Raw genomic sequence first — 71,308 nt, forward strand, 5'->3', positions numbered from 1 at the left:
ACAGGATGGGACTCACAAGGGTGCCCTATAGCAGAGTCAGGTCACATTCATTGCCCCTGTTGTAAACTAGCTGGCTGTAGGCTGAGACTGTGTATCAGTTATGGACATCCAGACCGCTTAGAGACCCAGGGAGCAACTATTCCATTAACAAAAAGTAAACTAAGAAAAACAAGACTTCAACCAAACTCCACTCTAACTGTGGTGGAGAAGCTCAATGCCTGCCTGAAGGTGGCTTGTGACTTTAATGTGTGTGTGTGCTGTGTCTTTTTTGGCTTGAATAACCTCTTATTCACAGTGCTATGCCTCAGGTGCCCCATTAATGCTTCCTTTTTCTTTCTAAATTTCCCTCCCTTCACGGTCTTTGCTCCATCCTTATAAACTCTTTGTCTGTTGGCTAAGAAACATTTGGAGTAAGCATGGATTGTGAACATTTTAGAGTCATGTCTAGAGCAGTGGGAACTATTTCAGAAAGAAAGAAAAATGTGAGACAAAGGCAGATGAGAAAAGGAAGTAAACACAAAGAATGAAACGGGCAGGTAGAGAAAGTGACAGGAAGGTACTTAAATAGACAGAGATAGAGAAGAACAGACAGTATAAGAAAGAATGAATGAGACAGAGACAGTCAGAATCCTAGCAAGAGAGGATGGAGAGAAACAGAGACAGGAGCTCAGAGAGAGCTAGACATATATATATAGAGAGAGGGAGACAGATAGATAGACAGACAGAGGCAGCCAGTCAGCAACAGAGAGAGAGAAACAGAGACAGGCAGCAGAGAAGACCAAACAGGAGACAGAGGGGGTCAGGGGTGAAGGGAGAAAGAAAGAGAGACACATGTGCCAAGAGAGGAGGCTGGAGGATGGAGGGAGGCTGACGGGGAGAAGGCAGTGAACAGAGGGGTGGGGCCAGCAGATGTGTGGTGTGGATGGCACTCTCACAGAGAAACGAGAAGCTGGGCTGCTGTGCCAGGAGGGACAGCCTTTCCATCGGAGCTGTTGAAGGGGATGAGTTTAGTCATCCTAAATAGAAGAAGGATTCCTTCCTCCCCAAGCCCAACCCAGGCTCCATCTGGAGGGCGGTCTGATGAATGTGGCTTCTGACACCAGCACCCTGGGCCGTGGGAGGACCTCACAGAATACAGATGTGGGAACCGAGATCCTCGTGGTGGACGTGTGTGGCTTCCTGGCCAGCCCTTCTCCATTCACTCCGTTTTCAGTAACAACCTCCCATGTTCGTGGGGAACCACCCCTCCCCACCTCCATCCCCTGTGGTTTTGTGGCATTGGCAGTGCCTCCCACCACCCCCATCCCAGGGATAGTGTACAACTCAGGCCTGGTGTCTGATCCAGCGCATCAGCTTCCCCTGTGGTCAGTGACTGGCTCAGGGGTAGGCACATAACTCAAGGGAGGCGTATCAGAGCCAATCAGTCTCTTTTGGGGGTTTGTTTGGGCTCCAGGGTTTGCCCTCAGATCCAGACTTGAACCCTCGAGACATGTTGGCTGGAGCTGGGCTGCCATCCTGCCAACTTGCATAGTCTGAAGACGAAGCCAACACACAGAGCAGCAGAGAGTAAAATGAAGAACCACTGCATTCCTGTGGCCTCTTCTGAACACTGTCCAAGCTGTTTCTGAAGTCTGAACTATCTCTAGAGCTTTTATTTACAAAAGCCAATAGATAACCTTCTTCTCTGACAGCATAAACCAGTTCAAGTTGGAGTTTCTGTCACTTGCAACCAAATCCTAATTGATATAATGTTTTGGGTTATATCACCACATTCTATAGACATGGAGTTTAAGTAACTTACCTAAGATTTTAGCTAGTTGCTGCCAGCACGTGAACTGAGGTTTCACCTACCTCTACACCCTTGAACTCACTCTTTCCTTCTCTCCCCCTCATTTGATTTTACAGTTAAGATATCAGGCCCATTTCAAACAAATGGTTTTACTCTAGCGGCTGCACAAGTTCTGGAAATGCCGACTCTAGGCAAAATTGCCAACCCCAGGCAATGCTTATCTTGGCTCAGCTATTTCCTTATTCTGTGATGTACTCCTCTCCCTTCCAGCCATGGTAAGCAGAATATGACAGGTATCACAGATACTTTTATATGAACTTACCCAGTAGAAGCTTTACCTTTTAAAAGAGACCCTGAAGGAATAAACTTCTAATGCAGGAATTCCAAATATTGTAGCATATGGTTAGAGGACATACTTGGAGTTGCTGAACCGTCTTAGAATTCTCTGAACTGTCTGTGAGCACTAGGTCCAACAGTCATTTCATAAGATTGTAAATGAAACCTTACTGAAGAATCCTGAAAACATCCCCCATGTAACACATTTAGTCTAAGTACTCAAGCTTCACTGCGCATTGGACTCACTGGAGAGCTTGTTAAAACAGACTGCTGGCCCCATCCCCAGAGCCTCAGCTACAGTGGGTCTGGGGCAGGGCCTGAGAATTTGCATTTCTAAAAAGTTCCCAAATGATGCCAATGCTGCAGTTCTGTCTGGGTGGCACCCCACTCTGAAGATCAGGTTTAGATTTAAAAATACACCTCTGAGAGAGCTTGGCCGGCTGACATGAAACCTCCACACTGCGCTGCCCTAGTCCTAGATACTAGTAGACTAGGAGTAGACTACTTCCTTCCACCTCCCACCTCATCCCCCAGCAGAGATGCCAGCCAGAGCTGGACGTGCAGCTTGGGCAATGGTGGAAGGGCCCCTGGTGCCCCACAGGTGAGCCCACTTGTGAATCAGATGCAGGACTACAGCCAGGGGTCCAGGAGGGCTAGGATCTGTTGATGTTTGTGTGGTGGGAAACCATTTTTAAAATATGAATTCAGGGTTTTTTTTTCTTTCTGATAATTCCTATTACTCTAGGAACGTCCCCTACATACACCTCTCCCCCCATGCTAGAACCCTTTTATTCTCACTGCACCAAGCAAGGGCTGAGGTAGTACAAGAAACAAGAAGTCTATTTCCAGCTTTTGTGTGTCTAATCACACAGGCCTGCCTGTTTGGCTGTGTGGCCAGTACCGCGCACAGGGCACCGCTCCCAAAAGGCCCTCGCACTTGGGTCTGATGCTCTGCGGTGGCTACCTTGAAATTCTTAATAGTTTTAGCTTTGAACCTGACTTGTGAAGCAGACCACAGGACACTGGAGCTTGCACCGGGGGCCTGGAGCCTCAGCTCTTGTGCATCCTGCCTCCACTGTGTCTGGCTTGGGATCCCTGAGGTTCGCCCCCCCTACCCCCCGTACCCTGGTGCCACAGGCCCTGCCAGCCTCCCTTTGCCTGCGCCGTGCTCCGCTAGCTCTCTCCACAACTGGTGTGGGCCTGGGCGCGGTTGTGGGCACTAGGGGTGTCAGGGCCTGGTGCACCCACCCCACGGCATCTGGGGGTGGGATTCAAGGAATCTGCCTTTTGGCCTCAGGCTGAGGGTACCACAGACATCATGGGGTGTGCAACTTGGTGAGGTCTCTTGCCCACCCATCCAGGACCAAGTATGTACATGTGTACCGGCGTGAAGGTGGCCATCCCTTGAGGATTGGCTGTCCGCTGTGGGCTGGCACTGTGGGCCCTTGGGAAGGGGATATTGACTTCCCCAGCCCCAACCCAGCTCGGTGTTTTCATTTTGCATGGAGTCCGGCAAACGATGTAGCTGCCCCAAACACGGGCTTGAAATAGCCCCCAGAGACCTCTACACCCCAGAATAGCAGAGATGAAAGGAAGTGCATAGCTAGCCCCACGGAGGTTTTTGCTTTTCCCAGCACCACGTGGGAAAAGAAGACCCATCCTTTGCACTCAAAGTAGTAAGAAGTTGAGCTGACAGCAAGCTGGAACTGGGGGGGCCTTGGGTCAGGGATCACTTAGCAGTGACCAGAACAGTCCAAAGGCCAGGTAGGAGCAGGCATAATAGGGGGGAGGCCAGCATGAATAGATGGTGACCCAGACTAGGTGGATATGTGCGTGTGTATAAAGCCCACTTTGACAGACTAAACTCCTGCCATCAGATGAAATGGAGGTTTGAAGTAGAAAATAAGTTGGTTTACAGAAAAAAGAATATTAAATGTCTACTTTCCTGAATTTATAAGTTGAGGTTCATACCTGATACACTTGCCCCCAAAAATGGGAAAAGGAGTTTATAGAGACGTGGGGTTAAGAATATACAAGAAGGGGAGGGATAAACTGGGAGATTGGGATTGACATATACACACTACTATATATAAAATAGATAACTAATAAGAACCTACTGTATAGCACAGGGAACTCTACTCAATACTCTGTAATGGCCTATATGGAAAAGAATATAAAAAAAGAGTGGACATATGTATATGTATAACTGATTCACTTTGCTGTACATCTGAAACTAACATAACATTGTAAATCAACTACACTCCAATAAAAATTTTTATAAAAAATAATTTATTTTGAATATAAATAAATTTATTTAAGCCCATTAAAAAAAAAAAAGAAGAATGTGCAAGGAAAGGCATCCTCTTACAGACTGGGAGCTGAGAGCCCGGTCAGCCTGGCAAGGAACCACCATTCAGAGGGTCTAAGAAGGGAACTCTGGACACTACCCTCAAGAGACAAATCACCCAGGGTCAAGAAATATCAGGACCAAGGCTGGTCAGAGGAAGCCAACCTAAGAAGCAGTGTCGTGGCACACTTCGAAGCTTCCTTATAAGAGAGCTGTTTAAACTGTTCATTAAAATATTTTGTTCTATCATGGATACATGTTCCTTTTGTACTTAATGTGGGAGAACACTTTCCTTAAAGCACCTTTGCTACAGTGATTTAGGAATAAAACAATGTTGGTTGCTAGGGGCGCCATCCCCAGGCAAGGCAAGATCAGTACTCGATGAAAGTAAGCAGGAGATAAGTCAGAAAGACTGGAAGGAGGGAAGTGACCTCAGCCTGATATTTTAATGGAAAAAAAAAATGGGATGTTTCTTTTTTCTTTTTATTTCTAATTTTTCTGCAACAAACATGCTTTACTCGTGCAGTTTTTACAAGAGGGGAAAATCTCTAAAACAAAAGAAAATTGGAGGGCCACACAATACCTGTGGTGAAGACGTTATTTATGATGCTAATCTGCCCTTCTCTGCATTCGGGAGGAGAGGAGAAATAAAGGAAGAAAAATCGTAAACATAGACTATCTGTCACATTCTCTTTCCATTAGCCGGATCCATATATAAATGAAAGAACAAACATTCCCAGGGAGCAACCGGAAAGTTGTGGCGGCGGGGAGGTCCCCCTAAGGGGGCCGGGTCTTCAGAGGAAGAAAGTCCACCTGCAGGAGCCCTCCTCAAGGAGTCAGCTTAGACTAAATGGCAGCCCATCTGGAGGATGCACCCCAGCAGGTTGCTGGGCTTTTGAGACTGCAGGGTGGGGGCAGGGAGTGGATTCTGTGGCCAGACCAGCCCCATGTCGATAAAAATTCTTATATAATCAAGTATGTTCCAGGTTGCAGCAAATTTTACAAAACTCAGATAAAACCAAAACCACTGCATCCAAAGTGCACGGATAGTTCCCTGGAGCTCCCTGGAAGTGGATTTGACTTAGGAAGGGTTTTAACTTCTCCGTTTGGTGCCAAACCTGCCATAAGAGAGAACTCCTGATATGGATGCAATTCATACCTGTGATAAATCAGGACAGAAAAAGCCATTCAAAAACCCAAAGCAGCCACACAGAACAAAAAGGAAGCAGAGAAAAGCAGACTCGGAGAGAAATGGCATTTGATCACTCAGAGCAGATTACTGATTTGTTCTTATGGAATCAGACGGAGTGAAAAAAGGGACTTCAGAAGGGGGTCAAGTCCTCAACTCACTTGAAAGAGTGTGCACCCTACTTGGCTGGGTGCCCTTCTCCACCGGTGTGGCCTCTATGTAAAGAGAACTGGGTCCTGGTTCTCAGAAGCTTGTGTTTCCTCTCTGTCAGGGATCCTGTTTAGCTCATGATGGGAATTTTGTCTTTAGCAGCATCAGTTTTCAAAATTCCTCACACGGGCACAAAATTAAAAGGGAAGCGGAGTCCCTTTGGGATGCTTTATCTCATGAATCATCCGTCCCTTCCTGACTCTCCTGGGAATCCCATCCACGCACAGAGGTCCCATTGACTCCTGTGGTCCCTGTCAAAGCCAACTTCAAGAATGGAAAAGATGAACCCTAGTCGATTTCATGTTGAACTCATCAGCTAAATTCTGTTGCCGGCAAGGGTCAGAGCAGCCTAGGATTAAAGAGACAGAAATAAAAGAGCCTGCTATTCAAGAACCTGGGGGTTTCTTGCATTGTGATTGTAAATGGATTCCAATAATTTATATGCAGATAGATGAATGGGCCATAGAGCTCTGCAGAGTTTTTTTAAACTTACCCTTCAGCCTGTTTAGGTGGTAATTAGACTGTAAACACGTGCAACTAAAGGAAGTACCTCATCAATTTCATTTTATTTTCTTTTAATCCTAGAACAGGTAAAAGAGTTTAAGAAAGTTCATTGAAACCTATGCAACCCAAACCCTTTCCAAAGAGGTAGCAACTTTGGTTTTTGAAATACTTATCTGATTTAAAGATTCAACAAGAAAAATTATTTTTTAAATAAACTCAGGCTAGATCTGTTCTGTATGCTTCACTCTCCCAGGAAGAGAAGAGAGAAGAATTGACCATGGAATGGTCATCAGAAATTTGTTCTTTGGAAACATGAGTATTTCTGTGTTATTTGTAAATAAATCATATGACTGATTTGTTCACTCGTTCATTCATCCGTTCACTTTGTTCATTCAATGAAAATCTGTTAAGTCTCTTCCATATGCCAGGCCCTGTGCTAGGCCCAGGTGAGTAAAATGAAATTAGATAGATTCTGGTTCTATGTCAGATGGGGTAGGCAGCCCTGTGTCTTCCACTGAATGCAGCTATAAAACCTGGACGGAATACACGGAGCAGGTATTTACAATGAAAAGTAAATAGCAGCAGGTGGATTGGAGACAAGACCAGAATTTGAAGTACCACTGTACTGGTGGTGAGTCTGACACTTTTTTTCCCTCTGGTATCCCCTGGCCTGGCCTCGCCTCAGGGCAGCCCCAGACCTAGAGGTGAACCTTGGCAAGGATGGAGAATGAAGGCTCCAGGAGACGCCGTCTAGTTCTGACATGAGGAGTGAGAAAGAGGTCTCCTGACATTCAGAGAGAATGGGGAAAATTCCCCATTTTTCTTTTTCCTTCTTTTTCTTTTCCTTAATCTCTCACACAACCTAGACTGTGATGGCCCACAGGTACCTAAAAACTCTGAGGGAGAGGAATCTTCCTCTCCAGTCAGAAGAACTGGCCCAAGAGAATAGCACAAACGCCTGTTGCTTTTTTCTGTCTTCCCGCCATTTGGCCCTTGTAATGATGAATCTGATTCTCTTCTTGATGTTCAATTGCTCATAGCTCTCAAGCCTTACCACTCCCCCTTCCCTTTCTGCCACACATCTGGGCAAAACTGATAGAAAGCTCAGATACTCCCTTGTAACTAGCAGGCGGCTCAAACCATGGAGCTCCAGCTCCAGGAACTCACCCCAGCCTCACCCCCCAGCATCACGAACACCAAGCCGGCCTTCTTTCCTGGCTCTCTCAAGCCATTTTTAGACCAGCTTGGGAGCTCTCCCTGCTCTCTCCAGAATGTGAATAATAAACCTTTTCATGCCCTATTGTATGTGTGGCATTATTGATCTTAATATCCAAACTAAAAAAAACCTGGGGATGGGGGTCTATCTCACTCTCACTGAGTGACCCCAACAGCTCCAGACATGGGCACAGTTAAGGGAAATGCATAGCAGATGAGGGTCAAAAAGGGACACTTCGGGGAACCAGAGAGCACCAGGGAGATCTCAAAAGATCTCAGAGAGGAGGCAGCTTGGGGTGCTGCTCAAGTTGTTTAAGAATTTGGGCTTATTCCCAACCTGTGTATGTGTGAATTTGACCATGAAAAGTCTATGGGAGACTGAGAAATAAACCACTGGGAGAGATCACCGCCCACCGTCAGACTGGCCACTAGGTGGTGTACACACCAGATAGATCAGAAGAGCCCTGCAAAGGCTTTGAAAACAGAACTGATATTGCAAACACCTCCCACAGCAAGTTGGCCAGACCTTGAAGCCTGAAACCAATTAGGTTGATTGCCTGCTAAAACAGAAATGTCAACATTTTATAGGATTCAGACAAGACTCAGAGTCTCATACATAATTTCAAAGTGTCCAGGATTCAATCCAAAATTATTCAGCATACCAAGAACCAGGAAAATCTCAACTCTAATAAATACATACAATTGTTAAACTTCATAAACTGTACACAAAAAGTCAGATTTGCTGTATGTCAAAAAAATTTTTAAATTATTACAATTTTAATAATGTCCTTCACTTACAAGAAGCACACAGCCTAGGGCAGGAAATAGAATAAAACATTGATAATGACATAACCGTTAGTAACTGTGATGTTAGAGGTGGACAGGATACTGTAGATGCACAGAAGGATACCTAACCCAATCTGGAGAGCAGGGCATCAGAAGATTGAGATCAGCTTCCTGGAAGCACAGATGTTTAAGTCTTAAAGAATAAGTAGGCAAAGAGGAGGTAGGTGAAGAAGTAGAAGGTATTCACACACAAGTAAGGGGCTGCAGGAGCAAAGCAGGCACTGGGAACTATAAACAGTTCTGTTTTGTTAAGGTTCTAGCTGCCAAGTGGGAAGGGGCAGAAAAGAATCTTGGAATGACCAGGATCCAGCCATAGAAGGCTTCATCATATACTACATTTAACCCTCTAGGTCATCCTATCTAGAATCTGATCTTAGTTCTGTCAACATTAACACAATGGTCATAATGAAATCATGGCATCCCTCTAGGTTTTGGCTTCCTGTGGCAGAAACTATAGGTGTGCCACTGATACCTGTGTGGTCCTCTGTTTCCCAGCCTGCTTTGCAGTTGGGTTGGCTGTGGGATGGATGCATTCTGCCTAACGGATGTGAGTGGAAGTGATGAATGGAATACTCAGGGCTTGGATGTCTAAAGTAGCCAGGTGCCTTTCCTCAATCCTCTTCCCTTTTCCCATGGACCTTAGAGGCCATGTGTTGAAAGGACATGCAAGAAGATGGAAGGAACCTGGATCACTGAGTCATCACTTGAAGGAGATGCCTGACCAGGAGTTTGCATAAGGGAGCAATAAAGTTTTCTTATGTTAAGCCACTGAGATTTCATGGTTTATTAGTGCATCATAGTCTAGCCTATCTGACTAATACAGTTTCTCCCTCCATCTCTTTATCAAGAGCAAGATAGCTGCCTGCCAAAGTCTTTTCCAGCTCCATAAATCCAACTTTTAGATAAGTCTCTCCTCCAGTTATCTGGCTTCTTCCTGGTGCTTTGCCTATATTTCTTGGGATCAGTCCTACCTATACTCTTCCTTTCCAGGATATTCTGAATCTTGCGCTGGAGAAAGGTCATGATGCCAGAGACACTAGATTTAGATAGGTTCTCAAAGCTCACCTTTATACCTTACTTTCTAGTGTCTGACTCGCCTCTCCAACACCCCTGCTATGTGGTGGTCCAGGGTCTTCTTGAAAATCTCTAGTAACTGGAAACACTCCTCCGACTATACAAAAGTTCTTCCTCCCCAAACATTCTAAATAAAGGGACACACTGACCATAATTCATAATCCCCATGGACTGTGCTTAAATCCCCCTATTTTATTTTTCAAATGAATGAGTAGTAATTCCATTCAAATGAATGAGTTTTAATTCTGTTTGGGACATCTGAGCCTTTTCCTGACCTCTTCCCATCATGACAACAGTTCTTTTCTTCTTTATACAATGAACTATTTATTTGGTGGGAGTTGTATTGCCTCTGTGTGACAGTCCAGAAATTTCTCTTTTATCCATCAACTCCCTTATCCCCATGAGTAAAGAGCTTTCTTTGAAAGAAGCCTGTCTAGAATGTCAAGGACAAGATCTGATAAGCAATAGTAGTCTTGAAGTTCACATCTTTGGAAGTTTTAAGTTTATCTGTATGTCCATGGGGTTTCTCTGAAACCACATATATCTTTTAAAAGCCAACACACCTAAACAAGACAACAGAAGGAAACATCTTCATCTGGATGGAAAGTTTTAACATGAAAGCTTTTTGTAGTGAGGGACTCTGATGATTTGACCAAATGTCTGTTTAGTGCATAATGCTAGATAGTCCTTGAATAATGTCAAGCGCAACCCATAAAACAATGATAAATTAGACTGCATCAAAATTTAAAACTTTTGCTCTATGGAAAGACTCCACCAGAAGCATGAAAAGACAAGTTACAGATGGGAGAAAACATTTGCAAACCACAAATGTGACCAAGGACTAGCATCTAGAATATATAGAGAACTCTCAAACTCAAGAGTAAAAAATAAATACTCCAGCTAGAAAATGGGCAAAAGACATGAATAGACATTTCATCAAATGGTGGCAAATAAGCACATGAAAAGGTGTTTCATTAGCCCTTAGGGAAATGTAAGTTAAAACCACAACGTGCTATCACTACACTAAAATATAAAAGACCGACAACACCAAATGCTGGCGAAGATGCAGAGAAATGGAATCACTCATACATTGCTGTTAGGAATGTAAAAATGGTTCAGCCCCTCTGGAAAAATAGTTCAGCACTTCCTTGAAAAACTAAACATGCACTAACCATATAACCCAACAATTCCACTCCTGGACATTTATCCCAGAGAAATGACAGTGCATGTTTACACAAAAGTATGTACATATTAATGTTTATAGCAGTTTATTCCTAATAGTCAAAACCTGAAAACAATCCAGATGGTTAAACAAACTGTGGTACATCCACACCCTGAAGCACTACTCAGCAATAAAAAGGAACTAAATATTGATACCTGCAACAGCCTGGCTGAATCTCCAGAGAATTATGCTGAGTGGGAAAAAAAGCTAATCCCCAAAGGTTACATATTGTATGATTACATGTATATCATATCCTTGAAATGACAAAATTATTGAAATAGAGAATAGATTAGTGGTTGCCAAGAGGTTAAGGAGGGGGTTGGAGTGGGTGGGGAGGTGGGTGTGGTTATAAAAGGCCAACAAGAGGGAAGGATCCTGGTAGTGATGGAAATGTTCCAGATCTTGCATGTACCAATGTCAATAAGGTGGTTGTGATATTGTATAACCGTTTTGGAAGATGTTACCATGGGGTAACATAAAGAGTATAAGGAATCTCTCTGTATGATTTCTTACAACCCATGTATATATAAAAAGCTTAACAAAACCATGCCTGGGTTGCAGCCCATACCTGGTAAATTACAATATTGGGAGATGGGAGCCAGGCATCAGTAGTTTTCAAAGATGCCCAGGTGATTCCAATGGGCAGCAAATTTGGGGACCACTGAATTAAGCATTTCAGAAGCCTCCAAGGAGATAATTTAAGATGAATGAAATAGAGTTTTCCTAAAGTTCTGTCTGTAGCGACATCTTTGCAAAAGGGAATGACACAGAAGCATCCTATTACATTTTGACCACAGCCCCAGTCAATTTCAGGGAGAAGCCCTGACCGTTTCTTATTCACCTGGCAGTCTCCTAGCCTTGAAGCTTCACAAATTGAAAAATTCAGCCTAAAAGCCAGCAGTATTAACCACTTTGCTAATTGGAATAATTTACCAATTTAAAAAAATGTATTTCATAAATAGTTCAATTTCTTCCTAACCGTCTTCATCCCCCAAATCTTTATTAAATCCAGCCTGAAAAGATGAGTTATACAAATGCTGCTAGATGTTCCAGAACCTGCCCAAGGTGTTACAGGTGTGTGGTTGTTTTTAAATTAACTCTCCATCCACATCTGGTTTGAATTTCAGAAACTTTTAATATTCATTGCCTTTCTTTCCATGAAATTTGTTAGATATACCACTTAAACTTGCTCTAACAATTAGCCCCTTAGAATTAACTATAAGAAGAAAGGAGAGGGGCTTCCCTGGTGGCGCAGTGGTTGAGAGTCTGCCTGCCGATGCAGGGGACACGGGTTCGTGCCCCAGTCCGGGAAGATCCCGCATGCCGCGGAGTGGCTAGGCCTGTGAGCCATGGCCGCTGGGGCTGCGCGTCCGGAGCCTGTGCTCCGCAACAGGAGAGGCCACAGCAGTGAGAGGCCCGCGTACCGCAAAAAAAAAAAAAAAAAGAAGAAAGGAGAGAGAAAGGGGCTGAATCTTTCTTTTCTTTAAATTTGGTCCCGATTTCACCTTTACAGTGAGTCCCGCTGCACTGTTGAGTGGATTTTCAGAATGTTTCTCCATTGCATGTTTCCAAGTATTATTATGCCCTGTCTCTTGGGACCTTTTCTTTTAAATTGAAAACATTGCTTAAACGCATGATCAGAGCAACATTAACGTAATGAGAAAAGGCAGCCTTATCACACAAGATAATCTGCTTTTCCTCAAAGATGCCAGTTTTATTGCATTAAGGGTCGTTTGCTCAAAGAGATCTGAAGAAGACACATGGATTAACTCTACATCAAGTCCTCTTTCTCACATGTTTGATTTTACACTACAAGTACAGGAGTGGCTCCATGGAGGCCGTCAGAATAGGAAAGATTGAGCTTTTTTTTTTTTTTTTTTTTAACACTGACAACATCAAATGCTGATGAGGATGTAGAGGAACAGGATTTTTTCTTTTTATTTGGCTGCACCAGGTCTTAATTGCAGCAGGCGGGTTCCTTACTTGTGGCATGTGAACTCTTAGTTGTGACATGCATGTGGGATCTAGTTCCCTGATCAGGGATCGAACTTGGGTCCCCTGCATAGGGAAGTCCCAAGATTGAGCTATCTTTTTTTTTTTTTCCGGTATGCAGGCCTCTCACTGTTGTGGTCTCTCCCGTTGCGGAGCACAGGCTCCGGACGCGCAGGCCCAGCGGCCATGGCTCACGGGCCCAGCCGCTCCACGGCATGTGGGATCCTCCTGAACCAGGGCACGAACCCGTGTCCCCTGCATCGGCAGGCGGACTCTCAACCACTGCGCCACCAGGGAAGCCCTAATATTTGTTTTTATTTTTTATTCTAAGAAATCTTTTGGGGAAGATGAAGTTAGACAAGTATGCTATGAATGAATGTAAATCCACTTTACCATTCTTTTACTGCTAAGCAAAAGAGAAGAGTCAGGAGTCATCCTCATCCAAAACAGAGGCTCTTCTGGGTTCAAGCACACACAGACACAGAGCGTTAAACTCAGTTAAGGACAACCAATGGAAAGCAAGATGCACACAAAGATTACCCCTCACCCCATGATGGGAAGTTTCCCCGCAGCAACATCTGGCGACTGCACAGTCCAGATTTAAATAGAAGACTCAGAAGCAGGAAACCATACTCAGTCCAGCTCTTTATGAACACAGCTTGTTGCTAAACCAATTTATTCTGCTTCTAATTCACAATTCTCTAGCCCCAACCAAACACCCTCCTTTGGTTCTCAGAAGGCATGGAGCCCCTTCCCCACCGAAGGGCCTTTGCTCAGGCCATTCCTGCTACCCACAATGAGGTTCCCCTGACTCCTTGCCTTTCAGACTTCAGGTTTCAATTATAATACCTCTTGCCATCCCCCTCGAGAGTCAGTCTCTAACTCTCAGAGTCCTATTCTAACTCAGACTCCTTTTCCATGGCTTGACATCTGTTGGGCTGTATCCCACAGGCCTGCAAGTCTTGTAGTTGTCCAGCCTCGGGACGGCAGAGCACAGAGACAGTGACAGAGACATCAATGGTTTATTGGACATGGGGAATCCTACAAACGGTCCCGGAGAAACTCCCCACTGCGTCCAGAGGACAGGACATGGCAACAGTCTTTGCTACTCAGGGGAGAAGGAGGCTACCATTTACAGGGGGGATTGACATCAGGTGGGCTCAGTTACCAGGGACTAATTCAGCCCTATAATTAAGAGGACTGAATAGTTATGTGAGGGAAGCAGGGCCTGGTCAAGCAGGGGATGCACAGAGAGCAGGAGAACAGCCATCTTGAAGGGCCTGACCATATAACAGGCAACAGTTTTGTGAAATTAATAAATGCTTTCTCTGAAAACTTAATAAATTAATAAATGCTTCCTCTAGCTAAAAGAGTAGATACCATACCATTCCTTAAGACAATTTTAGTGACTAGTAAAAATCGACTACATTTTTAATTAAACACACCCACCCATATGATAACCGAACACAAAGATTATAGTGATTAGCTCAAGCCATTCATGATCTGAGACCACCTTCTAATGATGACATGCAGATTACTCATTTAAGCAGGGGCCATGCTGAGTTACCTGTGACCCAGACCTAACCACTCTTGTTTCACAGCTGTTCCCTCCTCCAAATACTTCCACACATGTCTTCTCTGTCCCATTCACCCATTCAATAGGCATCTCTACTGCCTTATGAATCTTACCAACCTCTTAAAGTAAATTTTAAACTCTTGGAGAGCAAGGACCACTTTTAATAATAATAGCAAACACTACTGATCATTTCCTCTGTGCCAGTCATAATGTTTTATGCTTTCCTCTCTTAATAAAATGTGCAGTGGAGCCATGATTGGAGCCCAGGCAGAATGATTGCAGAGCCTGCATGCACACTCTTTTCTATAACGTGGATCTGACACTTCTCAGCTGTGTGCATGACCTTTGGCAAGTTGCCTCAGTTTCCTCCTCTGTAAAATGGGGATGACACAGTATCTACCCCGGAGGGTTATTGGGAGGATTAAATGTTCAGAAGGTGGCTGGCCCACAATACTCATTAAACGTTAGTTACTATCATTATTGTTTATAGTAAAGTGCCAAATTCCAGGAAACCTCTCAGTCCCAGTAGCACGGAAAGTCCCGTGTTCCTGGCAAAAGTTCAAAATGAGTCCAGATGGCAGGGCTAGGACAGGGAGTCAGCAGTACCCTGTTCACTCTCCACTGCCTGTCTCTTTTAGAGCCCACCTTAAAATTCCCCCTTAGGTCCTGTAATTGACCTTTTCTCCCCATCACAATATTTCAGGAAACTGTAATCCTTAGTCAACAGGTTGTAGTGCAGAAATTGTTACCTTTTTGGTACATTCTTTTTTTAAAATTCATTATTTATTTTTGACCACGTTGGGTCTTTGTTGCTGCCCACAGGCTTTCTCTAGTTGTGGCGAGCGGGGGCTACTTTTTGTTGCGGTGCGGGGGTTCTCATTGCGGTGGCTTCTCTTGTGGAGCACGGGCTCTAGGCGCGTGGGGTTCAGTAGTTGTGGCTCGCATGCTCAGTAATTGTGGCTCACGGACTTAGCTCCTCCGCGGCACGTGGGATCTTTCCAGACCAGGGCTCGAACCTGTGTCCCCTGCATTGGCAGGTGGATTCTTAACTACTGCGCCACCAGGGAAGTCCTCCTACATCCTTTTAGTCAGACCACCGCCCTGTTTTCTAAGAGGAAACCATTTGGAGTTTGATAATAACTCTAACAAGGTTTAAAACGCCTCGCCTACCTGAATGAAACTAGAGCATCTAGTGCCCCCTGCTGCCGTTTGTAGGAAAGGCAACCAAATAAGAAAAGCTGGATTCTTTGACAGCGAACTTCTGCTTATCAAGGTCTAAAAAGAAATCGGTATAACTATCCTATAACTGAAGTTAGATTCCCGTTTCACCTTTTCTTGCATTCACCCCCTTGAAATTCAGTTGTTTACTTTGCCTCTGCCAAAAAATGACTCTTGCTTAATTATACTGAGAAAACTCATTTACCTTTGCTTTCCTTGAATTTGATTGTAGCTGCTTTGACTTGGGGATTTGTACTGGTTTTGTTTTACTCTTGGCTTGTTTTCATTTCCGTGAAGCCCGAGACCGGCGCGCGGGGCGAAGGCTGAGGCGTCAGCCGGCGGAGGTAGCCTCCGCAGGCTCCACGGCCCTCAGGAACCCTCTGAGGCGCCCCAGCTCCGCTGCCTTCGAAGACGCCAAACTTCCCAGGATTCTGAGGGGTCGCCGTCAGGGTCAACAGGATGCCGGCCCAGGGCTGAGTGTCAGGCGGGTTCAGCCAATGAGCATGCGCTTTAGGAAAAGTGGGCCCGCCCCAGCGGACTTGGGCCTTATAAACGGCCGCTCCGACACGCTCGCGTAAAGATGCTTGGGATGGTTGTCGAGCGGGGGGCAGTTGCCCACCAGCGGTCTCCGTGGCGTCCTCGGCGCTGAGGGGACAAAAGGGTCTGACCTGCGCGTCAGAAGCAGGTGAGGGCGAGCAGCCCATGGAGACGACGCGCCTGGCCGAGAACAGGCACGGGGCCGCCTCCAGAACCCGCCCCGAGAAGCCGGCAAGAGCGAGGAGGGAGCGGGTGGGGGCTGGGGAGCTGGCGGGAGTCGCTGGGTGGCTTTGGGCGCAGTCCCCAAACCGCCTGGCCCAGAGGGTAGGTGGCCGGGAGCAAGGTGTGATCTCGGACTGGGTCTGAGCCAGGTGCGGCCGCGCCCTACCCAGGGCCTCCATCCTCCCCTCCCGCTGGGAACAGACTCGCTGTGTGACCGCAGTCTCTGCCCCAGGAAGGCCAAGTTCCTTGACAGCAACATCTGGGTACAGAGGAAGATAGAGATTGATGATAGCACTTTGATAGGAGGGTGTCTTCCAGTTGTGGCCTCCGCTGTGGCCAGGTTGCCCTTTCTTTCCCCTCCCAGCCTGGAGGGGCTGTGGAGTTGAGATCTTAGTAAGGAGGTGGTATAAATTTGTTAACGTCTTTCCAAGGTACAATCTTTCATACTTAGGGTGCGTGGGAGTGGACTTTTGCTGCTGGATGGTGGCTTTATTTGTAATCCTTCCAGTGAAAGCTTTGGGCGATCTCGCCCTACCTTAGCTCATGGATTTCTAGTAAGACATTCAAAGCTCATGGCTTCCTTGTTAAGACTTATTGTGGCCATGTGTCTCACCCGACCATTTCAGAAAATTGTTTGTTGGTGGCATGAGCTGTGATACCAGCCTGGGGATTAACTGTTGTGCTTTGTATCAGAAGAGTGCTAGTTTAATTTTTTTTTTTTTTTTTAAACACTGTGAGAACTGTGACCATGTTTTCTAAGAGGTCAGATAATGAAAATGAGAACGTTTGTACTACTAACGCAAGCATGATTCCCATCACCAAAATAGAAGGCTAAACGACTGTGTTATTTTAACGACAAATGTAAGGACACATACAACTGGATCAGGGACGTACATAACCCACACAGAGCATCCTGCACACTGTGTGGGAAAGAATTTGGGATGGGGCGTGGTGGAGAACGGGATGTGAAAACGCATTTCGAGACAATCTCACAAGTCCAGAATGAGACAGGCAGGTGCCCCCAAACCAGCCAAAGGTGGTGTCTTTTTGGGAAATGAAATCAGCATTCACCCAAAAGTAGCAGCTGGTGAATTAGCATGGGCGTCCTACACAGACAGACATGCCTTGTCCTGTGGCTGCCTTGATTGTTCTATGAAACTGAGTAAAGTCACTTTTCCTGATTCAGAGGTTGTGACCAAAATATTCTGGGGGCAAACAGAAGGAGAAATTTTGATAACAGATGTGTCAGTCCCTTACAGTGTAGAGCTGATTTTGTCATCTCTCACCAACGATCATGCTTTCTATAGTATATCGGCTGCAAGCCATGCACCAAATCATGGCAACAAAAAAATGTTCTTTCTAGCTCTCAGGTACTTTGACTTGAAAAATGGAGTTTCAGATCGTCTTCTGGATTTCTATGAGGATTTTAATGAAACTGCCGAAATCATAAAACAAAAGGCTGTTGGTATTTTGCCCAAATACAAACTAGACTTCGCTCATCTACGTGCAGACTCGTCAGATAGCACAAATGTAAACTTTTTGGTTGGTTTGGAGGCACTTGCCTGTCTCATTCTGGACTGATGAGCAGAGAGAGGCCTAAATGGTAAGTAATCGTGTGGGATCTGAAGAGAAGAATCGAGGACCTGAAACAGGTTTTGTTTGTTTGTTTGCTTAAAAATCAGTAAGTCCCTTGTGACTTTGGTTTTTATGAATCAATCTTCCAAAGCCAGGGTGCCCCTGGAAGAATGGATATAAACTGAGTTTCTGAACATTTGAAAATGAGGACCAGGCTGAGGATCTCAGATCACTCGCTGAGGCGCAGACGTCCTTGGAGGTCCTGCCTGGGCTCTCAGCCTTGCCTTCCCTTTATCCAAGTCCACCAAATACAACTTAGGAAACCCTGCATCACTAGAGACTGGGAGTTCTGCAAATCCAAGGAAGCCTGAGGATAGAAATCAGAAGATCTGAGAACTTGGATGGGAAAAAGAAGTTTCTGTACCCACCGACGTCTAAGTAAAATTTAGCATTTCTTTCCATTAGGAAAATTGGCAGCAAACCACAGCAGTGCTAGAACCTGTGACTGTCATCCCCAGGAATCAGATATTCATGTTACAGACACCTCAGAGTATTGTTTATGTGCACAACTACTTGGAAATTATAGTAATTATTAAAACCCACTTCTAGATCTCATAATTTAATAATGAAGCACATCTTATATCACAGATTTAAACGTTTAATATTTTGATAACTTTATTTCAATAAAACTGGCTTCCTTGTCAATCCTACATACTTTATCTTGTACATTTGTCCAGACTGCCCAAGGGTTGATGGCACATTGGAAGGTAAGAATATGCTGTGGATCATGAGCAGACAGCTTTACAAAGAAGTGGAGGTGAATAGGCTTTACTGCAGTCTCGTCTCGTGCTCTGTCTAACCTTCCCATTAGACGGAGTAGGTGTCAGCTGGAGGCATGTGAGTTGAGAGGACAGTGGCCCTTTTGCCTAAGAACCTTCCTGTTCCCGCATGTTGTTCACCTTGCTCTTTTCGATTTGGGTGAAAACGCCTTGAGTAGGAATACCATGAGGCTGTTTTCAGTCTCTAAGACCTCAGTGACAGGGGTGGAAGGGATCTCAGCATCTTATACATCCAGGCACTGGGGTCCAGGGGGAAGTTATTTACTTGGGGGGGGGTTCATATTAGTTAAAAACACTGAGGGTTTTTGGTTTTATTCAGGTTAGGGAAAGTGTCCTGGGAGTCTGTGGGGCGGGGGGGGGGGCGGGGAGAGAGAGAGAGAGAGAGAGACAGAGTGAGAGCATGCACCCGCAAAGGTGCCAGCATGCCCTGAGGTAAGGATGGGCAAAGAAGGGGATGAGGAGAGCTGGGAGAACCTGGAGCCAAAGTTCAGGATACCACTTCCTCCATCCACATTCTGGTACCTGCCATCAACTCTCCTGTGAATCTCCCAGAACCCTATTTCCTTATGCCCACCTTAGACTTCTCATCTTAGATAGTCTCATTGCTTCCTTGAAGCACTTTTAAACACAAGGAATAGATTCAGCAAATTTCACAAGGTATAAGATATATTCTTAAGATTTCTTTCTTTTTTAATTTTAAGAAATTCTATTATTCCCAGCCCCACGGCACCCCTAGAGCTGCTTGATAAGCCCTAGATGACAGCCTTCTTCAAATCTCTGAAGAGCTATTATATAAGGAAGAGGGTTGGAGTTACTGTCAGTGGCCTGGAAGGCAAAACTGGAGTGAGATGAGAAGTTGTAGCCAGGATGCAGGATTCCAGATCAATTTAAGGTTCATCCCTGAGAACGTATTATTCTGGAACGAAAGATGATTTAAAGTGCCTTTCAATTCTGGCACTCTGTACCTTTCCCCTTCAGGTACTTAAATCCAGCAAATCCTGGGCTTGAAGTGTGAAACCGGGATCCTGGTCTCCCCACCACATCTAGATGCTTTCGTAGATGGTGCGGTGTAATAAAGGGTGCTCGGGCTTTGAAACCAGACAAACTCGGGCTCTAGCCTTTGCACCCTGTGGAGGTGAGTCTGTGGACAACGAAATCCCTTCGCCTCTCTGAACCTTACCTCCCTCCGCTGAAAATGCGGACAATCTGGTGGAGAGTATGTAAAAGGCCTGGGTTGCTGGAGCGGTCCCACAAACGTCCCTTAAATATTGAAGGAACTTCTTCAACCGTTAAAAATCTTTCGCCATCTGGAATCCCTGGTACACCCAGGCCCACTCCTTGCGAATGCATGTCACTCCAGGTCCGTCCGGCAGGAGGCACCAGACCCGAGTCCCGGGATCAGGGCCAGGACCAAAAGCCGGGTCGCCGAAGCGAGTGGCCGGGTCCGGAGCGAGTGACCAGGTGTGGCCGCCGCCTGGGATGCTACAGTACAGGCGCTGCAAGTGGTAGAGCCGACTAACCTCCACGGCGCCCGGCGGGCGTGGGCGGGACAGGGCTGAGCTGCAGTGGAAGGAGTGCCGCGCATGCGCGCGCGAGGGGCGGGTGCGGTGCCTCCCGGAATCAGCGGCCCCACCCAGTACTGGGAGGTAAAGCGCAGAGTAGAAGGCGCAGGCGGCGGGGTCAGCTTCCCTTCTCCAGGTACGAAGTTTTCCCGCACCTAGCTCCCGACTTTGCTCTTTTCAGCCGCGGAGACAGCTCGGGGCTGCAGGTGAGCTGTACATCTCGCAATCGAGACTTTCCTGCCCGTAATTTTCATGCATCGGTGCAGAAATAGGCAGTTAAAGACGCAGAGAACCTTGGGAGGATTTTGCAGGGGGTGGAGTCTGTTCTCCCGGGGAATCGCTTCTCTCCTCCTCCTGGGAATTGCCGGAGTTTCTTCCTTCCGCGGTCCTGAATCTCCCACCTGTTCTCCTTCCTACCTTCCTAGAGCTAAGGAGAGATGGGGAAGAGGGTGGGGCTCTTGGACCATCTAGAAATGCTTGGCAGGGTTTTAAACCTTCCCAGCACCATCCAGACTTCACTCGAAAATGTGTCTTTCGAGCCTCAAGGAGTTCAAAGGTAGGTAATTATTGATACTCAGCATGTGAAAATGCTTTTTATATAATAGCTTACGGGAAATTTCTTAGTGGTTTCCCCAAATTTTGGAGGGCTAAGGGCAAGGCTGGGCCCCTTCATCTGGTTTTGTGCGTTGTGCAGTAAATCATTTTGCTGCATTGCACCCAAGATGCTTTCTGGCCTTTCCAAGGGCTGGGCATAGCGTTTGCGATGGGAACACGTGATGCTTCGTACCCACGCCCATCCCGCCCTTGTTAACGCAGCCTCTGGCTTTCCTGTGTGATTCTGAGCAGGACATACGGTCCTGCCACGGAAAAGGAGCACCAGAGCTGATTGCCTTTTGTTTGAATTTTCGCTGTAAGCACGAAACTTCTTACAAGGATTGAGAATAGATTTATTTTGCCTCCTTAGAACGACATTCAGTTCACTAAGGCGATGAAGGGCTTTTTCCTGGCACTAGAGCTATACCGAGGGTAGGTCAGTTACGTAATGTCTTAAGGCAGAAGTTATTCCTTTGGTTCACTTACTCATTCACTCAGCAGGCATTTACTAAGCACCTGCCTAAGTGCTCAGTAGTGGGCTTGGTGCTGTGAGGAAGACAAGGTGAATTGAACCTGAGCTTAGTCCTCAAGGAGCTTGACTGGCCCAGAGGAGAGAGAAGCTCAAGGGAAGTAAGTCTACACCAGGTAGAAGGGATGGGGCCCCAAGAGAGGGTCAGAGGAAGAACTGGGGGACTCGGAGGAGGGAGAAGAACCAGCCTTCCACCCCAGGTGATTAACTTAAGGAGAGAATTAGGTCCCACAATTACTACCTGATGAGGAGTGATCTCTCTCATAAGCTTCACATCTCTGTGGAAGGGTGCTTCCTGACTGTGTGTTGGGCATCTCAGACTGATTATGTTTAAGTTGGGCTCCATCATTCCAGGGCACCCCCCTCCTGCCCCCACCACACACCTGCTGCTGTTCCATTGTTCCCTGTCTCAGGGAACAGCATCAAGGCTCCCCTCTTCCTAGTGGTCCAAGCCAGAGGCTTATCCCCCCTGCTCCCTCCCCACACCTGGGCTTGTTGAGTCAACCTCCTGACCTCTCACATCTGCCCACCTCGCTCCACCCTCATTTCTCCAGGCCAGGCCACCATCATCCCTTGCTTGGCTTACTGCCTCCCAGCCTGTCTTCACAGACTCCCTTTACAGGGCCTCCAGGGGTGATCTGGCCCTTGCTCACCAGCCCCCCCCCCACTTTCACACCCCTTGCACTTATCTCCATTTTGAAACCATGCCATGCTTTCTCATGCCACCAGGCCTTTGCACATGTCTCCCTTCTGCCTAGGACATGTGCTTCCTTGCCACCCTCCTCCCTTGGTTTACTCCTGCCCTTCCCGTGACCTCAGCTGGGTCCCTGCTTCCTGGAGGAATTTTCCTTTAGGCTCCAAGCCTCGGTAGGTGCAGCTCCTGGTTGCGTTGCCTGTGCCTCTCCTCCTGAGGGCTCCCTCACGCAGCTGCCGCCTCCATGGTGCTGCACTGGAAGTCCTGGCATACCAGGACCGTGTCCATCAGTGGGGCTTTCCATCCCTTCCTGCTGGCTGCACACAGAAGACGCCCAAGAAAAAGTCGTTGATGGAATTTGGTATAAGTGCAGGTTGTACTATTATGGTTTGAGTCTATGAATGCCAGCATCATGAATCCACCCTACCTCAGTTGATTTCTCGCTGTGCTGAAATAGTATTGCCCTTGTTTACGTCAAGCTTAAAAATGTATATAAGTGTGAAAGAGAGGAATCATTATATGAGCAGTTGGTATTTGTTGGCTGTTCATTGTGTGCCAGGCACGGTTCTGGGTGCCTTATAGAATTAACTCATTTCATCACCACAACAGCTCTGTGTGGTAGATATTTTTATTATCCCTATTTTACAGATGGAGAAACTGAGGTACAGAGATTAAGGAACTTGCCTAATATCACATGCTACTGAAGTCCAAGCATGCATTGTGGAATGTGATGAGCTCTTTGAGAAAGACAGGAAGTAGGACTGGACGTGAGGCTCTCATAGGGCTGAAGATGGTAGGTCACCAGGTGGAAGACGGTGCAGCGTGGGCTAAGCTCCGAGGCCAAGCAGAATTACTTAATCCAGAATTCAAAACTCTGAGGAACCTCAGGCTCACTTTCACATTGATTCTTTCAGCAGCTAACTCAGTTTTCAGAGGTACTGCTGGTTAGGAATGAGACTTCTCTGAGTCTGAAATCTTGGTTTTGCTGTGTGACCTCGGGGCTGCTGCTTGCCTTCTCTGTGCTTCAGTCACCTCATCTGGAAAATGGGGATAATGATGGGGATCGTACTTACCTCGTAGGGTTGTGGTGATAATTAAATGGGTTGTTACATATAAGGCCTTAGGGTGGTGCCTGGCACATGGTGATTGCCCAGAAACATCATCCTCATTATTTGTTTATCCATCATTCAGTCAACAAATGGTTTTTGAACACAGGTCCTTCCTTCCTATATGTTCAATCCCACTGGACAACTTCTTGGGCATCGACAACTATCCTGTTTTAATTCTTTGTCCCACAGACGTTGAGGATTTTCCATCATTGCCTCCTTTTCAGTGCCATCACCTCCTCCTGTGCCTTGGGCTCCCTCCCCAGACCTTTCCTCACAGTTAAGTGCTAGCTTACTCTCTGAGATCAACTCAAGACCCCTTTTCCATTCTTCTGGGTCAGTTTGTTACCAGTTGCTACAGAGAATTAAAGACCAGGTTAACCTGAATGGCAGCAGTGAGAAAATTGTGCAAATACAAAGAATTCTCATATACCATTCCTCGTAGATGCAAAGAACTACTTTCTCCAGGGAGGAAATAGAGATGTAAAAAACTTAAGATGTGCAATCACCACCAGGAATCTTAGAATTTAAAAAGCTGCAAGAACCTTAGAGCTTATCTTGTCTATTTCCCTCACTTTGGGGGAGTTGTTCTTAGGGATGGGGGGTGGTCCAGGGCCCAGCAGCCGCTAGTGACCAGAACCCGTGTCTCCAGCCTGTAGCTAGCACACTTTCTCCTACACCTTAGAGAATCCCAGGCAGGATTTCAGTGGAGCTTCTTAGAACTTCCAGCCCCTGGATGTTTCAGCTGCTGCTGTGATGCCTGCAGAATGTCATGGTCACTCAGTTAACTTCGTGCCAGGGCTGCATTGTACCCTTTAATGGTTTACCATGGACCAAGCGTGGGCATCTCTGCCACCACAGGAGAGCTGTCTCATAACCACGCTAGTGCAAAGCACATGTTGAAAGGGAATCTTTGGGGACTCCCTGGCGGTCCAGTGGTTTAGATTCCATCGGCGCTCCCAGTGCAGGGGGCATGGGTTTGATCCCTGGTCAGGGAACTAAGGTCTTGCGTGCCACATGGCTCAGCCAAAAAAAAAAAAAAAAACAGAAAGGAAATCTTTGTTTCAGTCAACAAGCAAACGTCCACATTACCCCTTTCCTGTTTTTCGATGTGAGGAGGAGGGGGGACAAATATCTGTACAAATACGAAAGAAAGAATTATAAGGTGGAGTTGCTGAGATCAGGGAATTTAGAGGAAGAAGAGCAGATGCTGCAGACCAGGTGGACGGTGCAGGTAGGAGTGGTTAAGGAGCTTGTGGGGCGGCTGACAAGGGGAGCAGGTTCAGAGGGAGATGGGGCGTAGAGGGCGGCTGGGGATGGAGGTGGGGGAGCGGGGGAACATTCCAGGCACGGGAGTGCAAAGCGGAGATGGCAGCATCACGGCCCTGTGACGAGACCCGGCTAACCAGAGCAGAAGTCCTCATGGGGAAGTGGAAGGGAGTACACAGCTGAGGGAACAGCAAGTCTTGAAGATAAGGAAGGAGAATCAGCCTCAGGTGTCGCCCTGAGCGTTCTTGAGAGTGATGAGGGTGGCGGGACTCAGTGCTGGGAGAAGTGAAGATCTAGCTGCCCTTTTCTTAGTAGGTTAGAGAAACTCATTTCTGTAACTCTGTGGAATGCATATCATTTTTATACACCTTTGCTCCCCCAGAGTCTTATCTTGTAAAATATGTCTCTTCCACCTTGCTTTAGACTTGAACCTTGCCAATGGACCTGATTGGTTTTGGTTATGCAGCCCTGGTGACATTCGGAAGCATTTTGGGATATAAGCGGAGAGGTGAGCCCAAACCAGATTTTTCATCAAAGAGAGGTTGGTCATTGTGCTAGGATCATCTGAGGGTCTGTAAGCAGGACAAGAAGCTAATAAGCGACCTGGTGGGAGGTTGGTGGTTGTGCTAGGATTGTCTGAGGGTCTGTAAATAGGACGAGAAGCTAAGAAGCACGAGGTGGATGGGGTTCTCGGAAGGATGGGGGTTCCATGGGGCTGGGTGGACAGAGCCTGTCATTCCAGAGCCTGGGCATCTGGGTCTCCCTTTACCTGTTAATATCAATTGCATAATTAATTGACTTACCCTCTTCAGGGCTACTCACTCATTGTCAAATGAGGTTTTTGGTTTGTTTATATACTCACAGTGTCAAAAAACTGAATTATGTTGATACTGTGTGTTGCAAAGGAAAATTACTTAGATATCATATCTGAAGTGGTTTCTTCATCTCTGTGCAAAGATGGAAAAAAAAACCCAGTTGATAAATTGAAGGATTTTCATGGAGAAAAATGAAAGATCAAGTTTTCTATTTTGCTTTGTTTTAAGGCAAAAGCGTTTGCAGTCATGGTGTCTCATATTTGCTTCTTATATTTTTAAGAAATTCATTAAATGAAGTTATATTTCGAAGAGTGTTATATTGGTGACCTTGGGGGACTTGAGTTTCAGGTCTATATGGTTATCACGGTTACTTCCTTCATTAGCGGTTTTTCAAAGGGTAGGAAAAGGGGAGAGAGAGAGAGTGTGAGTGTGTGTGTGTGCGCGTGCGTGTGCGTGCGTGTGTTGGGGCTGCTGGAGGGTGTGGGAGGAGAGGATTACTTCCGTTATCAGGCATCCTCCTTCACTTGTTGCCTGTAGAATTAGACTACAACCTAGTGCATGTGGCTTCTTGTTCTGGATGGGTTGTGTGTTTTGGTGTGGGAGGTGCTGCGATCTGAATTTAAGGGTGGTTCTTAACCCTGCTGCAATCTGACTTTCCTGTAGCTGTTTAAAAAACAGAGATACCTTACAACTGAATCACTTTGCTGTACACCGGAAACTAACACAACCCTGTAAATCAACTATACTTCAATAAAAAAATAAAAATAAAAAATAAATTTAAATCTAAAAAAATACAAAAAACAAAAAACCCCAGAGATGCCTTGACCCTAGGGATTCCAATCCGATAAGATTCTAAATAGATTGAGTGCCCGGAAGTGGGGACTGTGTGTGTTGGTGACAGTGGCACTGGCACGTGCACCCTGCAGTGCTCGTGTCTATTACAGTGCCCCAGGCAGCGCTGAGCAAGGCGGGCGCTGGGTGGGGGAGGGGGTGGATTGGTGGCTGGCTGGCTGCGTCAGTGACCAGGTTCTTCCTGTTACTCTGTGGTCACAGTCCATCCCTGAGTCCTGATGTGTTGAGGCTGGAAGGTTTGTTAATTATTCAGGACAGAACCATCGCTTGGTTTGAATAGGCCCCCCTCTCTATCTCCATGAGTTGAAAATATCATTTCATCTTATTTTTATCATCACAACCTCAGTAAAAAAATGGAGGCAAGGAGAACAGGGGGAATAAAAGAGGGGCGTAAACAAGTCAGGTAATTGTCCAAGACCATGCAATCACTGTCAGAAGCAATACTACAGGCAGGCTTTATCACCATACCTACCCCTCCCATTGCTATGTACCTGGGGTTCCTCTGCCTCACATTTGGGGTTCACCATGAAACAGTCATGTCTTAGAAACTGTCCATGGATAGCCGGTACCTAACTTGGCTTTGTCTAGTTACAGTGCCCAGGAAGAAATGCATTTTTCCACATGTGGAGTGATGAAGGTATACCTTTCATTTGGGGATTCTCTCTCTGAGCCCGTACTTTTTTTCACCAGGTGGTGTTCTGTCTTTGATTGCTGGTCTTTCCGTTGGATTTTTGGCTGGCTGTGGAGCTTACCGTGTCTCCAATGACAAGCGAGACGTAAAATTGTCCCTGTGTGAGTAAGGCGTTTTTCCCAGTTACGGAGAATCAAAGCTTGGGGATAATTTTTTGATACCTAGCCTTGGTGTATTGGAAGATACTGGTGATGTGGCAGGTGGGCATATGCATGTGCGGAGACAGAACACTGTTCTTGTTCCTTCCTACACAGACCTGATCAAAAATAATGATGTTGCTGCCAGGCCTTCCAACTCAGAAGAATATTTCTATAAAACTTGTTACTAGAAAAATAAAATAAAATTAGAAAAAGCAAGGAATTATGTCTGGATTTTCTGCTAATGCTCCTAAATGCATATTAGCATAGTTTGTGTTACTGTGAAAACATCTAAAAAGAGACAGCCTTGCATTATTTTATTTAATTCACAAACAGCTTTTAGGTCCCACTTTGCCTTAAGATTTAGAAAAGCAAGGCTGACTCTTTTAGCTTCTTCCTTTGTTGAGCTTATAGTAGGAGAATGTCCACAGGGAAAATGGAAAAAACTTGTGTGTGTTTAAAGTCCCAGGATGCTTGGCTTTCTTCTGTCTGGGTTGAAAGACAAATACAGGGAAGGTTTGGAAAACTACACCAAGGAAATGGTCTCTGTTTAACTTGATGATTATTCAAAGTGCCCTGGTGGGTGTGGAAGAAAATACAAAGGAAGACAAATTGTACCAGTTCTTTGTTTGAGGGAGAGGAAGAGATTAAGTGGGATTTTTTCCCCTTATTTTAAATAAGAGCAAGGGATATTTTTAATAATGACATTATGTCAGAAGATAAAAATATATCAGCAAAATATATATATATATACACACACACACATGTATATGTATGTATATATAGGGCTTTTTATGCATATGCACTTAAATAGTTAATGTATGTTTATTGTCAGTCATGTTTTTTATATCAGCAAGTGATTTTTCCTTGAAAGTTCTTAAATTGTGACATCAGTGCCCTAATCTCTTCCATAAAACTGCTTCTCTCATCATGCTGGTTTAGCTTCTAAAGGCTGGTATAATGCTTCTGAACTTAATATTATTAGGCTGTTTTTATGTACTCTTCCGGCATCAAATTTCCAAAATGGAATGCTATAAAATAAAAACAGTCAGCCTTTTCTTAGGATTATTTTATTAATCAGGTCTTACTTTAAATATTTACTTTAGAAACTGATTCTTTTCCTTCCATTCAGCTAACTAAACATTTTTTGGCTGTCTCTTGTGGGTCCAGGTATACTGCCTAGTGTTCCTAAGGAAACTTGAATAAGACACAGTCCTGACCTTCCCAGGAGTGTTCTATAAATAGAAATTAAGTTAGAAAAAGACCTTTTCTTTTGAAGATATTTCAGGAATGGATTTTAACGTGCTCGTTTCCTCAGAAACTATTTTGATAAGCTATTTTGTAAAGTGTTTTAATAGAGCACTTTATCTTTTCAAGAAAATAGCAACTCAGTACCAATACATAATAGTTGTTATATTAGAAAGCTGAAATGAAATCCATTTTTTCCCCAAGCAAGCACTGATAACATGTTTGAAACGCTGGTTCACGCACCGGTTTGGTTTTTAGTTACAGCTTTCTTCCTGGCCACCATAATGGGGGTGAGGTTTAAGAGATCCAAGAAAATCATGCCAGCTGGGCTGGTTGCAGGTTTAAGGTAAGAAAAACTTATTTTGATCTATTCTTTCCTCTGCCGTCATTTTGAAGTGCTGAATTTTTGGCAAAAGTCAGTTTTAACTTAAAAGGTCGAAGTAATTTGTATTACAATCAGCATGATTATAAAACCTTAAAATATCATCCATTCAATTGTTGACATTTATGTGCGAGTGAACATTTTTATCAAATACACTTAGCGTTGCTGTGCTATCTGATCACATGTACACAGTTACCTTTTTCAGAATAAAGAATTAAATTCAGACTCATTTTTTCTCAAGATTTACCTGTCTGAGACAGTAAAGGTATTCATTTAAATCTGATAATCTCTGTTAGAGAGTTGGACAAAGTGAAAGTCTGTCGCAGTTACTTTGAAATTTTAAGGGAGAAAACTTAATATTTTTTAAAAAGGTAAATAGGGAGCTTCAAGTTTCTCTTAATCTCAGTAATTCTGCCCATGAGATTAAGCACATTACCAAGTAAAAATTTATACTTAACATTTTAAATTCTTTGGAAGCTGCCTTTACATGTTGACAGCTATCGACATGTTCATTTTCTTTGATGTACGTTTTCACTTTTTGGAATTTATTCCAAAGAAATAATGAGATGTATACAAAGACTGATGTTTATTGCAAGTTTATTTCTAGTGGAAAACATGATGAACTGAAAAATTAGAAACAGCTTGAAAATTCACCAGTAAGGAAATGGTTCAATAGGTGTTTTGTCCACTTAATGGAATATTGAGCAAGCATTACATGTCATGTTTTCAAAAACTGTTTAGTGTCATTAGAAAATATTGACATAATAGGTAATGAAAGCAGAATAAACAAGCAAATATAGCGTGATCTCAATTTTTTAAAAGTCTGGGTATATAAAAACAAGATAGGAAGTAATATTTCAAATTGTTAGTAATCTCTAGGTGATAATGCAATGGGTAATTTTCTCCTTTCTATTTTTCAATAGAATTTTCTAGTGTGGCTGGATATAATGTTTATGATTTGGGAATGAAAGTGTGATTATAAAGGACTGCTTTCTAATGATAGCCCTGTTCTAATAATGATACTTGGTGGTGGAAGGGGTCAGAAGTAGGGTTTATAGGTCAAGAAGACAAGACCGTAAACGTGGAAAGAAGCTGAGATTGTAATTATGACATCCCTAGATCACCCCTTGATTAGTTTTTCAAGTTGCTTGCCTTTACTAGTTTTTGAAAGTTTTGTGTTTCTTTCCAAACCTTTCTCTCACAAAGGTTCATCCCAGATTTTCAGAACAGAGTTCTGATTTTTCTCCTTCATTCAGTGAACACTTTTAATTCAGTCACATCTGGAAGTTCAAGTACAGGGATCCAGGGATGGTGAGATCACCCCTGCCCCAGGGAGTAGAAGCAGGGCAGAACGCTGGGAGCCAGGGTTTAGTACCACATGGGTTAGGTGAACGCACAACCCTTCCGTCTCACACCTCCTGAGTCACCCTCCCCTTGCCTATCTTTTGTTTTAATCTAGCCTCATGATGATCCTGAGACTTGTCTTACTGCTGCTCTGAGAATCCGCAGGAACTGAAAACTAAATTTGAGTCATTCTGCTGTAATGGGCAGAGCCTACTCTTTGTATTGAAAAGATAAATTCCAATATGGAATGTTCACCGTGGTCTTATTTTATGGTAGAAACTGCAAAAGAAACACTGTCACCTCTAATATGGACACTGGTTTGAGGGATTTTTTTTTTTTTTTTTAAACAAATGGTTTAACTGTTTTCTAATCGTCAGGTACTGGTTTCATTAAAGGTATTTAATAAATCGTGATACACTGTTTGATTTGCTGTGTCATGTGGTTTTGTGTGTTTTTTGGTTTGGGGTTTTTTTTTTGACAGTTCCAAATACTCATGTCTGAAATAAGCTTAAATTAAACTACAACCTACAGATGATGGAATGCCCTAAGTGGGCTTCACAGAATGCTACTGTATCTATTTGTCATTTGTATTATATTTTAAATTATTTTTTTTCATTTTAATTGTATTGCTACCAGTGTTTTTTCTTTCTTTAAAATACTTCATCCTCAGCACACTCTGTACCAACAGAATGTATTCAGTATTCAAATAAAAGAACTTCTGTTTTAAACCTGTTTCTCTCATTTTAGTGTCCTCTCTGTATACTCAGATCATCTTTAACATGTAAGTGTTCAATTATTATTATTATTATTATTTTTGCGCTACGCAGGCCTCTCACTGCCGCGGCCTCTCGCGCTGCAGAGCACAGGCTCCGGACGCTTAGGCTTAGCGGCCATGGCTCACGGGCCCAGCCGCTCCGCGGCATGTGGGATCTTCCCGGACCGGGGCACGAACCCGTGTCCCCTGCATTGGCAGGTGGACTCTCAACCACTGCACCACCAGGGAAGCCCTAAATAACTGATATATTTTTAAAATAGAGAAAGAGGATGAGAGTGATGAAGCCAGGAAGATAGAAGAATAAGATTCTGACCAGCTTTCCTCCTGTGACAGGTGGCAAGATTTCAGGTTTTCAGATTTTTCTCTTTTTATCTACTTGCAGATCATCCTCCTTCCAGGACAAGCCTTGACTGGTGAAATGGGGTGAGATTAGGGGATGCTGAGGTTTTTCACTTTCCAAATTACAGTCATCTCTGTATTTTAATGCTGGCATCTGTAGCCCAAAGACGTCAACCAAGAGGATTTTCAATGACTCATGGGGATTTAAAGCAAAAGTGCAGAGTTAGAGAAAGTGGGTCTTTCACATTTTCCTTTTCTTCTGAAAATGAAAGTGTTTTTTAGAAACATAACCCATGCTCATTTTGAAGAAGGTAAAATAGTATAGAAATTAGAAGCCCATCCCCACCTCCCCAAGATAGCCTTGAGAAGTTGATGGGGCATGATGGGGGAGGCCTGGTGGAGTGATAGGCTCTGGACAGCTTGAGGTACCTGGGGAGGGGGGTCCCTGAAACCAAGGAGGACTGTGGGGAGGGTAGAGGGTGGCTTTGGGAGGACGAGGAGTGTCTTCATGGTATGAATGGGAGCTGATTTATTTTGTAGCCTGTTACCTGGCTCATTTTCTAAGCCAGCGCTTCCACGCATTAAGAGCTCAGCAAAATAAATGAAGAAAAAAGGATCGATTGAGAATATCACCATTTGGAAACCAGAATGAAAAATAGTGATCTAGGCCAATGGTTTTTCAGCCCTACATGATACCTGTTAGAACCATGTGAGGGGTTTAAAGCACATTCAGGTACACGAGTGTGCAAGCATACACACACACGCGCACACACACACACACACACACACACACTCTCTCTCTCTCTGCCTGGGCCTAACCCCAGAGATTCTGATACAATTGATCTCAAAGAGGACTCTTGATTCTACTGTGTAGCCAGTGTTGAGAACCGTTCATCCGGATGATGATGATGTCAATAGCTGCTAAAACTACGAATAGGGATCTCTGTAGTGGAAATATCGGGGTTGACTGCCCTAAATATTTAACATCACTAAATGTGGGACAATCAGACATGATGGTGGTCCTGGTGTGAAGCAATAGAAAGCATGCAGCAGTACCTATGAAGAATTCTTGCCAAAATAATTGACCTGGAATTCATTCAAACCTCTAGATATCAACTTACAGGAAACACAGGAAACAGAGAAGCACCTCAGGAATGTAATCAGCAAAATCAGCAGTATTTATAATGTGGAACTCAACAGGCTTGCTCTTCATAGAGTGGTCCCCAGACCAGCAACATACAGATCACCTGGGCGGTTGTAGCAACTCAAGCGCTACCCCAGAATCTGTATTTTAAGACCCCTGGGAATTTGTATGTACATTCAAGTTTAGAAGCACTGTTCTCCAGCTCAAGTGATTAATACATTTCAAATGACTCTCTACTTTTATATTTCTATAAGAAAATGTGTAAATTGCATGAAAATCAAAGAGGCACGGGGAGCCTATAGGTTAAAGAGATTTAAGAGAATGAATTCATTCTTCAAATGAATGCAATGTGTAGACCTTTTTTAGCTTCTCGTTCTAACATAGCAGTTATTCTTTTTAAATGTGATACAATCAGGAGTATTTGAACCATGACTGAACATTTATATAAGGGAATTACTGTTAATTTTTTAAGTATAATAATATTATAGAATGTTTTCCCCAAAGGATCTTTATCTTTTAGAGACTCATGTCAAAGTATTTGTGGATGAAATAATATGATACTGGGATTTACTTCAAATTAACCCAGCTGTGAGGGGGAGTGGGTAGAAATACAGAGGCAACGTGAGTGACATTCTGTTGCTAATTGCTGTGGCTGGGTGATGGGTACATAGGGCTTTTTATACACTTCTTTCTATTTTTGTGAATGTATGAAATTTCCCATCATAAAAAATATTTTTAATTGCTCAGCAAAAACGGATGTTATTCGTAATGTATTAAAGCTTTAAAGGCCCTGGTGTGACTTCTGAATCACGAGACTTGGAACTGTGTTCACTGCAGCTTTAGTGATGAATGGGTGTGATCAATGCTCCACCCAGATGAGCCTTCTGAATTCAGGTTTAATGATTTCAAGCCCTGCGGGCACTGTCTAAACACCTTTCAAATGTGCCTTTGAAGTCAAAAAATTAAAGGGCATAATCCATTGTTTAAAGTGTGTAAGAATAAAAGGAATTAAGTAGACCAGTAACTGCATGCCTTTATTTTTTTTTTATCCTCAGCCTACATTCTAGAACTTTGTCTCCAATTGTCTTGGCATCATGCCTCCATTCCGTGTTGTCCATGGAAATTGGGTTTTAGTAATGTGAATTCTTGGGTAATTTAAGAGAAAGACTACGGATATTCCTTTCTATGAAAGTCAGTCTAGTAACCTGGTACACAGTTCATTTTCCTGTGTCCATCTAAGGGATATTGAATATATATTTTCTGGTTTATGGAAAGTCTTTATGTCCCGCTTATGACATAAAGTGAGGTTTGCTTTGTTCCATAAAGATGCTGTCCTAGAACACGCTGCTCTGATTTGGAAAGGTCTGTGCTTCAGTCTCCTTGCAGAAGGATCACTGGTACCAGGAACTAAATTGTTTCTGACAGTGGAATATAAGGCTTTGTAAAAAATATATAAAATCCACCAATCAATCAGATAATATCTAGATAAGCAAACAAGTTAATTTATTTAAAATATATTGGAAAAAATTAGGCAAAATCAATTCTCTAAGAAATCCCAATGACATATTATGTATCAATCTAATGTTTTTTTATTTACTTTTTAAAACTTTTTATTTTATATTGGAGTATAGCCGATTAACAATGTTGTGATAGTTTCAGGTGCACCGCAAAGCGACTCAGCCCTACATATACATGTATCCATTCTCCCCCAAACTCCCCTCCCATCCAGGCTGCCACATAACATTGAGCAGAGTTCCCTGAGCTATACAGTAGGTTCTTGTTGGTTATCCATTTTAAATATAGCAGTGTGTAGATGTCAATCCCAAACTCCCTAACTATCCCTTATCTAATGTTTTTAAATTCTCAAAGAATTTTAAAATATGGAACTTCACAATTAAGTGCAATGCAGCCCATCAGCATTTAGTACATGCTTTCTTCACGGATATATGTGTGCGTGGAGCATCTGTGTGAATGCGCAAGTACATTCTTTTTTAAAAAATTAATTTATTATTTATTTTTGGGTCTTTGTTGCTGTGCACAGGCTTTCTCTGTTTGCGGCGAGTAAGGGCTACTCTTCATTGTGGTGCGCAGGCTTCTGATTACAGTGGCTTCTCTTGCTGTGGAGCACAGGCTCTAGGTGCGCGGGCTTCAGCATTTATGGCACGCGGGCTCAGTAGTTGTGGCTCGCGGGCTCCATAGTGCAGCCTCAGTAGTTGTGGCGCACGGGCTTAGTTGCTCCGCCACATGTGGGATCTTCCCGGACCAGGGCTCAAACCCGTTGTTCCCTGCATTGGCAGCAGGTTCTTTAACCACTGCGCCACCAGGGAAGTCCACAAATACATTCTTGTACTGGAAGCTTTGTTTCAAGAAAGCTTAGCATAAAAATATCCATTTGTTATTGTTTGCACTCTTTTCTACCTCAAAATCACAGAAGTTATTAGACCTGTCACAAGATCTTGTTATTTAAAATATTTATTTAAAAATGTAAAAAACAAACAAACAAAAAATGGGCTTCCCTGGTGGTGCAGTGGTTGGGGGTCCACCTGCCGATGCAGGGGTCATGGGTTCGTGCCCCGGTCTGGGAGGATCCCACATGCCGCGGAGCGGCTGGGCCCGTGAGCCATGGCCGCTGAGCCTGTGCGTCCGGAGCCTGTGCTCCGCAACAGGAGAGGCCACAGCAGTGAGAGGCCCGCATGCCGCAGAAAAAAACAAAAACAAAAACAATATTAGAGGCAGTTATTCCCACTATTACAGGGCTGCTTTAGGTTTTGAAATGATTTGGTGAGGTTAAGCAGATAGCTCCCTGAGTATATTTAAATGATTTTATTAAAATGTTTTGATCCACACTTACCTTCTCAGTGAGTTATACCAGCAAATAGTAAATAGTAGTTTTATTAGTTGGTCCCTGTCCTTTTTTTTTTTTTTTTTAAGAATTTTATTTTATGTTTTGGCCACACGGCTTGTGGGATCTTAGTTCCCCGACCAGGGACTGAACCCAGGCCCTCAGCAGTGAAAGTGCAGAGTCCTAACCACTGGACCGCCAGGGAATTCTCGACCCCTGTCCTTCTAATGTCATTTACAATTCATTTATTTTACAAGTTTTACAAATTATACCAGCATACTTATCCATGAAACCCCAGAAAGCTAATTCAGTTTAGTCTGGCAAATCCACACTCTGTGACTGGTTTTCAGTTTTCTCTCCATCCTTTTTTGGTGCAGAGGCAGATGAATTTTAATTTTACTTCTTTAGTTCAAGCAATGCTTTCAAATAGCTATAGTGTGAAACTATACCTCCCAAAATACTGTATCATCTGGGCAAAATCTTATGGAAGAAAGCCAGACATTGGATTCCCATTTCACCTAGAATAAAATCCAAATTCCTTAACAGGACTGAAGGAGTGTGTCATCTGCCGTCTGCTGCCCCTTCTCATGCCACATGGCACACCCGTTCTCCAGCGATGTCTCTTTTGGCTTGGTGCACCAAAGACACTGCTTTCCATGCTAAGGCTTTGAAAATTCTGGTTCCTCCGTCTGGACCCCTCTTTGCCCATCTTCTTGTATGTCTGGTTCTTTCTCACTTTTGTGTCTCACCCTATCTATCACCTCCCCAGAGTGACCTTCCTGTACCATCCATCTAAAGTAGAGCTCTCAGGGGATATATGTATATGTATAGCTGATTCACTTTGCTGTACAGCAGAAACTAACACAACATTGTAAAGCAACCATACTCCAATAAAAATTTAAAAAAAATAAAGTACAGCTCTCATTGGGAAAAGGGTACAAACTTTCAGTTATAGGATAAATAAGGTCTGAGGATCTAATGTATAACACGGTGACTCTAGTTGATAACACTATATTGTATTTAAAAAAAGTAAATATGTAAGGCGATGATGGATGTGTTAATTAATTTGATGGGGGCAATCCTTTCACGGTGTATATCAAACAGCACATGATACACTTTAAATATTGTACAATTCTATTTGTCAGTTATACTGCATTAAAGCAGGAAAAAATAGAGCAGAGCTCTCCCCTCGCCTCCCCCCACAGTTAGTCTCTGTTACAGACCCTATTTAATTTTCTTCATATCCCTACCATGCTGCTCTTGGGACTCATCCAGGTTGCCCTGCCACACGCTGCATTTCTGCCCAGCGTCAGACTCTGGAGCCTTTTCAGAGCCTTCTTCACAAGCCTGAGCTCCAGAGAGGGGGGGCTGTCACTGATAATACATTATTTATTTCATGAAAATTCTGACCTTTTGAAATGAAGCAGGATTGGATGGGATTAGTGTGACAGCATGTTGGTAAGAAAGGTGTGTGAATCACGAAACTAAGAAAAAGGGAGAGGGTTTCCCTGGTGGCGCAGTGGTTAAGAATCTGCCTGCCAATGCAGGGGACACAGGTTCGAGCCCTGGTCCGGGAAGATCCCACATGCCGTGGAGCAACTAAGCCTGTGCGCCACAACTACTGGGCCTGTGCTCTGGAGCCCACGGGCCACAACTACTGAGCCCGTGAGCCACAACTACTGAAGCCTGTGCGCCTAGAGCCCGAGCTCTGCAGCAGGAGAAGCCACTGCAATAAGAGGCCCGTGGACCGCAACAAGGAGTGGCTCCCGCTCTCAGCAACTAGAGGAGGTCCACGTGCATCAGCAAAGACCCAGTGCAGCCAAAAATTAAATAAATGAATAAATAAATAAATTTTTAAAAAAAGAAGCTAGGAAGAGGCAAGGAAGGATCGTCTCTAAAGCCTTCAGAGAGAGTATGACCCTGTCACACCTTGATTTCACACGAAGAGCCTACAGAACTGTGAGGGAATACATTTCCATTGTGTTAACCACTATACTTGTTGTCATTTGTTACAGCATCTGTAGGAGCATGATACACAAGGTCAGCATGATTCTGGATTAGAATTACCCATTTTGTTGTTTTTCTCACTAGTGTAACCTCCTTGAGGACAGGGACTATATCTGGCTTATTTATCCTTAGTTACTGAGGTCCTGGAGCACAGAATGTTCCATATTAGATATAAAATAAATATTAGTTCCATAACTGAATAGGAAAAAAGTTTGATTACCTGAAGGAAAAAGGTCCTCTGAAAAAAAAAGAGAAGAAAAGTTTTTAGGTTGTGGGTCAGAAAGGCAGCAAAATTCAAAAAAGACTATCTTTGTGTCACCAAGAATACCAGATGACAATTTCTACTTAACTCTTTTTGACTATGATAGTTGGTGTATGACAATTTTTTGAACAGATCAGAGTCCATGACACTTTCTCTCCCTTTATTTATGTTTAAGTCCCAGGCACATTCTAGGAGGAGATCATGATTTCGTATGTGATCAAAACAAAATGGATTGCTCTGCAACTAAATCTGCATTCTAATTAAATTAGCCCTTATACTTTGGAATATTTATTAGCTTCACAGTAGCCAGGATCTACATATAGGTAAAGCACTTCACTGTTGGAAAACTTCAATCTCCTGAAGTTTTCCCTGTGTTCTGGGCAGCCACGCCCGCTTTATTGCATCCTGAAAATCTTCTTTGCTTCTTCCAAATTTTTCTCATCCATGGGAGGCTTCCTCTGGCTGCCAGGCTGCAAAAACTTCTTCATGGCAGGGAGATTGCTGACTCTGGTTTTCAGGGCCTGCAACGCACAAGAGCACAGCTCAGAGTGCAGCCAAAGACCAGCCCCGTCGTGAGCACAAACCAGGGACTCTGAGACCCTCCCAGAAAAGGGCCAGCCGAGGCCCCTCCATCAGCACCAGGATGAGGCTGGACACACACACCTAGTGAGGCAGGAAGATAAAAGCATAATAACGTTTTCCCCAGAGATGTCTTAGTTTAAGACTTCACTCAGCTCAAGTCTTCCTCATGTTCTTCCTACACGTAAATTCTGCAGATTCACCCTGTCGTGCAATACGAGGAAGAGTAACGTGTCTCACACGACATCACAGATAAAGGCTCCAAGATATCAAGACAGGAAGGTATAGGGGAATTGGGCTGGAACTGAAGACAGAAAACATGAAAGGTAGACAATGAGGCCAGTCAGAACCAATCTGCCCTCGGAGAGAGGGAGAGATGGGGAGAGAGAAATGAACTTGGAAGAGAAGGAACAGGAGCTGAGGGGAAGAAATGAGATGGTGGCAGACCTGCGCAGACAGACTCACGTGAAGAAAGAGGAGGACACACCTGGGAGGGAGGGAAGCAAAGAGGAAATGAAGAAAGAGACTGAAATGGAACCGGGGCAGAGAGAGGCGCCAAGTCCTGGGTCTCTCTCCTGGGAAAAGGCAAGTCATTCTCCTTGGGGCAGCGACCATCTCCAATGTCTTTGGCGTGACCAGATTCTTTCCATGCCCCAGACCAAGGCCTTGGAGTGAACTGTGGAGACCTGGGGGCAGTGAGGCCTGGACAGCGTCAGGGACCCTAGCATCACAGTCCCAGGGTCCAGAGAGCAGATGCCGAGGTGGGAGATGTGGGCTCCCCCCAAAGGCTGTGAGAGAGCTCACCTTCAGCAGAGGGAAGTTGGCCAAAAGGCTGGGGTCCAGCTCTTCCACGTAGTAGAGAAGTTCAACCAGGTGGATGTCAGCCCTGCTCAGCTTGTTGCCCACAAGATAGTCTTGGCCATGACCCTTCAACACCTGGCGAATGGAGGGGTCAGATCAGGAACACAGGCCCGGGTAGGCTGGGCCCAATGCTCTTCCTCTGTCTCCCCTGCCCCACTTCCCCCTCTGTGCCTCACTGGGTGGGTGTGGACCTTCAGACCTTCTGCTGCCCCTGGATCAGTGAGATGGGCCAGGTGGTTCCCTGCTGTTCCCTCCTCAACCTCAGTGGAAGCCAGGCCACCGTTTCCTTTTCCTGTTCCCACCTCGCTGTGGCTGCCTTACTTGCTTCCACTATATACACCGTGTTTCTGTTGACCTCACACCCTAAAGCGTGCAGCTCTGAACTTCATGATGCGGCCTTTCATCCATCTCTCTCTCCCCTCCCCCACCTTGGGCAGTGATTCCACCTTCATGACAGCTTTCTACCACCCTAAGCAAATTATTGCAGAGTCTGTATTTCTTCTCTCCTCTTGTCTGCTCTCCTCATTTCCTGGTCTCTCCCTCTGGAACCTGAAATAAACCTGGGTCAACCTGAATTCCCATCTCCCTGACAAAATTGACTCTGACTCCTATTCCACCTGTGTCTGTCAATAACACTGTGGAATATATTATAATTTGCATGCTGAACTGTCTAGGGGTGACTGCACTTAATGTTTGCAACTTACTTTGAAACACCCCCCAAAATAATATGTTTGATCAGAGGAGAAAAGGATAGGGAGATACATGATGAAGCAAACATAATAACAAAATACTAATTTTTGATTCTAGGTGGTGGGTATGTATGAGTTGATTGTACATCTCTTTCAACTTTTCTATGGTTGAATTTTTCATAATAACATATTGGAAAAAATATATGATGCTTACTTAAAATATTGCAACAATATGAAAATCATAGAGGCAAAAACACACATATCACCACCAAGTAAAGATAATAACATTTTGGCAAATATCCTACCAGACTATGTATGAACATAGAAGTATAGCTAAAAATTAAAGAACATAGTAAGACATCAAATGCTATTTTGTAATATACATTTTTCATTAATGTTATCATGGGGGTCTTTGATTTCAAAATACAGATGTACTTAAACTGCAATGACTATAGGGGTTTCCGCCATGTGAATGTGCCTAAACTTTGAGCACCATAAAGCCAGGAGAATGTAGTTTCTGATTACTATTATTCACTCCTTGACTAGGACCTGACACATAAGCAATGAATTAATACTTGTGAAATGAAAGAATGATTTAAACTTTATAAAGATGGGGGTGTTGGTTAAGCTTTTTATTTTTATGTTAGCCTTCTGCATCTCTTACGATCATTTTTTTTTCAGTTCATGATTCTTGTTTAGCATGATTCCAGGTAGTTTGGATCTTGAGGTGTTCTCCTCTTACCTTCAAAGAGAAACATTAACTAAGATATATACTACATATAATGATGGAACATTATTTGCTTGGTTTTGTATGATTTTCTTCAAAAGTCTGAGAGCCATGTCCCCAAACTTTGTAGATTATTTTTCCCTGAACAACTTTTCTTCTGATTCTTCCTCTCCACCACTCTGCCCCCATCTCTGTTTAGATACATCTCATCCATCCCCCAAACAGTACCACATTCTCCTGGTGGGTAGGGTCTCGTATCTCCCTACACATGGTACCAGAATATTTTCTGATGCATTGCTGTCATTGTGTTCCTCTTGGATCAAAGCCCCTGCACTGTGTTCTGCAGGATCCATGTACTCCAGGCTCTAGTGTGGCTCTCAGAGTTTCCATAGCCCAAGCTCTAAGTATAAGAATTCCAGATTGGGTCTGAGTAAATCAAAATTTTGCTGACGGGCTTCCCTGGTGGTGCAGTGGTTGAGAGTCTGCCTGCCGATGCAGGGGACATGGGTTCGTGCCCTGGTCCGGGAAGATCCCACATGCCGCAGAGTGGCTGGGCCCGTGAGCCATGGCCGCTGAGCCTGCGCTTCCGGAGCCTGTGCTCCGCAACGGGAGAGGCCACAACAGTGAGAGGCCCGCGTACCGCCAAAAAAAAAAAAAAAAAAATTGCTGAAAAGTTATAACTTGGGTAAAACGTGGGTACAATTCTTCCTCATAGTCAATTTTTATAAAATGCCCTAGAGTCAGGGTGCTACATTAGTATTCAGAAAGGCTCACAGAGGTGAAGGTCAATGCCCCTGCAATGCCAAGCACTATTTTTCTTTGTTCTTTGATCTCAGTGCCAAAAACGCTGAACAGTCCACTCACTTTTTCAAATGCAGGAAGATAACGGTTTGTTATACTCTCTTTGATCTGGGTCATCTTGGCATCTTTCTGCTCAGGTGGGCACAGTGGCAAATGCATGATCATTTCACCCAGATCTGCCACACCCTCTGCGTACATATCGATCCTGAAAGACAAAATGACCAAAGTGTCAAATGTCTCCTGTGTGAGATTTTACAGTTTAGAATGGGTAAGGATGGGGCGTCAGGAGGTGGCAGAGTAAATCACCCCCACTGGGTGCATTTTTCTATGTCAGTCATTTAGTTATGATTTTTCTTAAATTTAACATTTCATTCTAGAGCAAGCCATCGAGGAAGATATATGTCTAATATTTTTGTTATATACATGACCAAATGTAGGGACAGAGCATATCAGTGACCTGTCCAGAGTCACAGGCATGAGAGAAACGGGTGGAATCACTGCAGGTAACCACTGAGACCATGCCTAGGGTTTGCCGTCTCTGCTGTGGTGTGTTCTGTGCACAGTTAGTGTGATGAATTAGTAACACCTCAGTCATGTCCAGAGAGAGTCCTGGCACCACGGACCTAGCCATGTCCCTCTCCCTGTCCCATCCTGTTACACTACCAGGACCCTTTAGATGCCCAACCAGCACTTCCTCCAGTTATTTCCCATAGAATATGGTTCCACAACCCTCTTCACATATTGTTACCCAACTCTGGCCTTGTTTGCATTTCTCAAGACTCCACCCAAAATATCCCCCGAAATCGTGCGTTTCTTCATTTCGTTCCTACAGTACATATTCCAGGTAACTTTGCTGTTTTTCTTCCAAACATGGTTTCCTACAATAGTCTTTTTAAATGAAAGCTTTATTGAAATATAATTCCCATACCAGAATGTCAGCCTTTTCAAGTGTAAAATTGTGTGATTTTTCTTTGTAAAGTCACAGCATCCTGTACCACCATCATACTCTAATTCCAAAATATTTTCATCACTTGCAAAAGAGACGCTGAGTGCTTTTTCAGGCATTCAGTGTTCTTCCCTCCCTCCAGCTTCTGGCAAACACTAAACTGCTTTTGGTTTTACGGAGAGCAATGTTCTGCACATGCCAAACAAATGGAATCATACAGTATGCATCATTTGTGTCTGGTTTCTTTCTGTAAGAGAATGTTTTCAAGGTTCATCCATGTTGTAACACGGATCAGGACTCCATTCCTTTTCATGGCCAAATAGCATTCCACCGTACAGATGTGCCTGCCTTTGTTCATCCATTCATGGACATTTTGTTGTTTCCACTTTTTGAATATTACGAACAATAGTGCTATGAACTTTTGTGTACAAGTTTTAGTGTGGTTGTATTTTTAATATTTTTAATTCTCTTGAGTATATTCCTAGTAGTGGATTGCTGAGTTGTATGGTAACTCTATGTTTAACTTTTTGAGTAACTGCCACATTCCATGATTCAATCATGGGGTCCCATCACAACACAGAGGAGACCCCCCCAAATATGGCTGTATTGGATAAATCTGCCTGCTACAAACTGATATTAAAATGTTCCAGATAACCCTGGCATCGTGGGCTCCGTCTCTGCAAACCCTTGTCAAGTGGCCAGTCCATATAAAGGGCTGATAAATTAGGTTCCTGGTTATCATTCTTATAATTTCTGAAACTGGAGAATCACCTTGTCTAGATACTTACCTTCTGAGGTTTTATCCTCTAGACACTCAGACAGTTTGTCCCTTGTCTCGATCCCTGTGAACACATCCTGCTCACTTAGGGAAGGACCTAGATTGTTCTTATTAATCATTAATGAAAGAACAGAAAAAATACCGTACAGGGCTCTCTCTTTCATGTCTTTCCCATAGAGGTTGTATTTGGTGGCAATGTAGTTGAGAATGGCTCTGGTCTGCACCAGCTTCATCCCATCAATTTCAACCATGGGCACTTGCTGGAACATCAAACTCCCTTCTTTTGAAAGAAGAAAAGAAATAGAGTGAAATGTTGGATGAATCATACTGTTAAGGTAAACTGAAACATTTTATGTATCAAAATTTTTGTTGAAATGACTGAAGACATAAAAGGAAACAAAAATCTTACCTGGTAAAATTTCAATGGAAATACCTTTTAGCTTCCTGTAATCCTTTTGCTTATCAATTTGCCTTTTTCTTTTCAATCTATTATTTCAGTTAACTTTTTATTTCCCATTCAGAGCATGGTATGTCCCTTTATTTTATGTGTTTGATTTGTCTTCATGGATTTTTAAGAAGAATGTAGGAGAAGTTCCACCAGCCAGTTGCCAAGTCAAAAGGGAAATTCTCAAAGTAAGTCTCATGGGGTTCATGGCATTAAGGCCAGTTCTAAGAGAGACTCCTACATAGAGTGTTTTGTACGCCCTTCAAATCCCACCACTGGATGGTGTGCAGGACAGGCCTGTTTTCCCAACTCCACTGATGCTGGTCCTTGCTCTTTATCTCCCTCCTCACACGTTCACCTGGACTTCGAACTAATTCAACACCACCTGGTTATTTGAGTCCGCAATATTGCTATGATATTACCATGTCAAACCTGTCAGAGAAAAGAATTCAAGGCAACTGCTGGGCCTGTTTCGCCCCTCTTCTTTCTAACGCATTTGTTTTCCTTGGGTGGGAGGGCTTTGTGGCATCCTGAACTGATACAGTCACTCGCGGTGCAGAAAGGCAGGGAGTGCACAGAGAGGGCATTCACGGGGCACCGCCCGGGCCGGCTCCTTTAGCAAATACTCAGAGTTCCAGCCCTTCCTAGTCCTGCGTGAGCTACAAGACCTGCTCAAGAAGCCCCACCCCTTACCTTTAACCATGCTTCTCCCTCTCCACTGACCCCACTCCCACCATGCACACACATGGCATTGCTGGGGTTCAAACCTCAACTTATGACTTGTACTCGATCCTCCCATCAGAGGAATTTAGTTTCTTGGTCTTACCGTTTCTTAACTTATCCAAGTCTCCTGGAGATTTTATAAATATCTCTTCAAACTGGAAAGCAGAAACAGTCAATGAGTTTTTGTTATTTCATTCCATAACATTATTGAGCTTGAATGACCAATGTCGGGTGCATACTATGGAGAAGCTAAGATTTCCGAGTTTGGCAGGGTACACAGAGGACGATGATCATGGCCATTTGGAAATCTGGATTAGAGCCACCAAGATAAAAGCATGGGTTGCAGCACGTAATTGCTTATTTTGCAGCTTCAATTCACCTCCACACCATCTCCACCTCTGCCAATCATTAGGTTGTGATTTGGAAGGGGGAAATCACTGGAGGGAAGGGACTGAGAAGTCCCTCTAGTTATGGAGTTTTAATATCTCTGGAAAGCCCTTCTCTCCTTGTGAAATCAGGACAAGGTATTGAGTGTCCCCCAGCACGCAGTACCCATAGGGCCACTGACCCCCAAGATGCTGCCACCAGGGGCCTCTGCTGTATATTACCTCCCTCCATTCAACTTTATATTTTGAAAAGGGGTCTTGATGGTGAAAAGTTTGGGAACTGGGAGTTTCTAACTTGCTAAACAGTTTATTGTGGCTCTACATGATCCCATAGGGTCAGACTATACAGAGAGTGAGGTGTGTGGGCAACAATTTATAAAGCACCCAGTTCTAGATAACATAGGGGGTGGTGGGTGGTCAGTGTGGGAGGGTGGCCGAGGTAGGATGGGATGTGCTGGTGGGCTGTTGCTTGTGAGACCGACGGAGATGGGGTTGTGAGGATCTGCCTTTGGACCCAGAGAACCCAGAAGTCCCGACCAAGAGCCTCTGGTAAGCCTTGTCCCACACCCTCCTCAGTCAGGCTGGGCTGGACAAGAGGAGGCCTGGGATGCTCTCAGCATCTCCCCCTACTTCACCTTCTGGTGGTGAACTCATTCTGCCCAGGGGCTCTGAACACAGGGGCTTAGGTAAACATGCTGTTAGGAGGCTAAGAGAGCACACTAGAGGTTCCCTTTGCAGGACAACACCTCACCTGAAACCCTCCTTTACTGCTTGCTCTCCCCTGAGGGACCAAGTCTCCAGAGTCTGTCCATGACTCCCTCCCCAGGAAACCCGCACAGAGTTGCTGTGTCCCTCTGACCTGGGCTGAGAAGTGCTTTTCTCAGAGACACCTCTAGAGGGAAGCACTCAACAGAGTCCCACACTTGCTCCTGAGAATATGTCATTTTAACACTTTAAAGTGCTTGTGTGTCCTCCTAGATGCTCCCACCCCTCCTTTAATCACCCACTTACTTGTCTGCATCCTCACTAGAGTGTAAGCTGCCTGAGGGCAGGGACTGTGTCTGTCTAGTTCACCCCCGTATCTCCAGGACCTGGCAGGGAACCTAGCCTTCAAGGTGCCCAACAAATTCATTGCTGAGTGAATACATTAAATCTAACAGAGAGTTTGTTACAATCCGCCCCTCTCTGTATTTCTGGTTTATGTTTTAACTTTAATTACATGTATTTTCTAATATGTATATTTTTGTCTTTTTGTTATGGACATTTGTAGCATACAGAAAAATGAAGAGCAAATTATCATAATCCTCCTTGTACCCATCAACCAGCTTCAATAATTATCAGCTCAACCCAGCTGTGAGTTATCTATATGCCTACCCCCCCTCCCCTTCGTAATAATTTGAAAGAGATCCCAGATATCTTCTATTTCAACTTTAAATAGTTCAGTGTATATTTCTAAAACATTAAAACTATTAAAAATAACCACAATACATTATAGCACCTAACACATTTACAAAGTTTACTAAATATCAACTGATATTTAATGTTTATGTTTTTGACAGCTGTATAAATGTCATAAATAATATTTTATAATTTTAAAAATCAAAATCCAAATTAGGCCCACACGATGTGATTAGTTTCTTAAATTTACTCTGTTTATTCTCTCTAATAAGAAGACATTTTAATAACATATTAGGACAAATCTGTTTATCTCTTAAATAACTGACAGATTTGTTTTAATGCAGAACTCTTAACAGGTCATTTAGTATGAAAAGTCCCCTAGCTTATGTAAGAAAAGTACTTTGATACAGTTAATTTAGATTCAACTTCAGATGAACAAACTCAGGACCTACCTCTACTCCAGCTGCAGCCAGGAGCCACCGGATGGCCTCCATTCTGCCCCGTCCATTGAAGTAGTGAAGCTTGGGTTTCCCCGCCATGATGGCAGTCTCCTGGTTTCTCTAAACCTTAATGGATGAATGAATGAATGAGTAAATGAATGAACAAAGAATAAAACCACAGAAGCAAGATGTACTTTATGATATATGACTGAACATCACCAACAATGCTGAAGAAGTATTGGCCTCCTTTGTCGCAGAGTCGGAAGAGTCCCTGGAATGTCTGCCTTGGCCCAAATTCCCACCCCCGATAGCCAACTGTGGGAAATTGCAACAAACCATTGTCCAGTCTCCATTGGGTAAAATCTGATTGTCTTGGCAGGCTAAGAGGTGAGTCTGTGGTGAGGATGCATGGCTGGGGGTTTGGGAGCAGAACAACTAGAGAACTAGTATTTATTAAAAACCTCCTAATGGGCTTCCCTGGTGGCGCAGTGGTTGAGAGTCCGCCTGCTGATGCAGGGGACATGGGTTCGTGCCCCGGTCCGGGAAGATCCCACATGCCGCGGAGCAGCTGGGCCCGTGAGCCATGGCCGCTGAGCCTGCGTGTCCGGAGCCTGTGCTCCGCAACAGGAGAGGCCACAACAGTGGGAGGCCCGTGTACCGCAAAAAAAAAAAAAAATATATATATATATATATATAGTTATATAGTTATATAGTTATATAGTTATATAGTTACATCTATTAGTGAGGATGGTTGATAAAACTAGATAAGGTATAAAAAATTCATAATAAGGACCAGGAAATCCAATTTCCCTCCTGCTCTCATTTCCTGAGAGACAGGCGAGTCTCTGAGCACACCGGATAGCCCACGCGTCTTCTTTCTTCTGTCTGTATCTGTCTGTCTATCTACATCTATCTATCTATCTACCTACCTACCTCTTGACCCATAGCTCCAATAGGAATGAGACTTTATACATATCCAGACTTTTTTCAGCCAAGTTATACAATGGCTCCCTTTTTATTTGGCTTGTGTGAAAGATGAGTGATGTTCACTGATTAGTTAACCTGGAATGCAGGACGTTTCTGGCGAAGATTCAGTGCAGTCTGGCACAGCACTGAACACAGCCTTTCGAAACCCCAGGACCGCAGCTAACCCCTGGTTCTGCCCCTGAACCATGCACCCCACCTGCCTTTCCCCTCAGGCCTGGCCCCAGCCCCCCTCACTCCCTGATCTGGACAACTCCGGAATCTGCTGGTCCCCCAGCCCCTTTGCATGCGTTCCAGCCATGGCAGTGGGTTCCACCCACTGCTTTTTAGAGCAGGAGCTCAGGGTCTCACTGTCAACACTTGATGGAAAAGATCCCTTGTCTCCTACCTCCTGTTTCTTCCCTGGAAATGCAGACATTTCTCTGATCCTTCTTGAACACCTTGTTTCTGGTTGACGTATAAACATATTTCCTTCTCTTAACAAGTTTCCTTCAAACTTCCTCAACTAAGACTCATTGGGCAGTTTCCTGTGCTAAGAAATGATGGCTGCTGGGGAACACGATAGGAGACTGATGTGGTGGCTGCCCTAAAGGGGTTTAAATCTAGTCAGAAAAACAGGTGTGTAGACAACTGACAGCGCATAAAGGGCCCATCAGTGACTTCACTTTATTGGTTCTACCAAAGAACCATGATTCTCTTAGCCAAGCAGGGCAGAGCAAGGGGAACGGCTGTAGGCTGAGAAAGCAGAGGTTGCTGCCCACCTGCCCAGGTGGCCTCAGCTCCACTGCATCTCAGCCTCCAAGTTAATGACTCTACTCCACGCGTCATGGGATCCAAATGCTGCTGTCTGTAGCATCTTGCAAAGTGCTTCTCGTCATTGCTGTATCCATATCTTCTCTTTTCAGTCTCAGATACTATAATTCTCCCGTGAATTCATCCTGCTCTGGACAGCTCTAGGACTTCCACGGGATCTCACTGAACCTCTCCTGTCTAAGGCCTTTGTTTTTTCCCCCCAACATTAATACTTATAACAGTGCATTGTTCACGCCTATATTCCAATTTGAATGACTTGTACCTTCTAGCCAGGTGGATTTCTATATTTTTTAAAAGCTAATTCTCTGCTCCCGTATTATCTAGTTTTCCTATCAAGACTTCCTTTGGAGGTTTGCCATGAGTTGCTTAAATCCCAGAGAGAGAAGGGGAATTGCCACAGCCCACTCTAATTTTCTGTTGACATTCAGACTTATTCCCATTTTAATGAATCTTAATTTTGATTTTTCACAGCCCACACAGTATTACAGCATCACAATTTGCACTTGTTGTGAACTGACTACTTCTACAGAGAAAGTTACCCCAGCATAAACACCTACACTCTCTCACACGCTGGTCATATTCTCCGATTGTCTAAAATGCTATCATTCTTTTTTCTCCTCATATCATTAATTTTTCTCAGATCTAAATTCTCATGCCTAGGTTTCTAAATTCTTCATTTTTACATTTCTGTAACGATGTATCCAACAGCAATGGACTAAAATTGTCCCCTAAGCACAGCAAGAAGGCACAATGTGAGTATAAAACAGTTTTTCTTGTGCTATGAGCACACTATACAGATGTATAAAATCAGTACGTACCTTATGAAAGTCTGTCTCCCACTTGGCCCAGCACCTCAAAGCCAAGTCCACATGTGTTTATAAGCTGTTGTTACAGTTGACTGAACTCCTCTCTGAAGCAGGGAGAGTCGGGTTAGGAAAAGCCCCTCCCACAGCATTCAGGGCCACTGGTTCCATGCTAGATTTAAAAAAAGAAAAATGATGAGTCATTCCCTTATCATGATACAACTGGTTAATATCTTTTCAAGGTCGGCAATTAAATACAAAATTTCAGATTGATTGGACCCTTTCTGCCAGTGAGTGAAATATTGAAGTATGGCTTTTTTTTCCCTCAGTTTTTTTTTAAACTTTTTTTTCTTTTTTAATTGAAGTTAATTTACAATGTTGTATTGGTTTCAGGTGTACAGCAAAGTGATTCAGTTATACATATTTACATATATATACATATATATACTCTTTCTCAGATTCTTTTCCCTTATAAGTCACTACAAAATATTGAGAAGAGTTCCCTGTGTTATACAGTACATCCTTGTTGGTTATCTATTTTATATATAGTAGTGTGTATATGTTACTCCCAAACTCCTAATTTATCCCTCCCCAACATTTCCCCTTTGGTAACCATAAGTTTTTTTTTTTTTTCTAGGTCTGTGGGTCTATTTCTGTTTTGTAAATAAGTTCATTTGTATCCTTTTTTTTTTCTTTTTAGATTCCACATATAAGCAATATATTATCATATGACATTTGTCTTTCTCTGTCTGACTTACTTCACTTAATATGATAATCTCTGGGTCTATCCATGTTGCTGCAAATGGCATTATTTCATTTTTTTTTACATAATAAATTTTATTTTATTTATTTATTTTTTTATTGGGGTATAGATGTTTTACAATGCTGTGTTACTTTCTACTGTGCAGCGAAGTGGAGTTCCCTGTGCCCTGCAGCAGGTTCTCATTAGTTACCTATTTTATATATATTAGTGTATATATGTCAATCCCAATCTCCCAATTCATCCCACCCTCCCTTTCCCCCCTTTGGTGTCCACAAGTTTGTTCTCTACATCTGTGTCTCTCTATTTCTGCCCTGCAAACAGGTTCATCTGTACCATTTTTCTAGATTCCACATATATGCGTTAATATACGATATTTGTTTTTCTCTTTCTGACCTACTTCACTCTGTATGACAGTCTATAGGTCCATCCATGTCTCTACAAATGGCCCCATCTTGTTCATTTTTATGGCTGAGTAATATTCTGTTGTGTATATGTGCCACATCTTCTTTATCCATTCATCTGTTGATGGACATTTAGGTTGCTACCATGTCTTCGCTTTTTAAAATAGTGTTGCCATAAACGTGACATGTTTTGTTTTGTTTTTTTTGCTGTGTTGGGTCTTCGTCGCTGCAGGCGGGCTTTCTCTAGTTGTGGCGAGTGGGGGCTACTTGGGCTTTTCATTGAGGAGGCTTCTCAATAAAGAAGCCTTCTGCTCCCCCTGAATCAGTAAGACAGGCCAAGTGGGTTCCTGGTGTTCCCTCCTCATCCTCCGTGGAAGCCCGGCCACCATTTCCTTGTCCTGGGCCCAACTCATTCTGGCTGACTTACTTGCTTCTTCCCCTGGGCCAAGGGCTTAGCACCATCTGCACAGTGTTTCTGTTGCCCCACACCCTAAAGTGTGCAGCCCTGGGCTTCATGACATGGCCCTTCATATCTCTCTCATCTTTCTCCCTTGGGCGGTGACTCCAACTTCTTGACAGTCTTCTTCAACCCTGAGAAAACCATTTCAGAGTCTACATTTCTCCTCTTTTCTGCTTCCTGGTTTCCTGGTCTCTCTCTCTGGGACCTGAAATAAACCTGGATCAACTTGAACTCCCGTCTCCCTGACTCCTAACTTGCACTCCATGCTTGCGCTCCTAACTTGCAGCATGGTACGATCCACATGCTGTAATGTCTGGGAATGAACTTCCCTGATGACTTAAAGTCACTTTGAAATCTATCCAAAATAATACGTTTGATTGACAGAACAAGAATGGAGAGATAATGACATAGGATAATGGAAAACAGAGCTTTTTGGTATCCACGTGGTGGGTTCATATGAGTTCATTTTATACATCTTTAAACTTTTCTGCATGTATGAAACTTTTTATAATAATATGTTAGGGAAATATGTGATATTTATTAAAATATTCCACCAATCTGGAAATCATAAAGTACAAAGAGAAAAAGACACACACAGCACCACCAACTAAAGATAATAACGTTTTAGCAAATACACTTTCAGCTTATGTATACATATAGAAGTATGGACAAATGGATAATTATTTGGAAAAGAATATAATAACATCAAAACGTATTCTGTGGGCTTCCCTGGTGGCGCAGTGGTTGGGAGTCCGCCTGCCGATGCAGGGGACGCGGGTTCGTGCCCCGGTCCGGGGGGATCCCACATGCCGCGGAGCGGCTGCGCCCGTGAGCCATGGCCGCTGAGCCTGTGCTCCGCAGCGGGAGAGGCCACAACAGTGAGAGGCCCATATACCGCAAAAAAAAAAAAAAAAAAAAAACGTATTCTGTAATAGGGAATTCCCTGGTAGTTCAGTGGTTAGGACTCCATGCTTCCACTGCAGGGAGCACGGGTTCGCTCCCTGGTTGGGGAACTAAGATCCTGCAAGCCGCGCAGTACAGCCAAACAAACAAACAAACAAACAATAAACGTATTTTGTAATATACAATTTTTACTTATGTTGTCATGGGGCCCTTTGTTTTCAAAGTATAGCTGTCCTCAAACTGCAATCACTGAAGAGATTATCATCATGTGAAGGTTGCATAAACCCTCAGCACCACGAGGGCCAGGAGGGTGTGCTTTGTGATTACTGTTAAATGCTTCACTCCTTGAATATCATGGCTGGACATGCAAGCAATGAATTAGCATTTGCTGAATAAATGAAAGAATGACCCTATGCTTTATAAAGATGTGGGTGTTGATGTTAATCTTTTTATTTATATGGAAGTCTCCTGAATCTCTTTAAGTCATTTTTTTTTGGTTCGTGATTTTTGTTTCACATGATTTCAGGTAGTTTTGATCTTGAAATGTTCTCCTCTTACCTTCAAAGAGAAACATTAACTAAGATATATACTAGGTATAATGATGGAACATCATTTCCTTGGTTTTGTATGATTTTCTTCAAAATTCTGAGAGCCATGTCCTCAAAATTTGTAGATTATTTTTTCCTGAACAGCTTTTCCTCTGTCTCTTCCTCCCCACCCCACTGCCCCCATCTCTATTTAGAAACATCTCATTCATCCCTGAAACAGTACCACATTCTTCTGAAGGGCAGCTGGTCTCATGTCCCCCTACACATGCTACCAGAATATTTTCTGATGCATTGCTGTCATTGTGCTCCTCTTGGATCAAAGACCCTGCACTGTGTTCTGCAGGATCCATCTACTCCAGGCTGCAGTGTGGCTCTCAGCCCAAGCTCTAAGTACAACCACGAAATTCAATCAAGTAGAGAATTCCAGACTGGGTCTAAGTAAATCAAAATTTTGCTGAAAAATTAGAACTTGGGTAAAACTGGTACAATTCTTCCTCATAGTCGATTTTTTTAAAATACCTTGAGAATCAGGATGTTACATTAGTATTCAGAAATACTCACAGAGGTGAAGGTCAATGCCCCTGCAATGCCAGGCACTATTTTTCTTGGTCCTCTGATCTCAGTGCCAAAAACACTAAACAGTCCACTTACTTTTTCAAATGCAGGGAGGTAACGGTTTGTTGTTCTTTCTCGATCAGTCATCTTGACAACCTTTTTTTTTTTTTTTTTTTTTTTTTGCGGTTCACGGGCCTCTCACCGTTGCGGCCTCTCCTGTTGCGGAGCACAGGCTCCGGACGCGCAGGCTCAGCGGCCACGGCTCACGGGCCCAGCCGCTCCACGGCATGCGGGATCCTCCCAGACCGGGGCACGAACCCGCGTCCCCAGCATCGGCAGGCGGACTCCCAACCACTGCGCCACCAGGGAAGCCCTTGACAACCTTTTGATCAGGTGGGTTCACTGGCAAAAGCATGATCATCTCACCCAAATCTGTCACACCTTCTGAATACATATCAATCCTGAAAAACAAAATGACCAAAGTGTCAAATGTCTCCTGCCTTAGATTTTATAGTTTAAGAATGGATAAGAGTGGGACATCAGGAGGTGATAAAAGTAATTCTCCTCCACTGGGTGCATTTCTCTATGCCAGTCATTCAGTTATGAGTTTTACTAATTTTAACATTTCATTCTAGAACAAAGCCATTAAGGTAGACATATGTCTAATATTTTGGTTATACACAAATCAAATATAGGGACAAAGCACACCGGTGACCCATCCAGAGTCAGAGGCAAGAGAGAAATGGGTGAATCACTACAGGTAACCACTGAGACCACACATAGGGTTTGCCATGTCTGTTGTGGTGTGTTCTGTGCACAGTGTGTTGCGTTAGTACCACCTCAGTCGTGTCCAGAGAGAGTCCTGGCACCACGGTCCCAGTCACATCCCTCTCCCTGTCCCATCCTGTTACACCACCAGGACCATTTAGATGCCCAATATCAGTAGTTCCTCCAACTATTTCCCACAGAACATGACTCCACAACCGTCTCCACATACGGTTGCCTGGCTCTGGCCTTGTTTGCATTTCTCAAGACTCCACCCAAAATATATTGTCAGGGGACTTCCCTGGCGGTTCAGTGGTAAAGAATCCGCCTCACAATGCAGAGGGCGCGGTTTGATCCGTGGTCAGGGAACTAAGATCCCACATGTGGAGGGGCAACTAAGCCCTAGCGCCACAACTAGAGAGCCTGCATACCACAAACTACAGAGCGCACCACTCTGGAACCTGTGCGCCCCGACTAGAGAGAGAAAACCTGCACGTCACAACGTAAGATCCTGTGTGGCACAACTAAGACCTGATGCAGCCAAAAAATAAAATAAAATAAATAAATAAGTAAATCTTTAAAAAAACCCAAAATATATCGTGAAATAGTGCAATTCTTCACACAGTTTCAACAATATATATTCCGGGTGATTTTTTGTTTCTGTTCCAAACAGGGCTTCCTATAGGAGTTTTTTAAAGTAACACTTTATTGAAATATATTCACATGGTATCATTTTCATCCTTTAAATTGTACTATCATCCTGAAACCATCACCACACTCTAATTCCAGAACATTATTTTTATCATCTTATCCAAAAGGAAATCCAGTACCCTTGACAGTCACTCTCCAATTCCTCCACATTCCAGCCCCAGGTAACCACTCAACTACTTTCTATTTCTATGGATTTGAACATCTGGACATTTCATACATTTGGAATCATACAGTATGTGGCCTTTTGTGTCCAGTGTTTTTCATTTAGTACTTTTCAGAGTTCATTCATGTTGTCACATGTATTGGTACTTTACCCTTGTTCATGGCTAAAAATATTCCATTGTATGGATGTACCATCCTTTGTTCATCAATTTGTCAGTTGTTGGACATTTTGTTTGCTTCCACTTTTTGAATATTATGAACAACATTGCTGTGCACTTTTGTGTACAAGTTTTAGTGTGGATGTATTTTTGACTCTCCTGGGTATATACTTAGAAGTGGGATTGCTGAGTCATATGGTAACTATATGTTTAACTTTCTGAGTAACTGTTCACAGTTCATTACATGATTTTAGTATCAGTCATGTGGCCCCATCACAACAGAGAACAAATTTCCCTCAAATATGCTTGTATTGAATAAATCTGGCTGCTTCAGGCTTACAGTAAAATGTTGCAGATAATCCTGGCATCTAGAGGACCAGCCTTTGTTTACTCTGTCAAGTGGCCAGTCCATATAAAGGACTGATAAATTAGGTTCCTGGTCATCATTCTAAAATTTCTGAAACTTAAGAATCAATTCCTTTAGATCCTTCCCTTTCCAGTCTTTATCCTCTAGACACGCAAACACTTTGTCCCTTGTCTCTAGCTGTTGGTGGGTGTCCAGCCTGAGCTCCTGAGGTCATGGTTCCAGCATCCTCCTGGCTTTATAGTTCACCTGTGTTTGGAAACCTCTGTCACTGTACTGTATCCATGGACCACATCCTCTTTCATAAGCTCTTGATGCCACTCCAAGTTCCACTCTTCCCTCATCCTCATAGGTCTCTGCTGTACTCAGTTATACCCACTAAGGTCTATACTGCTGTCGGTCATGATCCGTGTGAGCACATCCTGATCACTCTGGGAAGGACCTAGATCGTTCCTATTAATCATTGATGAAAGAACAGAAAAAGTACCGTACAGGGCTCTCTCTTTCATGTCTTTCCCATAGAGGTCGTATTTGGTGGCAATGTAGCTGAGAATGGCTCTGGTCTGCACCAGCTTCATCCCATCAATTTCAACCATGGGCACTTGCTGGAACATCAAACTCCCTTCTTTTGAAAGAAGAAAAGAAATAGAGTGAAGTATTTGATGAATTACACCCTTCCAGGATGAAAAAATGTTGAAATAACCGCAGATATAAAATGAAACACCAAAATGATCTGGAACGCTTAAGCAGGATGACATTTGGTTTTAGCTTGCTATAGTCCTTCTTTTTCCTATCAATCTGCCTTTTACTTTTGAACTTATTATTTCATTTCTCTTTTTATTTCCCATTCAGATACATGTGTCAATTTGTCTTCACGGATATTTTAGAAAGAAGTTGGAAGAAGCTGCAGTAGGTTGCCATTTCAAATGGGAAGTTCTCAAGTAAGTCTCACATCATATAAGGCAGGTTTTGAGAGATTTCTATGTGGAGGACCCTTTCCCTGCTCACCAATTCTGCAATACTGCTAGGATGTTACCTTGTCAAACTTGCCAGAGAAAAGAATTCAAGGCAACTGCTGGGCCTGTTTCGCCCCTCTTCTTTCTAATGCATTTGTTTTCCTTGGGTGGGAGGGCTTTGTGGCATCCTGAACTGATACAGTCACTCGCGGTGCAGAAAGGCAGGGAGTGTACAGAGAGGGCATTCACGGGGCACCGCCCGGGCCGGCTCCTTTAGCAAATACTCAGAGTTCCAGCCCTTCCTAGTCCTGCGTGAGCTACAAGACCTGCTCAAGAAGCCCCACCCCTTACCTTTAACCATGCTTCTCCCTCTCCACTGACCCCACTCCCATCATGCACACACATGGCATTGCTGGGGTTCAAACCTCAACTTATGACTTGTACTCAATCCTCCCATCAGAGGAATTTAGTTTCTTGGTCTTACCGTTTCTTGACTTATCCAAGTCTTCTGAAGTTGCCATAAATATCTCTTCAAACTGGAAAGCAGAAATAGTGAATTTTTATGATTTCATTCCACAGCATTACTGAGCATGCATTCCACAGCATTTTTGTTATTTCATTCCACAGCATGGCCTCTGTCTGGTGCACACTATGGAGACTGTAGTATTTCTGAGTTTGGCAGGATTATCACACAGAAGACAGTGATCATGGCCACCTGGAAATCTGGATTAGAGCCACCAAGATAAAAGCATGGGTTGCAGCACGTAACTGCTTATTTTGCAAGTTCAATTCACCTCCACCCTGCCTCCACCTCTGTCAGTGATTAGGTAGTGATTTGGGAGGGGGATATCACTGGAGGGAAGGGACTGGGAAGTTCTTGTAGTTATGGAGTTTTAATATCTCTGGAAAGACTTTCTCTCCCTGTGAGATCAGGACAGGGCATTGGGTGTCCCCCAGCAAGGGGTACCCATGGGGCCACTGACCCCCAAGATGCTGCCACCAGGGGCCTCTGCTGTATATTACCTCCCTCCATTCAACTTTATATTTTGAAAAGGGGTCTTGATGGTGAAAAGTTTGGGAACTGGGAGTTTCTAACTTGCTAAACAGTTTATTGTGGCTCTACATGATCCCATAGGGTCAGACTATACAGACAGTGAGGTGTGTGGGCAACAATTTATAAAGCACCCAGTTCTAGATAACATAGGGGGTGGTGGGTGGTCAGTGTGGGAGGGTGGCCGAGGTAGGATGGGACTTGCTGGTGTGATGTTGCTTGTGAGACCGACGGAGATGGGGTTGTGAGGATCTGCCTCTGGGCCCAGAGAACCCAGAAGTCCTGACCAAGAGCCTCTGGTAAGCCTTGTCCCACACCCTCCTCTGTCAGGTTGGGCTGAAGAAAAGGAGGCCTGGGATCCTCTCAAAATCCCCCCCTACTTCAGCCTCCTGTGCTGAACTCATCCTGCCTGGGGGCTCTGAACACATCCTTGAACCCCAAAGCTGGACCACAACGAAAACTGTGGGTTGCTGATTTATAGAAATTAAACAACCTAAACTGGCACTGTTTGCATTTTTATGTACTTGTTTCTTCATGAACTTGATAACGGACAAGGCTAACACGTCCTGTGCATTCGTGAAGCAATCGACAAAGTGTAATCCCGAGGCTTAGGTAAACATGCTGCTGGGAGGCGAAGAGCACACTGGAGGTTCCCTTTGCAGGACAACACCTCACCTGAAACCCTCCTTTACTGCTTGCTCTCCCCTGAGGGACCAGATCTCTGGAGTCTGTCCATGCCTCCCTCCCCCAGGAAACCAGCCCGAAGTTGCTGTGTCCTTCTGACCTGAGTTAAGATGTGCTTTTCTCAGGGATACCTCTAGAGGGAAGCACTCAACAGAGTCCCACATGTGCTCCAGGGAATATGGCATTTTAACACTGTAAAAATGCTTGGGTGTCCCCTAGATGCTCCCACCCCTCTTTTAATCCCCCACTGACTTGTCTGCATGCTCACTAGAGTGTAAGCTGCCTGAGGGCAAGGACTGTGTCTGTCTCATTCATTTCTGTATCCCCAGAACTTAGTACAGAGCCTGGTACTAGAGGTGCCCTCCCCCCAAATCATTGCTGAGTGAATGTATTAAATCTTTAACAGATGGTTTGTTACAGCCGGCTCATTCCCATATTTGTGATTATATCAACTTTAACTACATTTATTTTCTAATATTATATACATTCATCCTTTTATTGTGGAAATTTCTAGCATGTACAAAAATAAAAGTACAGTGGTTCTCATATCCTTCCTACATCTTTAATAATTATCCACTCAAGCCAATCTTGTGTCATCTATATGCCCATCCACCCTCCCCTTCTTGTAAAAATGGAAGATCCTAGATAGCATATCATTTCATCCTTATATACTTGATGCATATTTCTAAAACGTAAGACCTATTTTGAACATAAACACAATAATAAACCTAAAATCACACCTACAATATTAACAATAGTTCTTTAATAACTAATGCTCAATCAACCATCAAGTTTCCACTTGTTGTATGTGTCACAAATAATATTTACAGTTTGTTGAAATGAAATCCAAATAAGGTTCACGCAGTTGGATTAGTTGATGTTTCTTTTGTTTCCTTTAAAATTGAAAAAAAAATTGTTTTCCTGCTCTTCCATGGGCAGGCTTATTTACGTATTCATTTGGTCAAATCAGTCCATTTCTTTTTTAATGTGCAGCTATTTTTATGTAATGAAAAATCATCCCCAGCTCCTCAAGTGTGGAAGTCTCCTAGCTTATACGAGAAAAGCACTTTGATAGTCAATTTAGATCCAAGTTAGGAGGACCTATCTCCACTCCAGCTGCAGCCAGGAGCCACCGGATGGCCACCATCCTGCCTCATGCGTTGACATAGTGAAGCTTGGGCTTTCCTGCCATGATAGCAGTCCCTCAGTTACCGTGAAGCTGGATGAATCAGACCACAGAAGCAAACTGCACTTTATAACGTATGTTCGAACAGAAGGGGTAGTGTCTGCCTTCTTCATGGAGGCATTGGAGGGGTCCCACATGGTTCTTCCCTGGACCAAATTCTCACCTATCAGTGGGCATCATTGTGAAATTGCACCAAACCAAGTCTCACATTGCATCTGTCCTCACTCTGAGGACATAAACAGAGAAGCTTTGTTCTTACACAGCTGTCACCTTAGGCCTGTGAGGGGCTTTGAAACCAGAAAACTTCACTTACAGAGAGGAGCAGGGAGCAGTGTCAGTCTTTGGCTGCCATTACGCACTTGTTCAAAAACATTAACTGGGGCTGAATCCTGCCTTGACTGTCCCCAAACCCTTCTAAACTCTCTCCACAGAAGAGGAAGCTCATTCCTTTTTTTCTATTGGAATTCTATATTTTTTCACTGCTGGGTGAATTTTATTTTACCATCTAGAGAAAGAGATGTTAGTACATTACCTTTATAGTATATGGAAAGGAACTAACATATGTTTAGTGTCTACCACAGAGTGGGCATTTCTCATTTTTATCCTCATTTCATCTTCATAAAAATTAGTTGAGGTAAATTCTGTTATTATTCTAAGTTTACAGTTGAGGATTTTGATGTCTCTAGAGGTTAAGCGACTATCCTAAAACAAGTGGGGAACCTATTCAAATGCACTTTCATTTGACACCTATGTCTTGGAACTTCTCCATACCAGTGTTTGCCAACTATGGGTTGTGGCCCATTGTGGACTGTGAAATCAACACAACGGGTTCTAATTACCATTTTTCAATTGCAATATAATAATAAATACCAAGGTGTATCATACATAGAAAGGCTAAGTACTTTTTGCTAAAACTTTCCTTTTAGTTACAGTTATGTTTTGTGTGAGTGAGTGTCTGTAACAGAGAAGACCAAGCCTGGCCCAGGCTAGAAATGCAAACCCATGGGTCAAAATATCTGTGTTAACAAAAATTGGGCAAGCTGGAAACTGTTAGGTGAGCCAACATAGGTTGTGAAAGAATTCACAGAAATATTAGCAAGGAGAGAAAAGAGAGTTTTTATTTACTTTCCAAGGGAGGAAAGGGGCCAGGCACATAGAGTGGCATCGGCACCGAAGGGTGGGAGTTTGAGTCTTTTATTGGGCTTCAAAGGGCAAGGTGCAGGAAAAGGGGGCGGGTTTATGTCTATTCTGGTCCAGCAGTACCCAGGCTGGCTGTGTCTCTACAGGATGTGGATTTTCAAAGAACAGACTTGCAGTCTTCAGTAATTTTCCAGTTCTCGGGTGTCTGAAAGAGATTTATAGTGGCCCTTGATAGGCACTACTCTATTGTGAACAATGTTAGATGGCTTTATAGAAACCAAAACCCAAAACCAGGGACTTCCCTGGCTGTCCAGTGGTTAAGACTTCACCTTCCAATGCAGGGGGTGCAGGTTCGATCCCTGTTCGGGGAGCTAAGATCCCACATGCCTGCCGGCCAAAAACCCAAAACATAAAACAGAAGCAATATTGTAACGAATTCAATAAAGGCTTTAAAAATGGTCCACATAAAAAAAAATATATTAAAAAATAAAACAAAACAAAGTCTTGACTGAGGAAAAGCAAGCAGACGTAATTTTTTTTTTTTTTGCGGTACGCGGGCCTCTCACTGTTGTGGCCTCTCCCGTTGCGGAGCACAGGCTCCGGACGCGCAGGCCCAGCGACCATGGCTCACAGGCCCAGCCGCTCCGCAGCATGTGGGATTTTCCCGGACCGGGGCACGAACCCATGTCCCCTGAATCGGCAGGCGGACTCTCAACCACTGCGCCACCAGGGAAGCCCCAGACGTAATATTTTAATCCAAGCTCCTCTCATTATTTTGAAATATTGTTTCCTTCACTGTAACCCAGACCCCTAAGCTTCGTCTGCAACGTTAAGGGCTGGTGCTGGGACTCTCTACTAATTTTACCTTAAAATCAAATTAAACTGTAGAAGCAACACACTTCATAAAACTGGTACTTCTTTAACTTTTTGATTATTCAGATATTTTCAAATATATATATATGGCTTGTACAAATACTTAATAAAAATAAAGATTAAATATATACATCAATTTCAGCTTTTTTTTTTCCCATTTGGGAAAAAATACCGCTGAAAAATTCAATTTCCTCTCTCACTGAGTTGCCAACAGGGATAGAATGGGCTTTCTTGCCTCTGCTAACCTCTAGTGGTATCAGCAACTGTGGTTAAAAAGAACAGAAAAAGCAGGTGGAAATGGAAGGGGAAAAAAAGACACGCTCCTTGTGGAATGCATGGAAATCCCAAACACGTTTTAGTTAGAAATGCAATTTAGACCACTTACAGGAAAACTCATTGATTGGTGGTGGTTAAACACCGGTTCCTCTCAAACAAAAGGTTGCCATAGTTGCAAAAATAACAACCATGTCATTACCACATTTTACCTGGGAAGCAACTAGAGTAAAGAATCTCAACCTAAATTTGCAACCCAGGAACTGCCTAAATCAGAGCTGAATTCAGGGCAGACCAGTAACAGATGTTATGTGGAGGCAGCGCAGGTTTATATCGTTAAGTGCAGTTCACATCCCGTTCTCTGGAGCTGTTACTGGAGAAGGGTATGGACCCAAGTACAACAGTTATGAAGAGGTAATCAAGGCTGCCAGGGAGGTGGAGCGGTGATGCATTTTGTTCCAGGCACTATCTATATGGCGTTGCGAGGACCAATACCCTCATTCTACAGGGAAGGAGACAGAGGCTCAGAAAGATAAAACTTGCTTCGTCGCCAATCTGGCAGAGCCAGACGCCAGGTCTTTCTGATGCCAGTTTCACCATATGCCTCTCACCCTCGGTGGAAGAAAGGAAGCAAGCCATGAACTGGGGTTTGAAACATGTACCAAAGCCACCACCACTGGGAGCACGTGAGGGTCTCAAATATAAAGCAGGCAGAGATAGAGCCGGGAGGTGGACTGGGAAGCCCAGGACTTCGACTCCTGAGTAGATAAAATACAGGACACAGGCAACACTTCGGACATACTTGTACCAAAAAACGATTTGTTGCTTATCTGAAATGCAAATTTAACTGGCATCTTGGACTTTTATTGGCTAAATCTACAACCCTACTCCTGGGTACCTTTTGTGTCTGGTTAGTTTGAGTCGGAGGCAGGGTTTTGGAATTGTCCTTAATAAGCAAATGCTTGATGATTCCTATGGTATAGACAGCAAACAGGGGATGAAAGAAGACAGAACATTCTCACACCTGGTGGGGGTCACATTCTACATGGGGAGCCGAGACTGTGTTTGTTTGGAAAGATGAGTAAGAATACAGGCCGTGTCTAAAACGTCAGTGGACACATAGATACATGAGATCTTGTTAGGATGCAGCTTCTGATTCAGCAGGTCTGGGGCCAGGCCTGAGACTCTGCCTTTCAGCTCCTAGGGGCCCCCCACGCCGCTGGTCTGGGGCCGCGCTTGAGGGATAAGCATGTACCATGTGAGTAGTTCAGACCCGAGTGCTCTCCAGATGGAGCCGTCCACGCCACGATGGGTGGGAGACACTGGGGCCCGCGGCTGAAGTCTCAAGAATCGGGGTTTCAGACACAGCGTTCTGCCCTTGATTACAGTCAGGCTGTTGGTCTTAATCTTTCGCTTTGGGCAAAAGACACACAAGGCACTGTTCAGCCAGAATTGTTGACCTCGGGGTGTTATCTCTTTTCTATCAGCGATTTCTGCAGTGTTCTGACACGTGGGGCAGAACATTTAGTTTCCGGCAGATACCTGTGTTAAAGGATGCAGACATCTCATTTCATCTTTCTGTCACTAGAGTAAAGCACCCCCTTCCCCACAATCCCACTCTTCAATGCTTAATTCTTTTTGAATTACAGGGAGCAGGCCTGAACTGTGGGCCCAGACCTAGAGAGACTCCTAAGGGGCAAACCCCAACTGCAGGAGGGCCTGGCAGGCATTTGGGAGCAGACAGCCTTCCCTGCCCTGGACCAGCCGCCGTGCTGCCACCAGACGTGTCTCTGTCGTGGATTTCTAGCCCTCCTAGCTCATACTGGCCGACCTGGAGGCAGCTGTCATCTTCAGGGTCATCAGCACAAATCTCTACACCCCGTTGCAGGTTTGGAAGGAGAGAAAAACTGAGATTTATGGAGGAGGGTCTGCTATGCGCCAAGCATTGAGCCTAAATCCACCATTGGATTCACAAACTCGCCTGATTTTTAATTTTTGTTAAATTCATGTCATGTGTGTGAATAAACCTCTGTCTTTAGAGTTTATAGACAAACCGGACACTGCAAGGGTATCTTTTTGCTCTTCTTGATGTAGATTCCCTGACTAAACAGAAGATGATTTTGGAAATTGTTCAGGTAGGGGGTAATCCTTCACACGAAAAAGGCTTTGTAATTCCATTCCCCAGGAGAGACTAGGGCTGCCCCTCCCTTTTGGCGGATCACAGAGAGAGGTCTGAGGATGGGCAACAAGAGGCAGCACTGTCTTGTAATAAGGAAGAACAAACCTGACTCGTATTAGATCTGGTCCTTCTCCTGTGCTTAGTCATGCTGGCTCTGCACCTTTTGTAAAAGACTGTTGCCTGTGGGCTGAAATACACAGAGTAGCCTGTTCTCAAGACTCTGACCTTTGAAAGTATGGCACTTTTCCATTCATACAGAGATAAAAAGTTACAGAACAGAGAACAATATTTGTCTTGTTGGAGATGTACAAGAACACTGTGACCAGACCTACATGGACAGCTGCAAGAACAAAGGCTTCGCATCCCTGCTGGGGATTGACCAGCACCAAGAAGTGTGCAGCCACCAGCCACACCTCTCCCCTTTTGGTATAAAAGAAGCCTGAATTCTAACTCAGGTAAGATGGTTCTTTGGGACACTAGTCCACCAGCTTCTGGTCTGCTGGCTTTCTGAATAAAGTCTCTATTCCTTGTCCCAACACCTCATCTCTCGATTTATTGGCCTGTTGTGTAGCGAGCAGTATGAGCTTGGACTCAGTAACAGTAACACCACCACCACTACGAGGGAAGTGAAAGTGAATCACCCACCCCCCTCTTCCCACCCTGGGCCACCAGTCTAGAGGACCTGCTTATTAGAATGCCCTCACCAGAGGCTAGGCCAAACAAGGAGGTCCCTGCAGGGCTGGACTCAATGCCATCAGAGGTCATGCTGGGAAACGAGATGGAATGCTCTCTCCCCAACAATTTCTGGATCTTTTTAAAGCCTTGTGTTTTATAATCATTTTTTATTAACTTTGGAAGAAGAAGGCGCCTTGGCCCTGGCAGGGGCTTCTTCCCCTCGTCCGGGTCCTGGCTCTGGGAATCTCAGTCCTCAGGCTTCTCAGGGCCTCAATTTCCTCACCTGTGCAAACTCAAATGATCATATGCCTCTTGGAATGTTGTTGAAAGGATTAAATCATATAATAGATATAGAGCACCTGGAAGAGAGCCTGGTCCATAGAATATGCCTGGTAAATGTTACTTTTTTCTCATGACCTTTGTCTAAAGCAATCTCTAATCTCAATGTGGTGTAGTTACAGCATGAGGGACCCTTGATCCCTGATATATCCACACCTATTTCCTGATACCTGAAATTCCTTTTTGAAGGGACAAAGCTTTTACTACAGTTAAATACGAGGCATAAAGGACAAACTGTAGAGAGAGGTTACATAAATCTGAGAACTAATTGTGAAGGGGAGGAGGGCTGTGGTTAGAGAATCCAGAAAGAACAGGATCCCAGATACTGGTGATGGTTGCACTGCAGTGGAAATGTGTTTTGTGCCACTGAAATGTACACTTAAAGATGGTTAAAACAGTAAATTTTAAGTCACGCATATTTTACCACAATAAAACACACATAAGAGACATATATACAAACCAGAGATATCTGTTATTTTACAAGAAGAAAATAATTTCCAGGAGGACCAGAATGCTCCTGACACACCAACACACCCTTAACCCTGGAGAAAACTCTACAAGGGAAGCTGTGATGGACTTAGAGAATGAACTTATGGTTGGGGGGGGGAAGGGTGGAGGGAAGGGATAATTAGGGAGTTCGGGATTGACATGTACACACCGCTATTAAAAACGGATAACCAGCAAGGACCTACTGTAGGAACTCTGCTCAATGCTATGTGGCAGCCCGGATGGGAGGGGAGTTATGGGGAGAATGGTTACATGTATATGTATGGCTGAGTCGCTTTGCAAGTGCACAGCGTTGTTAATTGGCTATACACCAATATAAAATTTTAAAAGTTAAAAAAAAAGAAAGAGAGAAGCTGTGATGAACACAGAAGCAATGCTAGGAAAGTGGGGTGATGTTGAAAGCTGACTTGACTCATGCAACAATTAACTCAGGAGCCACCATCAGTGCCCCCAGGGCAACTTCCCAACCTTTCACAAACTGGCAGAGAGAAGAAATGGCAATACTTGTAAGCCCTAGGGGCAAGCTACCAGACTACTCCAGCTGCAACCCATCCAGGACACACAGGTGGGAAAGATCTGCCTTAGGCGGCCCAGAATATTCATGTTCAAGTACTAGAAAAGTCTGCAAATTCCTGCCCTTTGGGAAAACTGCCAGTTGAATTACAGCTTACTTTTGCATTAAATCCTGTTTTCTTGAGATCATACCTCAAATTCCTTAACTGATTTAGGGTCTTCTGAGATTTCCCCAGCAGGAACAGCGATCAACCTGAATGGAAAATTTGGGGGTGAAGGTAGTGTTCTAAAGCTTGAGTGAGATGCTGCTTGCACAACTATCTAAATGTACTAAACATTATTGAACACTTTATAATATATCAATTATCCCTCAGTGATGCTGCTTCAAACATAGCAACGTGGCATTTGTATAAACAAAACCAAAAAAACATTGAGTTGTAAAGGTAAGATTTGTCCCCTTTATTATTGTTTGTTTTACTTCAGTAAAAAGTTTTATCCAAAAAACAATGCACGAAGTTCCAACAGTGTAATAATCTGAAAGAAAAAAGTCCACCCTTGCAAGATTTGGGGAGGATCCAATAGATATTGGATGGGAATGGGCTTGGGGCAAAAAACGAAATACACTAATCATAGCATTATAATGGCTGCTGAAGGCTATGAATAGAAACACCAGGTCCAAGTTTGCTGGGAAAGATCTACTGTAAGCAGCTTTTGGCAAGAAAGAGCTCTTTGCAGGAAAGAGCTCTCTGCAGGAGGCCCCTTTTGTCTTGACACTAACCTTACACTAGGCACCCTCATGTTCTACTCATCTCCTGCCCTTGCACACCTTTCAAATTTTTGATCACACAATACCTTGCCTAACCTGTTGGTTCTTTCTGTAGATTAAGGAAGTAGAAATGAAGAAAGAGTAATTAACAGATGACCAGATCTCTTCTCTAGCTTCCCTTTCAGTAGTCTTGCGAACAAACTGTGTGAACAAGAAAACATCTAAAAAAAAATCTTGAGAAGTCGACAAGGCTGCACACGAGCCTGCACACAGTGGGGGATGGCGACAACTCCGACCCCCCATCTCAATGATTAACTGAGATTACTTCCCTTTTAACCTTTAAAAACTTTCATGGCCAAGCAGAACATTTGGAGGTGGTTTTGGGGGGACATTGAGTCTACCATCTCCCCAGGTTGCTGGCATTCTGATTTTTTTTAAAACATATATTTATTTATCTAGGCTGCGCCGGGTCTCAGTTGTGGTATGAGGGGTCTTTCAGTTGCAGCACGCGGGCTTCTTAGTTGCAGCACGTGAACTCCTAGTTGTGGCATGCATGCGGGATCCAGATCCCTGACCAGGGATGGAACCCGGGCCCCCTGCATTGGGAGCGCAGAGTCTTACCCACTGGACCACCAGGCAAGTCCCTGGCATTCTGATTAAAGCAACTTTCCTTTCTACCAACATCTGCCTCTCTCAGGTAATGATTTTTGCGTGGCGAGCAGCGGACTTGATTCAGTAACACTATTTCTTACCTATCTTCAGTCTCCCAAACTGAACACTAGGCCACTGACAAATATATTGAGAAGACCATGGGTCCCCGCAAACCACCCTCCACTCCCCCACCCCCAAAATAAAAAACGGAAACCAAAAGCCAACCCCTCTCTCCCAGTTTTTCTTCGGGCTGGTGACCAAGTGGGAGCGACCATCTCGGACTTGTTCTTAACTTTCCTCTCCCTGGCCCTGTGCCGAGAAGCTCATACAGCAAACACGTGATTTGATGTCCAGGGTAGAGTTCAAAGGGACGATTAAATATCAACATCAAGTTAGGAGGGGCCATTATGGGGCCCCTGCCTAGGTTTTAATTCTTTGTATGCTGAGGCCCAAACAAACTAACAAAAATAGGTTTTAACTGAAATAGGGGAGATTCATAGTCACCTAGAAGAAAAATTCTCATTTGTCAGAGTTCCAAACTCCCGAAATGGGAGAGCAAGGCTGGTACCAGGAGCACCATCCCAGCATCTCCTGGAAGAGAGGACCAGGACCCACAAGGCCCCGCCCTCCATCTCAGTGGGCAGTTTGAGCTGACAGCCTTCACTTGCCCTTCTCTTTCCGTCCAAAGCTGACTCCCCGGTGTCGGAAGAGGAAAAGTGGGGGCCATTGGGATCTCTGAGGCTCACTTCCTTGGGCACCCAGAGTTACTAGCTTGTGTAGCAGGTCCTGGGCCCAAAGAGAACCCTATAGGGAAGGATGAAGCGATTAGGACTCTTATAGTAAAGACAGCAAGTTGCACTTAATGGGATTATCAGGCAACGAAAACTGCTGGGGCTTTAGGGAGCTGTGCCTTTGTCAGTGCCTTTGGGGTGCGTGCCAGGCTGGGGTCAGACCTAGGGGGTCAGACCTGGGGTCAGACCTGTTCAAAACCCATGAAGCAGAACAAGGCAAATCTGGCTTAGAGCTTTGGGAACTCAACCACGAGGTGCTCGGCTTCTCAAGGGAGGCGCTGGGGCAAGGAGTGAGGGAGGATCCAGGAAGTGGTTGTTTTTGAAAATAATCCAAGGAGGAACGGATTTTATCTTTCACTGTAAAAGCTTCCAAACTGTTTGAACTGTTTATCAAGATCATGCGATGATACTGAAAAGAAACTGGTTTATAGTGTTGAATCATCTCCAAACAATTTTTTTCTTTTTCCACTTAATTTCTATCAGGTCAGACTCTTGGCTTTGGTGAAAGTCAGAGGAAAAAGTCATCCCACACAGAGTGGGCCGGGTTTCCTCTGAGACACCATCCCTCTCTCTCCACCATCTTTTGGCCATGGCTGTGCAGGTGGGGGATGAGATGGGGCTGTTTGCTAAATGCAATCCCCAGGCTGGGCTTTGACTGACTGGAGCTCAGGCCTTACTGGGCAAGGGGTGCTGACTGGCCAGGGTTGTCATAACTGATGATCAGTCCATCCGTCCTCCGAATGGGGAGGAGGAATTGATGGGACAGGGTTTAGCATAAGGAAGGTCACGTCCCACGGTGGTCCTGAAGAAGCAGCATGAAGTCTGGTGGGTCATTAAGTCATTTCACAAGTAAGGCCATGAACCTGGATATATGCTCAGAAACTGATCCAGTGCGTAGCCTGGGCGGGACGTACCAGCAGCAGCTTAGAGTGGTAAAGTTGTGTACCCCAAGCCACTGGCAGGGGCTCTGCTCCAGACCAGGGACCCCCCAGGAGGAGCCACAGCTGGGCCTGGAACATCACCCTGAATAGCTCTCCATCCCTCGCCAAACAGAGCCCTGACGGGGGCCAAGTTCCAAATTTCACGGCTTTAGAACATAATAGTTACCCTTAAAGAATGTATATCAAGGCTAGGGAATCTTGGGGTCAATTTGTGTAAATATTCTTCAGTTATATCTAATCTCAGTGTTACTTGGAATTGTTCGACCAAAGCAAAACCTAGCCTCAGGTGTCTCTGTTAAGTGGAATAAGGTTGTCTTAACTGTCCAAGTTTTTTTCAGGGTTGCAAAATGATGTTTCCCAGACGCTCTCTGTCTCCCATGCTTCCTCTTCGGATTTACTGGTGTCAGCCATTATCTTACTCCTGATTTGTCATTTGCCACTTTTTTTCTACCCCGAATACTCAGCATCAATGTGGGTGTCGGAGAGATCCTGCCGCCTGAAATCTCTCCTCACTCTTCCCTCTATGGTCCTGGTCTTGATGCAGACAGCAAGAACAGTGCCCTCTGTAGGCCACTGCCGGAAATACATCAGCCTCCTCTTCATTTACACAGAACAGTGATTTCGTAATCACTGTAACCATCAACCACAGTTGACGAGCTTAAAAAAATTTTCACACATCAGGATATTTTTCTTTACTAAATTTATTTATTTATGTATTTTTATTGGGCTGCATTGGGTCTTTGTTGCTGCGCGCAGGCTTCCTCTAGTTGCGCTGAGCAGGGTCTACTCTTGGTTGCGGTGCATGGGCTTCTCACTGCAGTGGCTCCTCTTGTTGCAGAGCCCGGGCTCTAGGCTCACGGGCTCTAGAGCGCAGGCTCAGGAGTTGTGGCGCACGGGCTTAGCTGCTCTGCGGCATGTGGGATCTTCCCGGGCCAGGGATCGAACCCATGTCCCCTGTGTTGGCAGGCGGATTCTTAACCACTGTGCCACCAGGGAAGCCCCAAAATGGTTTTATATTGCATTTAATTGGCATTTGCTGCAGATGGCAATATGGTTTTGTTCTTTTCAGACACTTTACTCCTAGAATCTACACTTTACTCCTAGAATCTACAGTTGCTTGGCGACATAAGCCGATGCTGCCATTGGTTTATTAATTTGCCATTATAAGCCTGCTGCCTTTAGAACTGCAAAATGTTCCTGACAACTGCAACATAGTGGCTATCCGGGGGGCAGCTGCTTCTGACTCCCAGGCTGCAGGAACTTCTTAATTGTAGGGATGTTGCTGATTCTTGTTTTAAATGCCTGAAATGTGAAACAGTAAAATCAGGGTCTCAAGAGCCGTCACAACCTTTAAGAAAAACCAAAACTTCGTCATGAGAGGGCGAAGCTGAGATTGTCAGCTTGTGAGGCCCAGAGTGTTGACTCCAAGTTAATCCTCAATACACATTTCCTGGGTATTCCTGAGAAGGGTAATACAATTGCTGGCCTGCTTAGCATTAGTGAAATTTTCTTACTGAAGAATCATTGAGGGACTTCCCTGGTGGTGCAGTGGTTAAGAATCTGCCTGCCAAGGCAGGGGACACTAGTTTGATCCCTGGTCCGGGAAGATCCCACATGCTGCGGAGCAGCTAAGCCCGTGTGCCACATCTACTGAGCCTGTGCTCTAGAGCCCACGAGCTGCAACTACTGAAGTCCGTGCACCTAGAGCTTGTGCTCTGCAACAGGAGAAGCCCCTGCCAGGAGAAGCCCGTGTACTGCAACAAAGAGTAGCCCCTGTTCACCACAACTAGAGAAATCCTGTGCTCAGCAACGAAGCTCCAATGCAGCCAAAATAAATAAATACATTTAAAAAAGAAAAAATTGACACCAGTAGGTAATGCATATTAATAACTCTAGAAATTCATATTTCTTGAAGTATCAATTCCTGTTCTAGGAATTTATTATAAGGGAATAAGTATGGGTATAAAATAACTATAAGAATGTTACCACAATGAAAAACTAGAAATAACCTATGTTTCTAGGAAAATATAACTGATTATATAGATTATGTTACCTCCCTGCAAGAAATATAAGTCAGCAACTTAAAATGATATTATATATATATAAAAGGAAGGAGGACGATCCCTGTATTGACAGAGAATGCAATGCATTGCATCGTTTAGTTAAAAAAAAAAAGCCCAGGGCAGAACATAATATACACTATTTTCTGTCTTGTATGAGAAAGTGGGAGGAGGGGAGATAGGTATATATTTATATTTTCTTATATCTGCATAAATAGGAACCCTGGAAGGGTACACGGGAAACCAATAAAAAAGATTATGGGGGTGGGAAGGTGGGAGGGCAGTGGTGAGAATGAGATTCCATAATTAATGCCCTTTTTATATTAGTTCTGATTTTTCAAAAAGATGTGACTCTATTGCTTAATGAAAATAAAAGAAAATAAAATGATATTGCAGAAGAATATTGACATGTAAATGAACACATACATGTGTTGACATGTAAAAAAATGTTAAAAGCAGGCCACAGAACAATATTTAGTATGATGCCATTTGGGAGGAAAATGTAAAATAAGACGTCAGGAAGTCTAAGGCAGAAACATTTGGCTGGTAGGATTATTGTTCTTTTTTTTCTTTCTTTTCTCCTTTTGGTTTATATGAATGCCTTATGTATTTCTTTTTTAATAATTAAAAAATGCTATTCTTAAACTACAAAACCTATGGTCACCTATTAGAGAAAATGTTTGTAAGGAATTGGAATAGAAGCCAGGTAAAGTCTGGCAGTGGCAGGAATCATAGAGAGAGGTCTGAGGATGGGCGACACATCAGGAAAGAGGCAGTGCTGTCTTGTAATAAGGAGGAACAAATCTGACTCCATATTAGATCTGGTCCTTTTCCTGTGCTTAGTCATGCTGGCTTGGCACCTTTTGTAAAAGAATGTTGCCTGTGGCCTGAAATATACAGGATAGCCTATTTTCAGGGCTCTAACCTTTAAGAGTCCATTCATATAGAGATAAAGAGTTGCAGAACAGAGAATAACATTTGTCTTGTTGAAGGTTTACAGGAACATTGTGACCTGACCTACTGGACAGCTGCAAGAACAAAGGATTCCTACACCAGAAAGTTTGCAGCAACTGACCATGCCCCTCCCTCACCTTCCCTTTAAAAGTGCTTTGCTGAAACCCTTTGAGGAGTTCAGGGTTTGGGTGCACAAGCCACCCATCTCCTTGAATGGCCCTGCAATAAACCTTTTTTTGCTCCAAACTCCCACATTTTGCTTTGTTTGGCCTCACGGCCCATGGGGCACATGAACTTGTGTTTGGTAATACTCTGAGCAGAGG

General features: G+C 44.0%; 2 protein-coding genes and 1 pseudogene across 4 annotated transcripts; 1 reads left to right on the forward strand and 2 right to left on the reverse strand.

The window, feature by feature from the left end:
* Positions 1–20,348: 20,348 nt before the first annotated feature.
* Positions 20,349–30,642, forward strand: TMEM14A (transmembrane protein 14A). 2 transcript variants are annotated; one of them, XM_082847500.1, is made up of 6 exons: positions 20,349–20,459; positions 22,719–22,863; positions 24,869–24,953; positions 26,803–26,904; positions 28,447–28,534; positions 30,030–30,642. In XM_082847500.1, exons 3-6 carry the CDS (start codon positions 24,884–24,886, stop codon positions 30,067–30,069), a joined length of 300 nt encoding a protein of 99 aa, XP_082703626.1. In that variant the 5' UTR covers positions 20,349–20,459; positions 22,719–22,863; positions 24,869–24,883; the 3' UTR covers positions 30,070–30,642. The 2 variants fall into 2 exon arrangements, with proteins under 2 accessions (XP_082703626.1, XP_082703625.1); XM_082847499.1 differs by lacking the exon at positions 22,719–22,863.
* Positions 30,643–37,428: 6,786 nt separating this feature from the next.
* Positions 37,429–48,797, reverse strand: LOC309967862 (glutathione S-transferase A2). The gene is made up of 7 exons (XM_082848790.1): positions 48,672–48,797; positions 46,069–46,182; positions 43,936–43,987; positions 42,812–42,944; positions 41,004–41,145; positions 38,667–38,798; positions 37,429–37,804 (listed from the first exon to the last, which is right to left on the reverse strand). The coding sequence occupies exons 2-7, from the start codon at positions 46,153–46,155 to the stop codon at positions 37,679–37,681; spliced, it is 672 nt and encodes a 223-aa protein (XP_082704916.1). The 5' UTR covers positions 46,156–46,182; positions 48,672–48,797; the 3' UTR covers positions 37,429–37,678.
* LOC309967646 (glutathione S-transferase A2-like) lies at positions 48,496–58,329 on the reverse strand (annotated as a pseudogene). The gene is made up of 5 exons: positions 58,243–58,329; positions 55,887–55,938; positions 54,939–55,071; positions 52,650–52,747; positions 48,496–48,581 (listed from the first exon to the last, which is right to left on the reverse strand). The product of its transcript is annotated as a glutathione S-transferase A2-like (transcript).
* Positions 58,330–71,308: the final 12,979 nt, after the last annotated feature.

Source organism: Leucopleurus acutus, assembly GCF_964270905.1.
Source record: "Leucopleurus acutus genome assembly, chromosome: 10".
NCBI lineage: Eukaryota > Metazoa > Chordata > Mammalia > Artiodactyla > Delphinidae > Leucopleurus > Leucopleurus acutus.

Bases quoted from the DNA above. Each gene is read 5' to 3' on its own strand.
- TMEM14A (XM_082847500.1), top strand. From the start codon at position 24,884: ATGGACCTGATTGGTTTTGGTTATGCAGCCCTGGTGACATTCGGAAGC. The intron at 26,905-28,446 runs GTGAGTAAGGCG...TTTGGTTTTTAG, and splicing joins AGACGTAAAATTGTCCCTGT to TTACAGCTTTCTTCCTGGCC. The intron at 28,535-30,029 runs GTAAGAAAAACT...GTTTTAATCTAG, and splicing joins GGGCTGGTTGCAGGTTTAAG to CCTCATGATGATCCTGAGAC.
- LOC309967862 (XM_082848790.1), bottom strand. From the start codon at position 46,155: ATGGCGGGGAAACCCAAGCTTCACTACTTCAATGGACGGGGCAGAATG. The intron at 43,988-46,068 runs GTAGGTCCTGAG...TCTGCTTTCCAG, and splicing joins TGGCTGCAGCTGGAGTAGAG to TTTGAAGAGATATTTATAAA. The intron at 41,146-42,811 runs GTACGGTATTTT...TTTGTCTTTCAG, and splicing joins GACATGAAAGAGAGAGCCCT to GATCGATATGTACGCAGAGG.